Here is a 72,089-nt window from a genome sequence, read left to right as displayed (position 1 = left end):
CATCTCAGCGAGAGAGAAAAAAAAAGTTTGAGAGAGAGAGAAAAACCCCTCCATTTACACAGCAAAACAAAGATCTCCTTTCAGTTGTGGGTCCCCAGTGGTTTTTCTGCAGCATCCGTCTGCATTCTAATGGACCCGGAGATTAACAGCTACACCGAACAGAGAACAGTTATAGAACGTAGAACGAGACGCAGCTTGTTCTATAAAGGCTGAATCTGTGGGTCAAGACTCCAGATCGTCTTAAAAAGATGCAGCAGGACATTTCTCTCAACATGGAGGTCTATATTTACACCAATTATAGATGGTGAACCAAGAAAAACACACCCCTGACCAGCGTAGGTCGGAACATATGAGCGTGCAGACACAAAACCTCTGACGGAGTGATATCTGATCTCGTGGAGTTTTAGTCCTCGGATGGGACGGTAGAACTCACAATAAACTCAGGACCCCGTTCAGAGCCATAAAGACAACATGACACATAAGGCTAAAAATATAACCCAGCAGGCAAGGACGCGGCGTTCCACAATGAGCAGCCTTAGTCAGAGGAAAAGCCAGGGTTATTTATAATATGGATATTAACCATATAAAGTCCCTCTTACAGAATGCTTTGCATTTTGACAGGATTGACGGTTCAATCTCAGCACAGATTTTTTTCAAACGACTTTCAACCTGGCGTCCTGGCTTTGGGCGCGTCATTAGCCGATAAAAGGCATTGAAAATATGGACAAAATGAATTGCCAAATTCTGTCAAGAATAGCGATTTTCAAAAAAAAAAAAAAAGAATTGCACGACACCAATTGTACACTGAAGTATGAAATAAGTCTTAAGACTTAGTCTTAAGCTCACAGAGCAGCGCACACATGAAGCCATCAGACTGTTTGTTTTTGTTATGTAACCCTACAAGTGCCGTGTTTGACTTTGAGAACCGTTGCTGTCCAGACCACAGACTACAAGACTTACTTTTATTTTATTAACCCCTTTGAAAGAAAGAACAACAGAGGACTGAACCATTACTGTGAAGAGCAGTGTGGTTCAGTCGTGCTATGGTAACAAGTACCGTCTCCCTGAAAAGCCTCTTTCATGCCAGGAACAGAGAAGAGCTGCGAGGCGTCATAGTCTGGTCCCGTTAACCCTTCAACCTCCCTCCCTGTTGAGGGTAAAGCCTGAACCATACTTCACCCAATGATGGCGTCATGTGCCGAAAATAGACGATTCACATGCTCACGGCGCGTCGCTTTCACAAGACGCGTCGTGAGCTTGTGAATAGAGGGTATGCACTTACTTGGAAGTTATGCAGGAGTGGCAAAAAAACAGTAAGAATCATGAGGAGTCAGCAGGAGTCATGAGCAGTCAGTAGGAGTTAGGGGTGGATGACATGGTGATAAATATCGATGAGACGATACAATGTCTCCACGATATGCCTTTTCAGAGATATCATATATATTGTGATACAATGAGGGAGCCTTGTTGAATTGTTAATACAGAGATTCATTGCAGAATTCATTTAAACCTGCATTTTGATCTAAATCAGTAGTAGTAGTTCTCAAGGTCTCCCCTTAACTCTGACAGTATACAAATGAAACCAAATGGACCCGTAAGGGTCCATTTGGTTTCATTTGTATACTGTCAGAGTTACATAATTGTAAGGGTCAATTTAGACCTCCCAAAAGGAACCCAGAGAGTCCCTGGACCCCACTTTGAGGACCACTGGTCTAAATGGTCTGTTACTCCTTTTTCTTTTAGTTTTTGTTACTTTCTTGTGGGTGGTTGTGTTAAATAACTTGAAAAATAACCATAAAATCCAACATGAAAAAGAATTGTGACAAGATCGAGTATCGTGATAGAGCTTGGAAAAATATTGTGATATTGTATTTTTCCATATCATCCACCCCTAGTAGGAGTCATGAGGAGTCAGTAGGAGTGAGGAGAAGGAGGAGTTTCCCAACGAGCACTTCCAAACACCAATGCTTCAAGCTGCTTTATGTTTTGCCACTCAGTCTAGATGAGTGGCATATGATGCATACCCTCTATCGTCTATTTTCGACACGCGACACTGTCGTACCAAGGAAAGTAGGCATAAACTACAGCTTGTTCAGGTTAAGTATTACACAAAAAACGAGATGGTCATCATCTGACGACCGCAGTGGTTAAACTCTCGATGGGTTGCGCGTGCATTCTTCAGTGGAGAGCGTTCAATATTTAACCCCGTGCAATGGTTCGCATGGCTTTACGAGAGTCTTTTTGCGACGGGGGGGGGGGGGGGGGGGTGTAGCCATGGGGACGCTGCTGAAATGCACACAGAGCAATAATAGTGAAGCTATAAAGCACCCTGACTCTCTAGTCACTAACACTAGTCTGTATGGCAGCACAGGGCGGAAGGAGTGTGAGAGGCAATCCTTCTTTCATTAAAAGGTTTTTAATCACTTAAAAAAAAGTTACTTACACAGCACACCGCGGTAGGGAAGGGATCATATGAATTATCATGGCCAAAATAAATGTGATAAACGATATCTCAATTATCGAAATATGCTTAAAACTCACTTTTGTTAAGCCACTTGAACCCCAACATCCATATTGTGGGTGTACCATTAGCCAGGGAGCGTGTCGCTGTTACTACATGTCATCTTTTCGACATGTCATCTTTTCGACACCCGACTCTAACCCTCACCCTAACCTTAACCTCCGTGGAGTGAGTCGCTAACCTCCGGTCGAAATGATGGGCGTTCGCAAAAGCGAGATTTCCCCCATTAGCCAAAATGGGCTATTTTTGGTGAAGAGATTTGGTGTAGAGTGAAAAAAAAACAACAACTGGCAAGTACAGAGCCAACTCGGGGGACAGGTCAGGTCCAGTGTTGTTTGGTGGCATGAACACATACATACACATAGAACGTTACGTGGCAATGAACCTGAGGCATTAAAGGAGCACTTCTTTATATAATATTGGTTCTCACTAAATTAGTGAGAATGCTGATTATACAATGCCATTGGTTGTTCAGAAACTTGCCTGCCAATGACATCATCGGTAGTTGTTTGTTTTTTCGATGCAAAACACTCGCCTCCAACAAACATACGGCATAAGAGGTTACAAGTAAAAGAGAGATACTTTATCGCCACAACATTCCGAGCCACAAATGCTACCAACATTGTCTTTGAAGTATACCAATGTGAAATGGTGATGAAATGATTGGAATGGACCTCCTGTGGGCGTGGCAGCATCTCATTCAGTTTATATCAGTTATTTAGAGGGACAAGCTGAAACAATGGAAGTGGACATGCAGAGGAAACACCCATACATGTTTGGCCACAGCCACGCCTGACGTGGTTTCTATGTGTGGGCCGTGACCATACAGGGAAACAGGATTCTGGGAGAGCCAAGGAGTTCCGTAGGTTTCCAGCATGACAATGTCTCATTCAGATATGTGAAACATGAGTCACACAGGATCCTTGTCGTCGACTCCTTGAATGTGACTTGACCTTCTCTATCCCCTGGGATTCGTGGTTCCTTCTGAAGCCAAGCATTTCAACAACATGCAATTGAAAGTTTGAAAACATGGCAAAAAGAAGCTGATGCCTGTACTTTTTTGAAGGGGTTCCTCAGGGCTCTATACTTTGTTACTGTAAATAAAATGGTAAATGGTGCATTTATATAGCGCTTTTTATCCAAGGTGCTTTACACAGATTGTGCATTACATTCACCCATTCACACACACTTGCATTCATTCATTCATTCCTATACCGATGGTGGAGGAAACCATGCAAGGCACCAACCTGCTCATCAGGAGAAATTAGGGGTTCAGAGTCTTGCTCAAGGACACTTCGACACTAACTCTGGGGGAGCCTGGAAAACTCTATGTACTTCTATACTAGGCCCCTCTTTTCACTAACTACAAGCTCACATGTTGTAAGCGTGTAGACCTGTGATTTTTGATAAATATTTGCCCCAGGGTTCATATGGTTAAATGAATCGTTATGGGGGAAGTTGCATATTCCCTGCCATGTCACTGTCACAAGTACTGCTCTAGAAAGCCCATCAAGTTAGGAAAGCTGTCGCTGCCAAAACATGAAACCATGTTTACAGACCAAAACTAAGAACTCTAAGAATAGACTTCAGTGTTGTGAGGATCCCGATTACTGGGAGAGTACTATAAAGAGAGTATTTTTATTTAAAGCTGAGATTATGTCTCTTCCATGTTTCATGCCATTTTCAATCAGGCCAGACGGACCAGGGGGAAAGAACTAACCAGTACCACAGCTCATGTCTCATTGATAGCATGGAAAAGAAAACAGTCTGCCATTATCACTCAAAAAGGCAGAGTTTTGTGTCTACCGGCGGGGTATTTGCGGCAGTGCTATCACAGACGATGGCGTCATTTCAACAGTGACACTCATGACAACCCCGGGGCCGTTCTAAACAAACCAGCAACACAGTTTATGACGCTGTCTGGGACATGGGAGCGCGGTGTGCTAATGGTGGGCACAATGCGGTGCACTGTTCAACAGCAGGCCCGCGTCACTCACTCACTCTTGCTGTTCATTAAAGTGCTTTTAGGGTTTTGGCTAGCATGTTGCTAACATCTGAGACACACTGTTGCCACAAAATGTGTTTTCAGTTCACAGTGTGTGGACACACACACATCCACTTCAAACTGAATTCCATAATAGATGGTCTTTAAAATGTCATTACTGGATGCAATGTGCCTACTTAAAGTTTCCCTAACAGTGAAGAGAGGGAGGCAAGGGAGAGGCGGAGAGTCTGCGTTATTAATGCTCTTGCACTCTCTCTCATATTAGCCTGGGCTGGCTTCCAATTTCGGGCTTTTGATCCGGTCGGGAGCGGAAGAGCTCCTACGTTTTTCTGTAGTCCAAAACGGACTACACTTTGGCCGGAAACAACGACCGGAAACAGTTTTAACCCGTACTTGCGCATGCGCTAACTACTTGCGCATGCGCTAAACTGGGTTGAAACTGTTTCCGGTCGTTGTTTCCGGCCAAGTGTAGTCCGTTTTGGACTACAGAAAAACGTAAGAGCTCTTCCGCTCCCGACCGGATCAAACGGCCCGTTTAGTAAACGAAGACCAGGCTTTCTCTCAGGGGAAAGCCTGGTGAGGCGAGGTTACTCTCATATAGAAAGAATATTTGTCGTTGTCGGGCAGAAACCTTGTATCGCCATAGTTCAACTCAATGTTTATTTTTATTGTCATGAATGTTCAACCTCGTCATACTACAGTGTGACATAAAAGTAGAAAAAAAAACAATAATCAGTACAAGCTCACAAGGTGTCATGATGTGATGCATTGTGAGCTTGTAGATCTCCATTGTTGCTACTTTCACTTAAAATTTGTTAAAGGAGTAGTTCACCCCCAAAATGACTTTTTTTCTATTGATTAGTCACGCCATGGAGACTAGAGTTCAATATATTTTTTTGGTTTTTGTCACATTCCTAAGACAGAAATGTGATAACAATAAATTTACCCCCATTCATTCCGGATGGTGACCCATTTCAAAACGGGTCACCATCCGGAATCAATGGGGGTAAATTTACTCGAATCAAATTTTTGTCTTTGGAATGTGACAAAAACCAAAAAATATTATTGAACTCTACTCTCCATGGCATGACTAATCAATAGAAAAAAAGTCATTTTGGGGGTGAACTACTCCTTTAAGTGAAAGTGAGGTTAAGTCAATGTGTGGCGTTAAGTGTGTCTCAGTGTAAAAGTATTAACATTACTTGTGACTAAATAATATCTATGTTAGATCCACTGGTTATTTTTTCCCCATTTCCATAAAAGTAACAGTTACTTAGGACATAAGAAGTTTCCACCCCAAATAAATGATGATCAAATACAACTACCTGCAAATCAACAACAAGGCCTTCAGCAAATTGTTATTTCTTAACCACACATGATCCCTATCGACCCTATACTGGGGGCAGATATTTGGCAAAATAGTGGTCCTTGTATAGAGCCCTGGGGTATTTATGGGATAAGAGGTTAAGTGGGCCCAAAGAAATTCTAGTCTTTGCTTCCTCAACGAGAAGTATGTGTCTCCAGCTGAATGTGGCCACACCTTCCTGTTCCACCTGACGGATCAGTGTATTCACTGGCTCTGAAGAAAACAGTTCCTGCCCCTTTAATTATGACGTCACACCAATACACAGCCTGATAAAGAATTCAATAAAGAATATAGAAAGGTTGACTGTATATATTCTTCTTGAGCCAAAGGTACATTCTACATTTCTGCAAAAGCTAAAAGTTTAGAGACATGTATACATCTACAATACATCAATGTCAATTAAACTGTGTGCATGTCATGCTGACATCACATGTAAGATTACAGCTTAAGTTCTGTCATTTCTTATTACAAAAAAAGTTAATGTTCACAAGCACAGGTCACACCGCTATCTATGTATGTGGCATTCCAGTTATAGACTAATGGCACTCCACAAAAGAGTGTCCTCTGTTAAGTGATGGACACTAACAGTATATACAATATAATCAGAATGAGTAAAATACTGTACAATACTGCAGTTTTAGATCAGACAAGGAGTTCCTCTTTAGTTCAATGACCATGGCTTTGCAACATTTTCCCTATTTTACAGGAGGTAAGGTGGCAAATCACATCAAAGACCATGATGTCATCTGGTGGGCAGGTCTAAGGGAGAGGTTCCACACTGACTATTGGTATTACGTGGTTCAGTAATGTGACTAAATTAAGACACACTAAAACAATACCTGGCTCTTTCAGTATAATTGAACTGGGTTGTAAGAATTTCTTACAAGAAATGCATTTCCCAAATACAAGCCCTAAAACATCCTAGTTCATTTAAATCACATAAGAACAGACTACATTTGCTAACTCAAACAGCCCTCACTCAACTCAGAAAAGGCTAAAATCTAATGTGAATCAAGCCTACTATGACCCAACTTTCAGATGAAGTTTGCAAACTGACCCAACTGAAAGCACAGGAGCAGCATAGGGTGCCAGCCAGGCACTGGCAGTGTATCCTATTCCAAAATCACTACTTACCGCTTTAGGCATCTTGTGTCCTGGTGCTGGAAGCTCTCAGCAAACGAGGAGTTTTTGAATAAATGTGTCCACTGTCCACACAGAGAAGTTGTTCCCTGCTCCGTACAAGCAGGTCTGGTTCTCACAAGAGGCTTCCTTGAACAGAGAAAGGGAAAAGAAGAGAAACGAGTTTCACCCACTTCAGAAGACGATACTGTGTCTTTGAGTCAGACGGACTACTAAACACTCCCTTTCAGTTCATATAGAGGAGGCAGGAGGCAGTGAGCAGACATCATCATCATGATGATGAATCACTACATGTGTCATGATCACTACTGTATATCTTAATATGGAACTACAGCAGCCTACACCCAGCTGCTTGGCTGGCTGGGATCAAGTTAGTCTCCACCCTTCAGTATAGGAACACGCAAAGGGACACCGAAGAAGACGAAGTAAATTAATGAAAGATCTGTCGATCTATGTCTTCTATTAAAAGTAGTAAAACGCTCAACTAAACCAGGCTGGTTCACGGCCGTATAGGTTATAATAATGTCTAATGTTTACCTACTCTGTCACTCCTGCGATCTGGTAATGTCAGATCTCGCCCACTGGATTAATGTCCTTAGCCTAGCTGCGACTGTTTTATTACAGTCAGCTTAGAGATACAATGTTGCAAAATAAGTTACACAATGTGTCCAGTGGCAGGGCTTTGTCGTCAATTATACTTTATTTGTGAACATTCAACGTGTACAGTCAGACACAGATAGGCTAATAACAAAAGTGTGACTGTCAGCGTTTGGGTTTTTTGAACGTACGTGACTTTAAAAACGCAATTTCCCCAAATCCAAATTAAAAACAACTTCCAAGACGTTCTAATGCTTAACAGACCAGGAGGTCCATTAATATGTCGCACGGGGGCTTCTATACATTCGATAAACACAACGTAGAAGCACTTTTTTTTCGCAGCTAGCCGTCATGTAGTCTCATGTAAGCAGCCACATCCTCACTATAATCCCACACAGACACCTGTTGTGTCGGGAGAGATTTGCCTCCTTTGTGAGGAGGAGGAGGCGCGCATGCATGCAAAGTGCGTCTTAAAAGTGCGCAAAAGTAACCCGAACACGTACTAAATGTGGTGACGCAGTGTGCATATCTCCTCGTTCGCTGCACCAAAAAGTCTTACCAGATGATGATGATATTATTAGATGTTTTCAGTCCTGATTCTTCTGAAGCCGCAGATTTGAGCTTTCCTCCCTGACCCTCCTCCCCTCTGCCTGCCGTGTGGAAGTTGCAGCGTGCGACAATATGGCGGCGCACGCGCTGTGCGCGCATCCAATCCATGAGCCATCCCACTCATGATCCCACTGTCACCAGCAGTTCCCAGCACTGCTGTGTTGTGTTGGTGTGTCATCATCTTGTAGCAGTGATTCTATGTTTGTGGCGGGGGACCCCCAAAAGAAAAGATGTTAAATAGGCTATAGCTGTAGTCGATGTATTTAACACGAATGTTTAGGTATGAAAAAGTTGTTCACGATGTCATTCTGGCTGCTGGGGACCCCTGTGAACCCCCTCAAAGTCTCAATTAAGGACCCCATGGGAGCTTGTGTGGCTTCAACTTAACTTTACACTGTCACATTTGTCACATGACTCACATCACAAGTTTACATTCAGCAATAGGCTAGCTAGCCTACTGTTAAAGAGTGGGTGGAATTATTTAGCACAATGGCTCCCACGAATGAATTGCTGTCAGATAAATAAATCAAAATTTATCAATATAGCCTACTATGAGTCTATGACGTAAAGCCTATAATAAAGACATTCCATCGTCAGTCATAGGATATGACTCATAAGGGGAGTCCCTTCACAGCCCACAATCAATCAATCAATCAATCAATCAAGCCTGTTTGGAGGTAAGTTATCTCGAACTAGACTACACTGATTAATCCTCCCACTGTTAATAAGCCTCTACTTAGACTTAGATTGTGATAAGTGATCTAAAATCATTATGCCTATACCATCATTCAACATTTTACAGTTGGTTAAAAAACAATCACAGCCTCAAGAATAGTTTTTATTTTTCTTCTTTCATCAAGGCTAAAACGTTAGGCTTTCATCACAAAATCCCTTGTTTAATTCCAGTCTCCCTTCAGAATTAAATAGTCTGACTGCAGGACTTTAATTTATGTCTGACTGTCTGGTAAATTGGGTGTGATAATTGGGCACATTACATTGTAATATAGCCACAGACAGTTAACCACAGTGTTAATTTATCCATTGGGAGAGTGGTCTACCAATTGGACAAAGGAACACACGATTTTACTGTGTTGACACTTCTACATAGCATTACACAGCGATTACACGGTTACACACCATCATCTCTCAATTATTTCGTTTCTATTTCCATTTCTATTCGGGGAAGTTGCGCACGCACACTCGTGCACACACCCACAGCGCCCACGCCCACTAGTGTGCTCATAACACGCCCTGTGGAGTTCCAACGTGTAGCTGAGAAACCAGTGGGGAGGTGTCATAAGTGCCGCTGGCCAATAGTTTGACAGGACTAAAATAGAGTCATATATATCGGAGGTGGGACGTGCAGTTTACCTACAGTATGTGCTGTGCTTGTTGTACACACTACACAGTCCATGAGTCAGCCTGCCTAGCCTGCCTAGCCTGACACACCTAGCAACCATGCACTTCCTCACGCCAACACTACAAGCCTATAGCAGGCTTGTCAACTCTCCTGGATTTCCCAGGAGTCTCCTGGATGTTGACCCCATCTCCTGGCATGCTCCTGGATTGGCAAATCTCCTGGATTTCTCCTGGATTTTGTATCAAACTCCCAAAATTCACCATAACACAGGAAATTACATCTACTATGTTAATTTTTTTCAGGGGGAGGACCCCCAGACCCCCCGCTTTAGGGGTGGGGCAATGAATGCAAGAAAGATCAGACACATTATTCACTTAAAGCTATACTGTGTAAGTTGCTCAACTAGTGGTCAGTAGCGCTATTGCTTTTTTCGTCCGTTTTTCGGCCGGAGTCGACGCGGACCACCGCCGCGGACCACCGGAGCGGCGCCGCAAACCACCGCGACCGATAGTAATCCGTGGAGGGGTAGAACGCATGGTAGAACGTAATTTTCTGGCCAGGATTTGTGGATTAAGAGGTTAAAATCCTTCACCATGGTAAACACTGTAGCCAAGCGGAGGCGCTTCCTGGAGACCAGAGCAGATAAGCTGTGATTGGCCGGTAGTGTACCATGTGTGCATGATCGGCGATGTGATTGGGCAACGTATACACAACGTATACAGATGATGCAGATTACGTCATTTTGGCGCGAAATCCCGCCCCTGTCACTGCTAAGAAGAAAACATATAAAGAGAAGGCTTCAGAAGCTGAAAATAACGGAGTGGGTGTTCTAAAACTTTAGCGATTTAACAGTTAGGACAATTTTAAGATTTGTTTTATAAAAAAAGTTACATGGTACAACTTTAAGTAATAACTTAAAAATTTGAAGTCATCATTAAAGATGTCCTTTGGTTCAGTCATCAAATCATTTGGCATTTTACGGCTGAAATTGTACAGTGCTAGTAAAGCAAGCCTGATAAAAGTATCAAACATGCACAAAATTCAACAGAACACAGGAAAATATAAATCTGTTAAGAGGTTTTGGGGAGAGGACCCCCAGACCCCGGTAGGGGAGTTCCCAAAAAATAAATCTCCTGGATTCTGACCGTCCAATGTTGACAACCCTGCTATAGGCCTACTTCTAAGCCAGGGGTCTTGACTCTTCAACGTTTTCAGGCCAAGGACCCCTTAGTTGAGAGAGAGATGAAGCAGGAACCCCACCACAACCTTGTCATAGATTCCATAGTTTCATTGTTTGACAGCACAATCATCAGTGTATTTTGGATTCATGTCAACTTGTGTTTTCATATATTTAACCACTATTGAACCGTCATTACCTAATAAACTTGACCTTTCACTCTGTAGTTTAGTCTGCTCTTTTTACCCTCCACACCAAACCTCTTTGCCGAAAATAGCTGATCTACAAGCTCGATCGGTCGATCTGCTATTTTTGGCTACAGTTCTCAGAATATGGACACTAGAGTTCAAGTTGTTAATATAAAAAGGATTGAAAGATTTGGAGGACCCCCTGTAGTAACTCTGAGGACCCCCTAGGGGTCCCAGACCCCCTGTTGAAGACCCCTGTTCTAAGCATTAGCTCTTTATGACCACTAGCCAACATATAAATGGCATTAATTGTGCGTTAAACATGATTGCAGATGCTAACTATTTTTCTGGGCTCTCCCCTGGAACTGTGGTGATTTTAACATTACTTCTCCTGTGCCTGTTTCCTGGGTAGAACATATAATAATACTGTACATCATCGATGTATGAATGTATGTCTTTTAATTAACTGGTAATAAAGCTGTCAACATAATTCGCAGTGACTTCACCAAAAATGAAATACTCAAGTCAAGTAAAAGGGCCTAAATCTGTGCTACTAGGCCTATAGAGTCAACTGTCCTTCTATTTTTTATATATAAAATGTAACTGAGGACACCCTAGGCCTAGGGCTCCCGGACCCCCTGTCGAAGACTCTTAATCATTATTATAAGGGTCAAAATGTCATTCGAGATGACGCTGTCATTTTGAGCATATTTGTGATCATTGTGGAAAGTAGCTAGCTACTTAAAGGACATTACTCTATAGCCTATAAGCACAATTTAGGCCCTTTTACTTTACTTGAGTATTTCATTTTTTGGGTAAGTCACTGCAATTATTTGACAGCTTTAGTTACCAGTTAATAAAAGACATACATTCATACATCATGATGTACAGTATTATTATATTTCTACCCAGCAGCACATAAAGTAATTTAAAATCAGCCACAGTTCCAGGGAGACCCAGAAAAAGTAGTTAGCATCTCAATCATTTTAACCACATTATCCATTTATATGTTGGCTATTCAAAAAGAGCAGATCTGCGAGCTTGTGCATCTGCTATTTTTGAAATATTCTGGAAAATGTCTGGAAAATCTTTCATAATTTTGAATTTCTTTGAATCAGCCTCCACCTACACCAGCGGCACCATTTATTGCATTAATTACAACAATATTGTGAAATGGGCCATTCTGCAAAATGAGTAATGCCAATATACCTCAAGAACAGATTGAATGAATGCAGGACTTTTACTCGTAAGAGAGTATACTTGTATACTTGTACTTGTATTTCTACACTGTGGTAGGCCTATTGCTAAATTTAAAGCGGTATGTAACTTTTTGGAGCCGTGTGCAGAGCACATGAGCTCCCAGTAAGTGGCTTTCGGTTTTTGTCTCGTCTAGCTGTTTTTGTCTCGTCTAGTGGGAAAAAATTGTGTCGTTCAGTTCGAACAGGATCTGCGCATGCGCGACTTTACCGCGCACACACCGATTGCGCGCACACACACACACACACACACACACACACACACACACACACACACACACACACACACACACACACAGTGAGTGCAGCCTCTGTGTCGTGTGTCGGCAAGCGCATCACTCACTACTCAGCACAGCAGGGCTAGTAGTATGAGACCCCATAACTCTATGTATGAGACAGACAAAACGGCAGAGATTTTTGTAGCAGACAACCACAATCAAAACTACAATATTACCGCTGACGGCGTCGCGCGCAGCAAATACCGAAGCGTTGAAACGGCACATATGTAGACAGCGCGAGCCCCATGACACACACCCTCCCAAGAAAATCAGCGCTCCACGAGCACATAGTAGCCTACGTCCTACGAGCGCTCGATATGGCTTCAGCACCCCGCGGCATGGACAAAACCTGGCGCCTATGCTACAGTTAACGTCATAACATAACAGCTAGTTTATCTGCGTTCTGTTCAGTTCAGAACTCCATCCTATGGGTGGCACTCTAGCGTCACAGAACACCCCTGAGTTGCACTGTACTTGAGTTATTTTTCCATACGCCAACTCTCTTCACCAAAAATAGCCGATCTACAAGCTCTTGTAGCATCTTGTAGTGAGCTTGTAAATCTGCTACTTTTGGTGAATATCCCCTTAGAATAGGGGTTTAGTGATTGAATGCCAATTATAAACGTTTATTTTAAATCTGTCCTAATGAAATATAAGGGAGCCAAGATTTAAGGGAGCCTCCGCACACTCAAAAGTGTGCAAAATCATGTTCTTTATTTTCAGTTAAATAAAGTGCAAGCTTTTGGTCATATACCTTCTTCAGGCATGCAGCACCTCGATGAGTGGTGGTCCTTTCACTATTAATCTGTCCTAATGGAAGCAGATTATTTGTTAGGCCTAATATGGACAGTATTTGTTATTATTTCAAAAATAGTAAATATGCTGCATTTGCATAAAGCAAGTAGGCCTATTTGTCTACTCCCATATTGATATGAGTAGTAATATCTGTTTAAGGTAGATTTAGAACAGATACGAAATATGCGATTAATTTGCGATTAATTTGCGATTAATCGCGCGATTAACTACGAACAATCATGCGATTAATCTGATTAAATATTTTAATAGACTGAGCTCTAACTAGACCACATAATTTATAGATCTAGAAAACATAGAATTTATAGTTCTAGAACACATAGAATTCATAGATCTAGAACACATAGAATCAAAAACATAGATCTGGAACTGCTCAAATTCACGGCTCCACTTCGAACCAAGGTTTGATTTTTTTCTTAATGAATAAAATGCAATTTAGTCAAATCTGCATGGTAGAGTAATACAATATGACTTATACAATTGGGGTGGTTGTATTTTGTCTCCCTGCTCTTTTAATGAGACATTTAGATCTTGTCAAAGGTCATGTCTCACACTGACACAATCTTTGACCTGGTGGTCAAGTTTCAATTCATCCCCATAGCATGCGTCCGGGGTAGAAGAGGAAAAGTTAGTACACAATCTGAGTACATACACTGATAGCTACATACACTGATAGCTATTTTTCATCAATGTCTGTTGTTTATAACAAAATTACATTACGGTTATATGGTATAAGGTTGGTTGAAAACTAATTTGAAAGACACAGATTAAAATATACTTTATGTTTTGTGTTAAATGTCTGTTATAGAGCAGTAATCACACTGAATAACCTGTTGCTTTGAATTTGCCTACTAGGGCAACCAGATAAACAGCTTCCAAACATAGCAAAATGCAAATAAACAGCAAAAACAGTTGAGCAATTTGAATACTCCCAATACACATTGCAAATGCTGTTTAGTAATTGAGATACTCTGCTCCCATGTCTACTAATTTCTGAAATGTCATTATTTGTAAAATGCACATTTAGTAGTTGCAGCCACCCCAAGATCAAAGGAAAAATATGTATTCTACAAATGATTACATTTGAGAAATTAGTAGACATGGGAGCAGAGTATCTCAATTAATATACAGCATTTGCAATGTGTATAGTGGCTAATTAAATGTACAGATGGGCAGGTAAATGTTACAAGTCAAACGCTAACTATGTGTATTACATCGTTGACTGCATGGGATCCCTCAAGGGGTTTATAAAAAATGCAGATCTAATCGCGATGTGACTTATTGTGAGTTTAGACCAGCTATTTCTGCAGAATGTATTATGCACCTGTTACCAGGTAGACCAGTTACTAGGTCAGTATCAGTCAGGTCCTTGGTAATAATTAAGGGTGGAGTTTAATGGCACAGGGAATAAAATGGCTGAGCTGCTTGTATTCAGGGGATCCCCTTGCTGTAAGGTTAGCATACCTGAGGAGGACAAGCGCTATAAAGGCATGGCTTTTCTAAATGTATCTTGGCCACCTGGTGAATTAGAAACTGTTATGCCAGCCCAATGTATTTATTGGTATTGTATGTCGGTTATACTATCATGATTATTGGTTTTAAATGCTTAATTAATGTACCAAAGACAAAAGAATAAAGAGACAGTTTTAAGTCATTGATGTCTTATTTCCATGCTACCTCCTTGGTTAAAAAGAACCTGTGTATTGCATTGTTAAAGAGGACCTTCCCTCTGAAAAAGGTGGCGTAATCTAGTAGGAATTGTATATTGTATTACTATTCCCTTTAAAAGCCTCCTCCTTCTACACATTATGACATGCCCAGTATAGGGATGCTATAGGGTTCATCTGGTTAGTTCACCCACAAAATGACTTTTTTTCTTTATATTCTTTTGTTTTTGTTGCATTCCTAGGACAATAATTTGATTATAATAAATGTACCCCCATTGATTCCGGATGGAGACACAAATGCATTTGTTTCTCATTAATGTATATGTCATAGTATATTGGAGAAACAGCACATTCGAGACGCGGAGCACTCGTGTTGCGGCACGGGGCGGAGCAAGCGGTCGCCATAACAACGTACTCCAGGCGGTGCGCCGCTCTATTGTCCACGACACTGCGAGCGGCTACCGAAGCCCCCCTGTATCCACGAAGCCCAAACGAGTTACGAGGCCCCCCTGGGTCCACGAAGCCCCAAGCGGCGCGAAGGCCAGCGGACCTTGGTCCTGCTCTTCGCCCCCGAGCGCCGCAGGCGCGAGTGGCCGCGAAGAGCGGGCCAGGGCCGCGCGGCCGGCGGAGCGCCGCGCGAGTTACGAAGCCGTGGTGAATGCAATCGTTATATTTATGCCCAGGCCGTAAGGCCTGGGCAAGCGCACGTTAAACGCCCTGTCCAAGTGACTACAATGGAGCTAATGGCTAGGCTAGGCTAGGCTAGGCTAGGCTAGGCTAGGCTAGGCTAGGCTAGGCTAGGCTAGTAAATAAAGAGTAAACACTTCCGGTCTGCGGCGAGTTCAAAGCGTGACGTAACTCTCTTATCCAGTGGCCGACGTCGCCATCTGGTGGTGATTAGTGTGTGGTGAACGTCAAAACGAGTGCTCCTTGACAACTTTTACTGGTTTCTTGAACATACTGTAACATATATATCCTCCATCTGAAAAGATACTGTGCCAGGGACCCCCATACACGATTTGTGTTGTGAAAATGTTGTCACTTTTTCCCCCACGTTTCTTTCTTTTTTGAGCGGTTGTCACAATGCACACACACACACACACACACACACACACACACACACACACACACACACACACACACACACACACACACACACACACACACCACCGCTCAGTTCACACGAGTGTGATTTTTTAAATAGCCGATGTATAAGGTTATGGTGATTAAACTGATTTTGATGCTATATGAACAAATGTTTTCCCCTGACCCCCCACCTCCCTTACAGCACCTTTACTAAGGAATTAGACTCTAACAATTCAGTCTTCAGAGTCACCAAGTACATTTAAGATTTCCTCTTGTCGTTGCTGTCAAAGAGGTCTTCTGAGAAGTTACAATACACAACTAAACATCAATTGGGATTAATTGAATAGCAACTGTAAAGAAATACATTTGTCATTAGGTTTTTCATTATGTTGACAAGGCAAGTTACCTTAAATACAAAAGAAACACCCTCAATGTCCATAAAACATATCTCAACACAGATATTCTTTTTAATAGAATATACATGTGATATTTTACCAAATGAACAACACAAGAGAGTTTATGTGACCAAGAACCTTTCATTTATTGTTCATACTATTTCCGTGGCCTTGATGCTTCTCATTGTCAGCCAGAGAGCCAGTATCTCATGAATATCTATAATATTATATCGTTGCTGTCAGGCAGAAACCTATGAGTAACATATCCATATTTCAACATGATCCATATAACAACTTGTTATGTTTTTTCATAAATTAATGTCTCACAGAACCAAGGAAGGGTGTTTTCGTTGAATCTATCATGATAAAATTGCTGTTTGAAGTTACAATGGGTTTGTATAGGAAAGAATATCAAATATCTAAATACTAAATCAAGCAACTTAAAAACTGTCCCAAAATCAAATGACCCAATTATTTTTTTAAGCGAAATATGCCTTTAAGCGTATCTGTGGATTTTATAAATATCGAATGAATGAAAGGTATTAACAAGTGCTGTTGTGACTAAATAATAACTACAACAGACACTTTGGAACGCAGATTTCTTTTTGCCATATCCTGAAAAGTAATGGTTTTGGACTCACAAGGTTTCCTCCCGACAGTGACGGAATGATCTCTAATAATAATATTATTATTATAGCCCACAGTCAGCAGCCACACAGCCTCTCATTTGGGTGGGTTTGTCTCCAGCTGCCTGTAGGCCTCCAGCTGCCTCTGTGTGACATCAAGGATGAGCGCTGTAACAGATGAGAGCAGTGTCACTGGAGTTTGACCACAAGTGTATAGAGACAGAACATGATGCTTGATGTGAGGTTTGAAATGCATTGACTGCTGCATGGGTGGCCTACAGCACAACAGTGGATCAAAATGTTATGGGTCGTGAGTCAAGTTTTGTTTCCCACATTTCAAAAAAAGAATTATTATTTCAAAAGATTTAAGAAAACAGACACAACTTTTCACCAATTAAAAACAAAAGAATCAATAAAATCAAATAATTTCCGTAAATAAAGTAAAAATAGTAGATCCACAAACTCACACCGCATTTTGAGTTTGAAGATCTGCTATTTTCACTATTTTGGGTCCCGGGCAAATTTCTAATTGCTCTATTGGGTCTCTCTTGAGCCAATCTGGCCAGCCATCGTCAAAGAAAAGTTCCTTTTCCTTTGAGCATCAGAGTCTGTTCTTGTGAGATTACTCTTGAGCTAAAAAGTTTGGGAACCACTAGGCTACAACAACAATCACCTCGGTAATGCTCAAATATGACCACTAGATGGAGCTGTAATAACATCAACGAATCGTCATCCCTAGAGACACGCCACCAGTGATGTGCGCTTTAAGCCAGCTAAAGCTTAATTTATACAATGTCATATGTGAGCTTGTAGATCTGCTATTTTAATTTACCAACAGGGCCTGAGACTAAAATGTTTATGCATGTATAATGGTGCTTGTTCAAAGAGTTGTGTGCACAAAGTGGTGGAAAGAAAACTACTCAAGTCCATTCCATCTCAGTGGAATATCATTTAATTTAAAAAAAATTACTCCACTACAACAGATTCAGTTACTTTGCCAATTTAGATACGATATTTATGATTATGTATTATTTATAGGTTAATCTACCCAGCAGCACATAAAGTAATCAAAATCAGCCCGACCTTTACCAGCTGCAACGTTAATTAAAGTGATGAACACATTAATAATGCATTAATAATTACAATCCATTATGATTGTGAAATGGACTGTTCTGCATGATAATGAGTACTTTTACGTTTTGGTACTGTAAGTATATGTTGATGCCAATACTTTTACTCACCTGAAAATTTGAATTTCTACTTATATTTTTCGCAGTTTACCATGAGAAATGTCACAGCTTGTCTATCTCTCTCTCTCTCTCTCTCTGTGTGTGTGTGTGTGTGTGTGTGTGTGTGTGTGTGTGTGTGTGTGTGTGTGTGTGTGTGTGTGTGTGTGTGTGTGTGTGTGTGTGTGTGTGTGTGTGTGTGTGTGTGTGTGTGTGTGTGTGTGTGTGTGTGTGTGTGTGTGTGTGTGTGTTTGTGTGTGTGTACACATTTTTACAGTCTATGGGTTGGTTCCCTTGACACATAACTGTGACATCACAGGTGATATCACAGGTGACATCACCTATGTAAAAGTCCATGTGTGTGTGTGTGTGTGTGTGTGTGTGTGTGTGTGTGTGTGTGTGTGTGTGTGTGTGTGTGTGTGTGTGTGTGTGTTCTCTTACAGTCCAATTCTTGTCTAGCAATGTATCTCTTCTCTAGATTGTTGCCGACTTCAGTCATCAGCCACGGGAAGAAATCACTCTCGATATCTAGAAGACAAAACAACAGACACACAAGGTTATGTATTGATCACAGTATATACTGTAGATAATATACTGTAGATATACGTATATACATTCTTGACATTCTTGACATATTATGTCAAGAATTTATATACGTCATCCAATGGGAAAAACCCTTGAAAAAACATGTGGTGGAGAGGACCTCAGCCTGCAATCTCCTAATGTTTATACTTAATATACAATGTCACTGTTTTGTAAAAAAGAATCATTAAATATATAAATGTGCTACAGTAACACAATAAATAGAAGAATCTATGGATTTGACGCTGTGATCGGGAATATCGGTATTGGCAGATACTGATTCCAGTTATTCAGTGATCGGCTTATGGTAAAGAAGGGCAGACCTTTCTCCACGGGGTCATAGAAGTATCCCTGGTTCCTCAGGGTGTTGTAGACAGACGGTAGGAGTTCAGACAGGTAGTGCTGGGCGAACGCCCGCGCAGCGACCTTCTCTGCAGTCTCCATGTCCTTCTGCAGCATGGCCCTCTCCTCCGCAAGTCTGGCATCCTGGGGTCATAGACAGAGACACACACGCACGCACGCACGCACGCACGCACGCACGCACGCACGCACGCACGCACGCACGCACGCACGCACGCACGCACGCACGCACGCACACACACACACACACACACACACACACACACACACACACACACACACACACACACACACACACACACACACACACACACACACACACACACACACACACACACACACACACACACATTTAACTTAGGTTTCATTTAACTCTAGTAGTAGTTCTGAAACATGTCAAGGACCCCCAAATTGATATGTAATATTTGACCTGTGGACCCCCATCAGAAAGGATATTGTGCCAGGGACCGCCCATGATTCCACTTTATTCAAGATATATTTTTCTCACAATCAGCTGTTTTAGAATAAGTATAAAATAGTAAAAGGTAAAAGTTATACTAGTTTAGGTTAGGGTTAGGTGACACCTCTATTTAGAATAATGGAAGTCAATGTTTCTGAATAGAGAATAGAGAATAATGGAAGTCAATGTTTCTGAATAGAGGTGCAACCCCGACTAAGACTAATGGTTGTTGAGGTTGGTGCCGTTTCGATCGATTATTCGACTATTGAGAACCACAGCTCTATTGAGAACCACTGTGCTAAGTGCCTAAATTGTAAATTGTAAACACGTGAGATAATAGTTGTAGCTGGTCCGTTCCGTGCATACCTTCTCCTCACGCTTGCGTCTCTCCTGCTCCTCCAGGCGCTGCACCTCCACCAGCTCGGCGTTCCTCAGCTCCTCGAAGGCCCTCTGCTGGGCACGCAGCATCGCCAGCTCCTCCTCCTCCATCACCTCCAGCAGAGACTGCTCCACCGTCTTCCCCACCAGAACCTCCAGCATGGCCTGCACCTCCCTGTCAAAGTCAAACAGCTGCAGGGGGGCAAAAACAGAGGGCAGAACGTTTCTGAACGGAACACAGGAGTCAGGAGGACCATAGGCTGTAAAAAGAAATGGACAACGTGACGCCATTGGTTTCTACAGACCTATATATTCTGTCCAGAAATGCAACAGAAAATGAATCAAATTAATGCTATCGGCTGCGAGGGCGGGGCTTCACTCGATATACAACCAGTACATACCCAACTTCATCATTAATTTTCAAATTAATGGGACCATAATTGACTAAACGCATATCATGATGATTTAAAAAAGACTTAAAACTAGCGATTGAAAACATAACGTGTTTATGAAAAGGTTTACTAAGGTAATAAAATCAAGTGTAAAGTTTGCCAAAATCTCATTGAATTCCATTGAGATCAAAATGTCTTGACACCGGTAGGAGGTTAAATAGCGACATCTGCTGGGCCATTAATTGGAAAACAGCAACTTCAAGAGAACCCAAAGGTATAATTATTATTTGAAAAACATTTTTAAAATGGTGAAAACAGCCAACCTTCAAGCTCACAACACAAGCTCACAACACCTCAGCTCACCCCTATCTCCAAATTCTAAGTTTTTATGTTTTTTCATAAATTAACACCCTACTTGATCATACCACAGCGTCACACAAAAGCATCAGAGGTAGCAGATCTACAAGCTTGGAATGCGGCGTGAAGCAACGCGTTTTGGCCTTGTAGATCTGCTGCTTTTGCCATTTTTTAATTTGAATCCAGAAAAGTAACTGTTTTGGACATGTGAGGTTTCCACCCGACAGAGACGATGTTATACTGCTACCTATTTTGTTACTATCCTACTTCTACCCTTTCTGGTATCGTGTTTCATCCTTACTGTATTGGTGTTATGGCAACCAGGGCCGTCACAGGGGGGGTGGGGGGGAGTGGGACTGAGTTACTAGGGCCCAAAGTGGAGGGGCCGAAATTATTTTATACTTTAGCTATTGAATAGCAGATATTACAGCTCACAGCGTGGCACAGAGTGCCGCGCTGGGAGCTTGTAGATCTGCTATTTTTGAAGTTGTGAAAATGTGCGCAAATCTTTGAATATATGTAACTTTTGTAACTCAAGTTTTGCTTCTGGGAGGTCCCTGGAACAAAATATTTTGACATGGGTGTCCGTGGCCAAATACAAATCATTTTGGGGGTCCTTCACATGAAAAGGTTTGAGCACCACTGACATAGAAGCATAGGTTTTTCAAAAAACCTTAGAAGGAAAGACTTGCACAAATTTTCACAATTGTTCAAAAATAGCAGATCTACAAGCTCGCAGCGCGGCACTCGGTGCCGCGCTGTGAGCTTGTATATCTGCTATTTTTCAATAGTTAAAGCACAAAATAACGCTGTGCATCCTTGTACCCAGAATTTGGTGCGACACCCCTGATCGTGTTTCATCCTTACTGTGGTGCTGTTATGACAACTGAATTTCCCTCTGGATCGATACGTAAGCTCACAACCCAATTATCTTTTAATTGTACGTCCGTCGCTGTCGATCACTCCATGCCGTTGAGTAAGAAGCTTGGTGACCATGGCAACCGTTGTCAACACGCTGCTCTGGTCACAACGCTGTACCTCTCAAGGTTGTCTCAGTGCATATGTATATCTTTGAATATATATATATTTTTTTAAAGTGAACATGTTTAACTTGAATCTTTGCTTCTAGAGGTTCCTGGAACAAAATATTTTGAGATGGTTGGGGGTCCTTGACATTTGTTTTAAGGACCACTGAGATAGCAACATACATTATTCAGAAAAGACATTTGTAGAATCAGCCCCTAGGTCTTAATGGGTTAAAACCTTGAAAAATGTGTTCTCACATCGAATCGATTGATTGATAATTAGAACAAGCATGCTCTGAAAATGTTTCAAGTGGGCCCTGCGCAACAGTGGATCACCTACCTCGCCATGCTCTATCTGCGTGGCCACGTCTTTGCCAGATTTGGCCGGGATGAAGAGAGGCGTCGCTGGTTTGTCCAGGAAAGCATCCGTCTGGCACTGGACGTCAGTCACCTCGATGCGATCGCTCAGCTCCTCGAGATAGAGCTCTGAGAACGAAAGGCGTTGCAATAATGGGCAGCTTGAATTACAGATTCCAAAAAAACAATGCTTTAAGGAGATCTTTTATTTTTAGATCACTGACACTGTGGAATAACCTGCCTCACCCAAACCTTTGCTGTATTTACAGTAAATTCACTTTTAAAAATAATCTTAAAGTTTATTTAACACTGTAATTTTATTTTGTTTTCTAAAATGTAATTTAATCTACTGTATTTTATGTGTTAGCTTCATTATGTATTGTGTGTTGAGTACTGACTTTTCTTTTCAAATCTTTTTTATTAAAGGTACAATGTCACAATGAGGCAGGTAACACACATAGTGATGGCACCCCAAATCACATTCCAATCACAATAATCATTGGTACAAAATAACACAAGATCTGAGGCGATCACGGTACGTACACATTCAGTTGTAAGGAAGAGAAACCCTGCCCTTAAGAGATAATAAAAGAAAACATTTTTTCCCATATACCCAATTTAGTGTCAAGCCAATTCCCCCATCCCCATACTCTACGTTAGACCTATCCCCGCTAATCCCCACAGTAGTCATTGGGAGGGTAAAGACAACAACGGGTCTCCTCCGATACCCGATCCGTCATGCCACCATCTTCTTTTCACCTGACGAGTACTGACTTTTAATCATTGCATTTGTAACTGTACAAATCGTGTATGTATTTTTTATGCGTGGAGTGTGGACCCCAGGAAGACTAGCTGGCTGCTACGGCAACAGCTAATGGGGATCTTTAATAAAATCAAAATCAAATGTGACCGGTTTTGACAACAAATTGTGACACATTTTGAAATTTCAACGGCAAATGGGGTTCACAATACAATTTTAATTACAGCGTTGGGATTATATGTGGTTCACATACATTTTTAATGAAATTCTTATATTATCAAAGCAGTGGGGGAGCCTATTGGATTCACACTCTTAGCACTCTAGAGCCGTCTGGCCTTAATGAAGAACTGAGTCTTACAAGATCCCTAGGTTGTCCCTGAGGTTGCCACCACACTCTGATTGTATTTGTTTGTTTTTAAACCTTTATTGTAATTTGTTTATTAACCAGTTTTTGTACTGACCTTGGGCATACTTGGCCCTTATACCGGTAGGCTCCCTGTCTTCCTTTGTAATGCATATATTTTTGTATCTTTGTATGAAACACGTCTTTTACAGACTTTGTCATATTAATGTACCTTTCTGCAATTTGTTTTTATAGTGATCCAAGATGACACGTGAATCATTATTTAAAGGATTGTTATGTTACCATGGAGACTGCCACGTGCAGAACAGTGCAGATTATATTATTGACACACACGTTTGCTATTGGCTAATTGAGAGTACCAGTAAGACTCCCTAATTGGGAGATAAGCAACCGTCAGGTCGCATACTCAAACTTTAGAAGGCAATCGTTGATGACAGATCCATGTTGATGACATGACTTTAGAGATACTGTGTACCGATCATGGGTACCTGTTTGTACGTCGATGTGCTGTCTGCCCTGCAGGGCCTCAGGGGTCCTGGGTCTGTACTGCTCTCTGGTGCGCTTACGAGCCAGCGATCTCCTTCTGGCCTCCGTCTGTCTCTGGATCTCTGCTGCTGGCTCTGGCTGAGCTGTCTGTCAAACATACATACATACACACACGCGCACACACACACACACACGCGCGCACGCACACACACATCATCTTTGTTGGTTGTGGGTTTGAATCCACCGTGGCACATCCAGCTTTAATTGTCTATCTACATGAACAATTATTGGTCCCGTGTTCAGGAGGATGATTATTGTCCTGTGTGTATTTCTACGGGCTGGGACAGCACCTGTCAGGCCGGGATGAGTAGGACGAAGGCTCTATGTCCTCCAGGCGGGTGCTACGCACTGGCAGGTGAGTGAGTAGACAGCAGTGACAAACTGACAACACACAAATCTGTGTGGGGAGGAAATAATTGCCATAACGACTAGATTGGGGGAAAAAAGGTTAATAAAAACAAATAATAATAATAATAATAAAATAATAACAGCATCAGTATTTGTAAGAAAGGCTTAAATTGTGTGGCCAAAATATTATCAAGATGGTATTATGTCCAATCTGGTGCACTGTCTGCTTCAAATAACTTTTTTGGAATTGTCAACTTGACCAGTAGGTGTGCTGTGACGCCCACAGCTTCTAATATTTATGTCTAATTAGCTTGTACGGTAGGTCGTCTAGGCCTATTTTCCACAAAGAGAAATGGTGTATGTAGAGGAAAAAAAGTACAATTACAAAGGTCCATTTTACTAAGCAAAACATTTGCCAATTTCTGGCAAAGTTATGACATGCCAAGAATAGGGATGCTAGGGTTCATGTGGTTAAAATGAGTCCTGGATTGTCGCTTGTTGTCCCTATCGACAAGCGTCACCACCGTACTACGGCGTGCAGATGAGTCTTAACTCTTAACTCTTTCTCAGCCTGAACGCACTATTACGCAATTTTGCGCAAGAGCCTCCCAGCCGACACGCACTTTTACGCACTTTTTTTTTTTTTTTTTTTTTGAAACTTCAAAGCCTTCCCCAACTTCTGACATTGTTTGGAGTGAACCACATCAAAGGAAAGCCTCAAATCACCAGCCCAAACACAAACCAGCTGTCTCAGATCAGAGAAAATCACATCACATTACCACAACAATCACCAGACACAAGAGCTGTGGGAACCGTCTTGGCATTCTAGCCGAGTGAGAGCAATTGAGATGGCTGATTGATAAAAAGAGAGAGAGAGAGAGAGAGAGAGACACTGAGAGACACTGTGTGTGTGTGTGTGTGTGTGTGTGTGTGTGTGTGTGTGTGTGTGTGTGTGTGTGTGTGTGTGTGTTTGAGGAGAGGAAAAAAGAGAAAGAGCTAGTATTCTTTTTTTTCAACTTCAAAGCCTTCCCCAACAACAAACACAACAAACTGTCTCAGATCACAGAAAAACACATCATAATTATATTTACCTTTTGTATAGTCCATCCATAGTTTGTAGTAGTAACAGACAGTAGTAAAAGTAAGAACCATGACGATCCAGTAAAACTTTTTGTAACGGCTGTAGAAGTATAGTCCTCAGTAGTATACTAAAGCACTAAACTAAACCCCCCCCCCCAAACACATGGCTGATCCTTGCCGTGAATGCCGTACATCCAGCAATCCCAGGCCTGGGGAGGACCCAAATCACCATGGTAACACAAGGTAACACAAGCTGATTGGCCACACAATGGTAACCATGGTGATTTTAGTCATTCCAGGGCCCAGGACGAGAGAGAGAGTGTAGCAGACTCTCTATGTCTCTCAACCACTCGCTCTGCCACACCTCTCTCTCTCTCTTGCTCTAATTTCCCTCTCTCTCTTTCTTAGTAAGCGGTCTTTCACTCCCCGTGTCTCTATGTCTCTCGACCACTTGCTCTGCTACACCTCTCTCTCTCTCTCTTGCTCTAATTTCCCTCTCTCTCTCTCAGTAAGCAATCTTTCACTCCCCGTGTCTCTATGTCTCTCGACCACTCTCTCTCTCTCTCTCTCTCTCTCTTTTTTTTCCCCAACAGCTGACATTGTTTGAGGTGATCATCACAGTAAAGTCTCAAATCACCAGCCCAAACACAACAAACTGTCTCAGATCACAGAAAAACACATCATAATTATATTTACCTTTTGTATAGTCCATCCATAGTTTGTAGTAGTAACAGACAGTAGTAAAAGTAAGATCCAGTGTTGTTGTTGGTAGTGTGAGCCAGGTCTCACAAGCCAAGCTAAAAGAGAGGCGTCAATTGGGTATGGCAAGCTATGGCAGCTCACATACCTTGGCTACAGGGGGAATATAATAAAATGTACTGTAATCGTGCCTGTTGGAAAGGTATGGCAACATGACTGGTGTCTTGCACGCCGGGCCTCGCGCGCGTGAAAGACAGCTTTTTTTTTTTTTTTTTTGCCATACCTTTTTTTTGCCATACCTTTTTTTTTCGCTGAGCTAAACGCCCTGCTCGATCGGCCGTGGTCCGCGGACCACCGCCGATCGAGCAGGGCGTTTAGCTCAGCGGCGTCAGTTCAGAAAAAGCTAAGGTTGACGCTGGAATGTCTTTACAAGATTAGGAGCATATGTATCACTGACGCTTGGATTCAGCCGTCCTGGGCCCTGGAATGACTAAAATCACCATGGTTACCATTGTGTGGCCAATCAGCTTGTGTTACCTTGTGTTACCATGGTGATTTGGTACATGACCGTCCTCCCCAGGCCTGGGATTGCTGGATGGACGGCATTCACGTAGCAGCAGCCATGTGTATGGTGGGGGGGGTTTAGTTTAGTGCTTTACTATACTACTGAGGACTTGCTGGATGGACGGCAATCTCTCACCGTGTCTATATGTCTCTCTACCTCTCGCGGAAAAAAAAGGGAGAGAGAGTGTGTAGCAGACTCTCTATGTCTCTCGACCCACTCGCTCTGTTACACTGCTCTCTCTCTCTTGCTCTAATTTCTCTCTCTCTCTCTCTCTCTCTCTCTCACAGCCGTGATACAAGAGAGAAAGTTGGGGAGAGAGAGATTGATTGATTGATTGATTGATTGATTGATTGATTGATTGAAGACTTTATTAGAAGTTTGCATAGGAAAAGGTACAGTTTCATTCACTGGTACAAGGTCTACTAAAAGGAGATCCATGAAAATACTAGGCTTATTTCCATAGTAAACCATATATCTCATATAACATTGAATGACAGACAAATAGAACACAGTACTATGCAGTAGATATGTAAAGAAAAACAAAAAAGAAAACAGTAAGAGTGCACGTGTGCGTGCGCATGCCCATGTTCGCGTGCACATGCATGTTGCACGTTGCAGAGGGGGGGGGGGGGGGGGGGAGAGAGAGAGAGAGAGAGAGAGAGAGAGAGAGAGAGAGAGAGACAGTGACACAACGTAAACACATGCACGTTGCGTGTGTTTATTGATGTAAACTCAAGACATGCATCAGACTGCATTCTGAGATAGACAGCGCCGCCGTGTGGATGACAGGCGTGCCTGCATCCACTGCTATCAGTATGGACCAGAGCCCTTATAGGTCTATTGTCCACATAACTTGAGGGATTGAGCTGAAATGTGCCTTTATACTTGAAAAGTCTGTAAAACACGTATTTGTTTACCCATTTGTTTGAAAACATACTGCCTGATGCATCATTGAAGCCAAAAATAGAAGGCTGAAAAGAGTTATGTTTGATAGCATCCTTTCGAAAACATGTATTCAGAAAGCTGTTTTGGTGATTACATCGCCTACAAACAGCCCTATTTCTAAACAATAGAAAATGATAGCAACTTACTACTTGGCGGATTTGTAAAGAGGGCGAATTGATCTTTCCATACGTATATGGAAGTTGGTATATTCACAGTAGAATGAATAGATATTCTATTTATTATACTAAAAAGTCGTTTATCTCAAAATGTCTATGCAAAAAGGCTGTTTTGATAGCAAAACAATCTTTATAAAGTTGCCATTTACTAGACTATAGAACAAGATACAGATTTTCTAGTTTGATGTATCGGAAAGAGCGCGAGCAGGCCTTTCCAGTCATATGGGTGTGGTGTGCAATACACTCTACAGACGATGCGTAATCGTCCCCCAAAATGAGTGAAAAATCCGGCAGTAGAGACTTAGAGCCAGATTTAAGGGGGCTGAGAAAGAGTTAAGCAAGGCATTTTATACTCACAAGTGGTAGAATGTGCTGGGCATAAGTGTTCCCTCTGACAACACGGCGGTCGTACATAATGTTTCCATAATGACTGGCTGTGTCATTCCTATAATTTCAGGAAACAGGAAAAGTGTGCAATTATCAACATTGCTCACGAAACGACACAATGGGTGAGCCTATACAGTATGTGTCCAGATGGCAGTTTCAAAGTGCAATGCAGACAATGCCCGTCATGTTAATTATTCAATAACACGGGTTAAGAGTTAGGACATGATGGTTCTGTCAATACTGTATGCTCAAGTGAACGAACTCAATGTTTGCTGAACAAAAACTCATTTTCTTGAGCTCTTTACAGACCACATATAGCCAGGGCTATGGCTGTAGTGTGTACATAAAGGTATTGGATCTTTAATCTTTGTGCTGTCTTATTGCTTTTATGCTTTATGTATTTATTTTATGGATGGTGCTATTTTTCTTGCTGTTTCAACGATTAACACTTTTCTTCTTCTTCTTCTTCTTCTTATAACCAGGCTATAGGCTATGAAAAGATTCTTACATGTAGGCAATGGATAGAAAATATTAAGTGGTAAAATGGTTAAATACACCAAATGTGGGATCTACATGAAACAACGTAGTCCATTATATATATATCTATATGCCTGTCAACTGTACTAGGCTATATTATACCACTTTAACCACTTAGTACTTCCAATTAAGGCAATCATTCAAAACGACTAATAATAGGGCAGCAGCATGCATTTACATTATAACAGGAAGTTCTCAAGCTGGTGGGGGTACTTGGTGGATGGCTGGATGAAGTCATAGAGTTATAATATTATGAAGGTAAATGCAGCTATTTCAATCAGTCCAACCTCCATAATCATATGAGAATTCTCATAAAGCCACCACTCCATCTTCTCAGGAACAGAATGATTGGAAGTCTTAAGGCAGGCCACTTCAACCATGAATGACACTTGAGTTATGACTTGAACCGAACGCACCTTCCGCAAATAGCTGATCTGAGTGAGCTCTCAAAGCATTGTGAGCTTGGCTACTTTTGTAAAGTATAAAAAAGTATCGGCCAGTCTCACTCACTCACACACACACACACACACACACACACACACACACACACACACACACACACACACACACACACACACACACACACATACACACACATGCATGGACGATTGATGTTTATTTTTAGACCGTGGTCTCTGATGATGCTGCTGCGAGGTTATAGTGGTGCTACAGTACTTGAGTACACTTTTGAGGTATTTGTAGGCCTACTTTACTTGAGTATTTCCTTTTTTTGTTTTTTTTGCATCTATTCCTCAACATCTCAGAGGCAAATGTTGTATGTTCCACAACAATTATTTGAACACTTTAGTTACTAGTTACTTTGCATATATAAATAAATCAAAAATATTATAAAACATACATTAACCAGTTTAACCCTATTTTATACCTTGGCTATTTTCAAACATTTTGTACTTTTACTTTTGGTACTTTAAGTACATTTTAATGCCAATATTTTTGTACTTTTACACAAGTAGCCTATATTTTAATTCCGGACTTTTACTTGTAACAGAGTTCTATAATGCAGTATTGATACTTTAACTTAACCCTCGTAGGATCCTCGTGTTCTAGTCACACCCAGGGCCTTCGGGTCACTTTGACCCGGCTCATATTAAACCATTCTAAAGTAGTTAGAAATCCCAAAAAATCATATTAAACACAATTTGATTGTCATTACTAACTACTTTACTAACAATTCAATCAATATTTTTTATTATCCCCGCCAGGCCGGGATGGCCAAAGGTGAGGGATTATGTTTTCACCCCTCTGTCTGTGGACAGCTAATCTCGGGAAAGTTGGACCAATTAGTGTGAAACTACACACACACACTCCCAGGAGGCCTTTGAAGAACCTCCTCCCCAAATTCTTCACAGCGCCACCATCAGGCCGTTGTGTGAACAGCTAATCTCAGGCACCACTTCAGCATCAAACTTGGCACACATACGCCAAGGAGGCCTAGAAAGAAACTCCACTAGAAATCTTTCCCATCTGTCTTTCATAGCACCACCATGAGACTGATCTTTGCAAAATATTTTGTTGGTATTACCATATAGACTTTGTCCAAACCTCACACCAATTGGTACATATTATCCCTATTGTCATTTGATCAAGAACTATATCAAATATTTCTCCCATTCTGATTTGCACAAGGTGCTACAGGTGCCCGGGTGGCACAGTGTCCCTGCTACCACTAAAGAGGTTGTGGATTTGAATCAATCGTGGGGCATCTATGTAAACACAATTGTTGTTCGAGGGATGGGAAGCTGGGCGGAGAGGGTGATAATTGTCACTACATGAATTCCTACAGCCAGGCTGGGTGGCAGCTGGTTTTGGGAGGGAGGAGTAGGACGAAGGGCGAAGGCCCTATAGTCCTCTCGGTGGGGGCTCCTCACTGTCAGGTGATTTGGTAGGCTACAACAGCAGTGACAACATAGGGGAGGAATCAATTGGCATAAGGACTGGATTGGGGAGAAAAAGTGGGTAAACCATAATTGGCTACTCAAAATAAAATAAAATAAAATAAATGCTACAAATCACGTCGGAAAGCTGTGGAACTTGGAATTTGTAAAGTGGCATAGGGATGAAGTTCCCATTTGGTAGCAAAATGTGCCACTCCCGCAAAAATCGTAAGCACCTTTGGAATCGTGGCCACTCTAAATAGAAAATGTGACACATACTGTAGGTCATGACATTGATCAAAATGACCAGAGAAAATTTGGAAATATCCCCCAAAACTTGTTTTGCTCAATTCTGCCTCATGGTGGCGCTATAACAGGATGATTTGGGGTTGAATATCTTCCTAGGCCTCCTGGGGGAGTACATGTAAAGTTTCACGCTGACTGGTCCAGCGGTGACTGAGATTAGCTGTTCACAGACAGAAGCAACGAAAACATAATCACTCACCTTTGGCCATCCCGGCCTGGCGGAGATAATATTGATTGAATTGTTATCAATGTAGTTTCTAATGGTGAGCAAATTATGTACTAGAGAATTCATTTGTCCAATGTTTTTTTCAGAAAGAAATGGTCTAAATATTAGCCATTTAGCATACACTTTCAATGGCCGGGTCAAAGTGACCCGAAGACCCTGGGTGTTATATGTTGATACAGGGGGGTGTTGCAAATGCATGACATGTACCATTTTCATATCACATGTTTAGTACAATAAATAAGCCAAGCAGAAGAAGTTTCGTGGAAAAAAATATATTTTAACATACTTTTTCTTGATGTTGAAAATTGAAAACCGGGTCAAAGTGACCCGAAGACCCTACGAGGGTTAAGAAGAACATGTGAGTAGGCCTTTAGCCATAAATCATAACTCTTGTAGAGTGCTTTTATTTGAGAGAAAACGTCCCAAAATAAAAGCACTCTACAAGAGTTATGATTTATGGCTAATTTAGGCCTACTTTTTCCACACCATTGGGGTTATGGTTAATGAACTAGAGAGATTACATTTACAAACTCACTGTTGTGCTTCAGAGACAGCTGCTGGTTCTCTGTATTTGGAGCGGTTCTGAGCGGGCCTGGGTCGGCTGGAGAACGTGTAGGTGCTGTTGGTGTTGGACTCCCTCTGGGGCTGAGGCTTCAGAACCGACGTCATTTTCTTCTCGTAAAACAATAGCGCCTGGAGGCTTTTACTGCCGCTGGATCAAGATTAGCCTTTTAATTCCGATTTAAGCTGCTGGATGTATGATTATATGAGAGAGAGGAGAGTTGAGGCGGCGTTGTTGTTTACCTAGACAACGGTATCCAGGAAACGCGTCTTCATCACATGACTTCCTCTTTCAAAATTTTAAACCAAAAATGGTTTAAAATTAAACCCTTACCTTCGCAGATGATAAAGATACAGGTCTGTCTATGGTTTAAGCCCCACTGCTTGATGTTTTGAAGATTTTCAATAAAGTTTCAGTTCAAGCATTTTTGTAACCTTGTTTTAGGTGCTCATCTCATATGCCTAGAGTTTATTTTTGTCGTAATTTTGTTGAAAAATAACAAGCAGCTAATCTAGCCTATTATTTTTATTCTAGCCTATGCCATCTATCAAAAACTGTTACCTCACTGCTGGGTTTGTGGTCAATTAATTACACACACACACACACACACACACACACACACACACACACACACACACACACACACACACACACACACACACACACACACACACACACACACACACACACACACACACACACACACACATAGACACCATGCAAGCTCACACCATGCAACACATTGTGAGCTTTTGGCCATAGATATACTATTACTTTAATTTCGTAAGCTACCTGTCGTTGTCAGTATACAAATGAAATGATTTGTAATATCAGTCCTGTTGTACAATTTGTGTTTGTCTCCAAACAGAAATGCAATGTTTATTTAAAATGTATGTTGCTGCGGACCCCCCATCATCTGTGCCATGGACACCCAGAGGAGAAGATTTGTGGAACAAAAAAGGAAGAAGAAAAGTGACAGGGCGTGTTCTCTCCTCTGCGTCATCATCAGTGCCCATACTAGGTAGGTAGGCCTGAGGGAGTGTAGCACCCATTACATTAGACCAGTGGTTCTCAAACTTTTATATATAATATCTGTCTCTCCAAGTACCACCATAATAACCGATGTTAAAATACAGGTGCGCAGACCTACCCCATCCTATTCAGCTATGCACAGTTACTATAACACAGGAGGCCAATTCATTCCTTGTTTATGCTGCATTCCGAAGCCAATAATTTGATGACCGGGTCATCGGCCAGATTTAGCAATGACATTTGTGAACTTCTCATGCAAACCGATTGTGATTAATTTGTGTTACAAATCTGCTATTAACGTCTAGGTGTGCCCTCATGCTCATTTCAGCATGGCTGGCTGGAGAGCCTATTTCAACCAATTGCTTGGTCAGAAGAACTAACTACCTGTAGTATAATATAAATATTTCACAGCACTTATTTTTGGGAAACTCCTGAGTACCACCAGAGGGGGGACCATGTACCACCAATGGTACACGTACCACAGGTTGAGAACCACTGCATTAGACAATTGACTGTGGGTGAAAAAAATTGGTTCCAAAAATTGTGGGATAAAAAAAAAAGCACCGCTGGATGGCTGCAGCTGTTGTTGCCGTGCTCATAGATGTTGTGCTCATACACACTCGGTCACCTGTTGGAGCGACTGGCAACGCTGCCTCAAAAACACACTTCCCAGGCTAAACAACAAGCTGTGCTCTTCAAATGGCATGTTTTTGTTTTGCCTTGAGGCCTGCGCTGCCGGCCCAGAATATGTGGGCAGCAGTAACAAGATAAGAAACTGCACAGCTAAGAGGATGGTAACCACAATAAAGACCTTTATGAGAGTTTTAAAATGACTGAAACTTGGTGTCAAGCAGTGGCGTCAGTTCAGAAAAAGCTAAGGTATGGCAACATGACTGGTGTCTTGACACCACACACCAGTCATGTTGCCAATACCTTAGCAACAGGCATGATACATTTATTTTAAGAAGTACATTCTATTTTTCCCCCCCAAAATGTCTATGGTTTCTTGGGCTGGATATGGCAGAACGGTTGTTTAAGTGCAGCTAAACTTGACATAATAGTAAACGTGCCACAATTAACAATAATGAATTGCTCCTGTGCAGCTGACCTGCGGAACCTGGGAATATACCATTCTGTCAAGATGGAGAGAATAAAAGTGTGGAGAATATAATTATAATACCTTGTTAAATTGACCATTTTGTTAAATGTTGCATTTGTAGTTATTTTAATGTAATTTAACAACATAATAACCAGCGCAGATAGACACAGAGACATTCATGGATTTATATTTAAAAGTAACTTTTATTTTCCACCCTGGACCCAGGGTATGGCAGCTGCATACCCCTGCCATACCCAATTGACGCCCCTGCTGTCAAGGGAAAATAGGGCACAGGAAGCTGTATACACACGCCAACTCTGTTCCTCTGTGCTGTGACACTTTGAGGCAAAGGTGAAACCTCTCTCTGTGTCCGTGGAAAACAGTCGAAACCTTTTTTATATTCTTCTGCTCCGTACACACTAAAATCTGCAATGTACATTAGACCGTGACAGTGTACAACTGGAACCTTAATGGACCTTACGGAGGATTTTAGCGGGGTGTCAGTCATCATGGCACAACTACTGCTCTGCAATCTTTGCATAATCCTCAAAACCACAACCATTGGTTCCTGTTCATACTGCTCGTGTTAGATAACATTATCACATTCAACAGTTAGCAACCTAACCTGAGAGAGGTCCTTGTGTCCTTTCATTGTCCAAATTAAGATAAAATAAGTACCGGTAATAATATTATTCAGGCTGGCTGCAACAGCAGTAAGTTTCAAGCATAGAGTAGATACAAGGGCCGTAAGAAGTAGTATATCAGCCAAGTATGCAGATGTCTACTCGTTTCAATGCACTAGACCCCTGGGAGATGGATTGCTAAGGTGGAGCCCCACACCTACCATCAGCTTCCAGTACTTCACTACCGACTGAGGTACCCGTCCACACCAAGCGCACACACACACACACACATACGCACGCACGCACGCACACACGCACACACACACACACACACACACACACACACACATACACACACAGATACAAATAAGTATAAAAGTATAATCTATATGCATGATGGATGCACATGATGAATATATACTGATACAAGGGAACAGTGAATATGATACATTTACATTTAATGTAGTGTACGTGTTATTATATGGACATTGGGTAATTAACACTTGCTCACTGGACATTGTAGGCTGCTGTGGGAAAGGTCACAGGTCTATAAGTGGCCACTTTAAACCCACCTGTCCAGATTAATTGTCACTATACTGTAACTTCCAGAAATAGGTTTGTTTTGAAGTCTGTCCAGGTCAGGTCAATTGTGCTATTAAGGGTTGACATAATGCTGCTCTCACACTAAGGACTGGGAGAGGGTCGTCCATTAATGAATGAATTAATTCATCCATCCATCCATCCATTCATTCATTCATTCATTCATTCATTCATTCATTCAGCATTCATTCATTCATTCAGCATTCATTCATTCATTCATTCATTCATTCATGCATTCATTCATTCAGTGCAACAGGCTTCCTTCACAGTCAAGTTCTCAGTGTTACTTTAAATCTCCGAGTTTACAATGGATGGATGGATGTATATTGTATACAGTAGATAGAAATAATCAGAGGTCTGGAAACATTACCTGTGGCTATTAGAGATCACAGTGAGTTGTGAACATAGATACCTAGCTAGACAGACAGACAGACAGACAGACAGACAGACAGACAGACAGACAGACCAACCTTTATTAAGGGAAATACTCTCTCTCTCATATTTAGGTAGGATATGACGTGAGTATGCATGTAGCACAAACCACATTGTGCCGTCGTTGATAATGATCCTGATAATGATCACCATGAGAACTGTGAGCAGTGGTGGAATGAAACTATGTGTATTTACAACAATGTTGAAGTATTACTTTGCTTGAGTTTTCATGCTGCTTTATACTTTTTTACCAGTTATTACTTTGCGGATTTAGATGACAGAAATCAACCGATAAATATTACAATATATATTTTGTATACAAGTCTGTAGGTTAAGCTACACAGCTTAACCTAGCCTGGCTATTTTCCAAGTAGTCTATAAACCTGTGAAGAGGACCCTGCCCAACAAAGTAGTAGCTATAGGTGGTCAAGTCAAAGACTTCTTCCACCACTTGAAGTGAAGTCTCATCTGTTTCCTGTTGGAGTCGCTGTCCCCATGCTATGTACATGAGCAGAAGTAGGTTGTAGGTTGGATCTAGGTCAAGAGAGGTGTGTTGCATCTGTGTTATTCTAATTGGCTGTGTGTCTGACTGAAGCACATTGTGCAACAACACTGTTTCATCTCCAAATGTATTCAATGTCAAACTAAATGTACCATTTAAAGCTGCTGATGTTCTGGACATGTGCACTGTAATTGTTTTGTAATTGTTCACATTTATATTTTTGAACAGGGACCCCCATCTGAGAATATATTTTGTACCAGAGACACCCATACAAGATTTATGTTGTTGTGTAAATACACATATATATATAATCTTTCCCTTTGAGTTTGTGGATCGGCTATTCGATATACATCACTGGCCAGATGGCCAGTGAATTGGCGCCCTGAAACATGTCGACCTGAGGCGTCTTACTAGTACAGTAGAGTAACTGCTGATCATATAACAGGTCCATTTGAACCAGTGCTCCATTAATGCATTTTGGGTTACAATTGAGGAAGGAAAGTGTCAAACCAAACGCGCAGAGAGGAAGAGGAAGAAGTCCTGCCATCAGATCATCAAAGCAGCAAAAGATGGCAGGCAAAGAGAGATTCAGAGAAAAACCAAATCCGTTCATGTGACATGGTTTTCCCTCGTTGTTCGACACGTGTGCTTGAAGAACATGCTGTTCTTGCATTGAGGTCTGTTAGGTTACGCAACACCACGCTAAATGAGAAGTGAGGCCAAACTCTGTATAAGGCTAATTTGTCCGTGTTCTTATTAAGTCACCCACTAATGGTTGGAATCCAGTGGCAAAGGGATGGTTTATGGTTCCTTAACAGAACTATATCAATATTGAAATTCTTGTTGCATTAGTGGCCTCACATTGTTTCCATCTACCAGGGTTCAAAGCTTTTGATCAAAGTTCCACAAACTACAAGTTTGCGGATCGGCTGTATTCAGCTCAGAGACATAAGGTGTAGAAGGAGAAAAAGGAGCAAGTTGAAGTATAGAGCGTTGGGGGACCATGGTCAACTAAGTATATAGGGGTCAAGTGGTTTTCATATGAACTTATTTATGGTTAAAATGAGAACAAAGTATGACTTATCATCATCACAAAGGTGCTTTAATGTAGTGAAAGTAACCATAACCAGGTTAGTATTTACAAAAGATTATAAAATGTGCGCTCAGATATAACTAGTTCATACAGTATGACAAAAAAAACAACAACTTGAAGACAAATAGAAAATGTTTAAGTTTAGCATATTCTTCTCCTTGGAGATTTTGTATTTATTTACATAGCTTTGTCGAGATCGACTAGATATTTATTCTGTACAAAGATACTTATTCTGAACATATGTCTATCTAAATATCCTCTAAAAGATTATGTACTCTAAAGCAATGGTTCTCTAAGTGGATTCCAGGGACTCTGTGGGTTCCTTTGGGTGGGTTTAAATTGACCCATACAAGTCTGTAACTCTGACAGTGTACAAATGGAACCATTTCCAAATGGAAAATGGAACTAAATGAACCCTAACAGGTTCATTTAGTTCCATTTGTACACTGTCAAAGTTAAGGGGAGACCTTGAAATATGAAAGTTTGAGAAACACTGCTCTAAACGGTACTACTAAAAAAGCCCAATTTATACTTTGTCGTGCGCTGGAGTCACGTGCCAAAAGCCAGCGATTTCCGGCACGCAACACCAACATATGACGGAGCATAAACTACGCATTATGGTTGCACACAGTCAACATACAATCAAAGTGAAGGAGGGAAACATAAAAGTCCATTCAAACGTAAGACTCCTTGGAGTAAGAACAGTCTTCAAACGGCAGCTGCTGGCTGCAGCGCCGCGACACAGCGTCATGGTGTACTCTGGACACAGACTCGGACATGGCCCTCGGCCGGTACGCTGGTATGTTCCCGACGGCGGTGTCGGTCGGCTCTTGCGCGAGGCAGTCCGTGGCGTACCGGTTCGGGGGCCAGCTCGACATGAAGTCGCCGTTCACGGAGTTGGGGCGGGACCTCCGGCCCAGCTCTCGGGCGACGTGCACGGTCATGGTGCTGTACTGCGGCGGGGCGGGAAGGGCGGCGTTCAGCACGGCGTGCTCGTAGGACGGAGGCCTGCAGGGCAGCCTGGCGTCCACCTGCTGGAACACCTCGATGGCCGACAGGGGCCGGCGCTGTTTGATCAGACTGTCCGCCTGCTTCTCGGGCACCTCGCTCTGGGAGTCCTCCTGGAGGGTCCCGCAGGTGGTGAAGGGCCTCTCCTTCTTCTCTTTCTTCAGACTGCCCCTGGAGAAGGAGAACTTGGACCTGAGAGTGACTATGCCATCGACCCTCATGGAATGGGAGCGTCTCTTCACCTCCACGTCCTTTCTGGCGTCATCCTTCACACCGGAGGACGTGGCCTGGCGAGTGGAGTTCGCCCTACGGACGCAGGCGGGAGACCCCGGAGGGGAGCTGGCAAAAACGGAGCCCTCCGATTGGTTGCTCTCCAGCGAGCAGGATGAGGAGTGCGAGCAGTCCTTGGACAGGTTGGCGTGGTTACCGGCAGTGTACAGCGCCGGTTCAGTGTTCCACGGCAGAGCCCCCGCCCTGGCGCCTCCCCGTCCCCGGAGCAAGAAAGAGTCGTCCGAGACGGGCTTCTTCAGAGGCTGCTCTCTCTCCTGGGTGCAGTCCTCCTGGCTCCTGGCCAAGCTACGCAGGCTCCTCACCTCGGATATTGGCGAGATGATGGGTTCGGAGCAGCGTCGGTTGAAGGGGGCGCGCTTAGCTGACGCGGGGGAGGCAGCGTTGTACTGACGGGACGGGAGCGAGCTGGACGAGCCGCCCGCCTCTCCGTCTGCGTCCGGGCCGGGGCTGTCGTACGCAGAGTCGTGCTGCTGGGAGGACAGGGAGTCCTCGTACATGTCTCCGAGGAGCGTGGAGACGTTTTCCCCCAGGATGTCACAGCAGTTCTCTATGAGGAACCTGGTCAGCTCCGTCACCTGCAGGAAACCAGGACATGAGCTGCATGAGCCAACATGATTCACCACTCAAATTTGCACTCAACATCGCTCAAAATACATTCCGTACAAAGGAAATTCATTATTTAACAGACAAAACGGCAAATCAATTAGCTAGTATTAACTACAGCATTTATCTGCCTGGAAAGCGATGGCTCTGAACCATTGTTCTTGCGTCAATAAAACATATAAAACGTTTGAAATCTTGTTTGAAATAACTACTAATAATTGGTATAGGCAGGTTTATGAACTGACCACAGCCCTCCTCTGAGATTATTTATTATTAATTATTCAACATGAGGTTGAAAATAATACCATATGAGATTGAAAAAGGTTAAGTTCTCCTTTAATGTTTCATAATTCAGCTTTTTATTCTAAATATATTTGCATATATCTACAGATCAAAAGATCTCTCCTTTTCCTTTTTTAAATGTATCCTCACACGCATGAATGGAGATATTTTATATATTGCAATTACATTTTAAATATCTGTTAATGCGAGTTGGCTAGTCTGTAAGGTTTACGCCATTTGATAGTTTGTTTGACTAAACAAAAGTTCATTTGAAGACATTAAAATTATTCTTTTGCATTGCACAGTGGACTCCTTCGTCAATTGTTTTTTTTCTCCCAACAACAACAAAAGGCAAATCGTTGTTGACATCGCTACAAGACTGCGCTTCGTCTGAATAATCAACAGTTCCCTCAGTACTCTGCTTGCTTCAGAACAACACTGTTGCTGCTGCAACCTATACACCGCTTGCGAAACCCGGTCTGAGGTTTCTCACCGCAGAGCTTCAAAGGGCCCTGCAGGAAGGGGAGCAGGAGGTGACAGAAGAATCTAAAGAACTTTCACCTTGTTGTTCAGCTTGACCATCTGCTCCGCCACCGGCGTGGCGTCCAGCTGCAGCAGCGTGGGCGCGATGCACACCGCCAGGTTGGCGGCGTCCATCTTGTTGGTGTCGGCGCTCTCTAGGACGTGGCAGAGCACGCTGAGGAGGAAGCGGAGGAGCAGTCTGTTGGGCGCCGGAAGCTTGTCTACCACCCTGCAGGGGGGAGGGGGGAAAGAGGAAGAGGTTGCATGTCAGTTGAGAAGAGCGCCCTTATAAAACAAAAAAAAGTACTTCTCTTTTTTAGAACGGACATGTAGGCCATGTAAGCGAGAAAAAGAGGAAGTGTTTTATGTAAGGTGTGAAAAAAAAAGAAGACGTAAATGGGAGCGACGACCTCAGCTCACACTCTGAGTGTCTGCATTCAGAAAAATATTGCGTGTCTGTTTTGTGTCTCTCATTACTTTACTTTTATGGCCAGGACTTGCTTTAATGAATAGGCCTAAAACCAATTTGTATGGAAGAGCAGTGGTTCTCAAACTTTTTGGGCTTCAGTACCCCCTTTTCCTGATTGCTGAATCCAAGTCCCCCTTTAATAGACAACAACATTTTGACTAGAAAATACTGACATAAAAAGTCCAGTTTTTATGTCAATATGTTGAAAATAAAATTAAGTACCCCGTTTTATATTCAGTAACAGTAAAACATTCATACTTAATTTGGTTTAAAGCTATACAGAGCAGCCCGCTCACATACATTTGTCAATGTTTTATCATTAATACATTTGTCAATGTTTTATCATTAAACATAACAGTAAAATAAATGTTTCCATTTAATATCCATTTTTTCTCAAGTACCCCCTGCAGTACCTCTGTGTGGTAGAGTATACGTTAATACAATATAGTACTGTACATCTGTATGGTAGAGTATGTTAACACAATAAAACAAGCACATGTAAAGTGGGTGGAGGTGGTCTCCCTACTCTTCCACTGAGGCATCTATTCTAGACCATGGTGTCGTCCCTGGGTTATGACAAAAGTACTGGTTGACAATATCAGTAAAGTTATTTGAAGCACTGTATGCGCGAGTGAGTCACAGAATTTTGCGGATTGTGGCTTTAAAATAGACCAAAGAGTGTGTGGCTCTAAACTACATGGGAAACATCAGCGTGGATCGTGAACTCACCTCTTAATCTCTGCGGCTCTCTGCTGGGTGTCCTCTGTGTCCAGAGCCTCCATCCAGGTGTCATACAGGTTAGAGACCAGCAGGCTACCTGGCAGATCCTTCAGGAAGCTCTGTAGTCAACAGGAAACACACCGCATCACATAACCATCCCTCGTGTAATAAACCCTATATCGTTGCTACTTGATCACACTACAGCGTCACTCGAAAGCATCAAAAGTAGCAGATCTACAAGCTCGAGCTTGCCGATCTGCTAATATTGATGCTTTTGACTGAAAAGTAACAGTTTTGGATATATGAGGTTTCCACCCGATAGAGACGAGAGACTTCATCGCTACCTGGTCATGTAAAAACATTTTAAGAGCCTTAGGACGAGGCATGTATACTTCTGTAAAATGTTATTCAGCCACATCCTGCTCTGTAGTCCGTACAGCACTTTTATCAATGAGAGTTGTTTTTAAATGTGATTTAAAAATATATTTGACTTGACTAGTTGCCTGTGGCTATGTTGAATGCGTGTTTTATTGAATCACCTTCGCCTTCTTTTTTTATCTCACTGTTATCTCACTGCTTTAAATCAGATTTTCAGAAAAGCCCTTCTAGGAACGGATGTTGCAAATTAGCATCCGCTATAATACTATGATCCTTGCATTAGAGAGTGGCCCCTCAGTCTGTGTACTCTGTATCTGTCACTATTAGGGCTGAGCAATATATCAATACTATTTTATTTAATCAATATCGTCCAGCCCTAGTGAACCATCAAATAAACCACAAAGAAGGAAGAATGTGATCAACAGATCACACTGAAGTGAACACAAATAGTACGGGATGATGATGATCGACGTACTTTGAGGAGGCCCACGAGGTTGGCCACGTTCATGTCGTCCATGTCCACCTCCTCGCCGCTGTTGAGCTGCTCTCTGACCAGCTTCATGGCCTTGTTGTTGCAGGGCTTCCTGAAGACCCCTTCTGTGGACGGACCTTTCTTCCACAGCAACACCAGCATCTCCTGATGGGAGGGAGGGAGGGAACACAGAGGGGACAGATGAGATTACGGTCGGTAACGCAACAGGAGGTCATGCATGTGCATGAATAAGTCACAGGTCCAGTCGTTAGGCCCGTGGGGATCGTTATTCGAAAGCGTGCGTGTTTAAGTGGAGGCTGAGAGTGTTTACGTCGCCACAGCCTGCACCGCAGGGTATAGTAGGGATGAACAGCTGACCTACATTAGTCTTGCTCTGCCTTTTGACATCCAGGGACCACAAGGAACCTGAAATGTCCTCATTTCACTTGTAGAGTGTACAAATCCATGCATTTAGTTCCTAGTATCAATTAGTTAATACCGCCTCAAAGACCCCTGGGGGGTCCCAGGACCCAACGTTGATTATATTTGTACGATTATATACACGTTTAATGTTTCTATTTGTTACTATGCTGCTATGCATGCTAGTTACAGTAGCATTTTATCTTTCATCGTACAGATGTTCATCAAATAAGCCATAAGAAAGGTAAAGTAAAGTCGGAATCCGTTAGACATTCACTCCTGCCACCTGCATAGCTGCAGCTGTTTTGCATGCAAGAGGCGACCACACAGGTCCTGTTCACAGGTTCATGGTGTCACCTCAGAATGACGCTGCCAGCCTGCCACGCAACACTATGAAACATGCAAGCTTCACATGCAAGCACCTCACAGGCTCACACCTTTGCAACCGTATCTTTGGGCCTCTGCACTAATGCTCATTATAAGCTGACACCCTTTCTTTCTGACACATACTTTCTGCCTCAGAGGAGACTGAGAGCTGTTGAAACTTCAGAAATCTGCCTATACCAACAACACGTGTCCCGTGGCAAAAAATAGACAATATATGAACTCACAACACATTGCATTTGTGAGCTTGTAGATCTGTTATTTTCCAACTAGGTTTTGACAATTGTTGTATGTTCGCCTGTAATAGCATGTCCAAAAGAGGTACACACACAGTATTACAACAAAAGAAAACCCACAAAAAGTTAGAATATGGAGATACTGTAAGAGGTTTCTGCCTCTTACTCAGGAACGGAATTCCTTCTAAACCCTAAGAGTTTTCCTGAATAGCTCATGTTGCTACATATATTGTATATAGATTTCAAATGACACGGATGCTTTTTAGGTTGTAACGGTTTTAAGACTAAGAGGAACGTACTGCGATGGGTTTGGGCAGCTGGCCATCGTCCTGGCAGATCCGGGCCAGAGGCTGTCCAAACAGCTGGGTTCTGGACTCAGACTGGCCCTTCCTCCCCAGAACGCTCTTCAAGATGTTCCACTTGCTGCCGTTCTCTGATGGAGGAATGAAAACAAAGTGTTGGGATCAGTCACCATGATGATGATGGGAGAGAGACTTTTCAATGCATCATTGAATATGAAGTCTGCAGGTAGCTATCGTTTATAAGCAACATATGGCATCAAAAGTGTTGTGAACATAAAAAAACTAAAAGAAGAAGCAGCTGATGTTCACGTTTTGATACTTTTCCATCCATGCACCCACAGTCAAGTCTTATTTCAGGCATGTTTTTTTAAAATCCCATTGCATGCTTTCCATGGAAACTCTGAACTATACATATCAAATGGTGGAAATGGTACTTTTAAATAGATACAAACTAAAAACAGATCATACATCCACTAACCCAGTAGTTCCCAACCCTTTGTCCGCACGTGTTGCAAGCTTGTACATGTGCATTTTTTACTATTTTTGAAACTTTTTAGAAAAAGATTCTAACAATGTTAGTGTGCTCCACAATGATATATACATTATATGGGAGTTAGCTATGGTTTTGTGCAACACGTTTAAAACGTTGGACCACCACACCAGACAGACAGGTGAAAGTTGTATAATAAGGGTGCATGCCAGCACAGCTTGGCGTGCTTGGTGGTTTCCCAGCGCGCTGCATGCAGGGGCCCCTTGCAACTGTGAGAGGCTGACGTTTGGGTTGAGGTTTTCAAACTTACCAATAGGTTGCGGAGCCAGCCTGTCGTCTTGGTTATGTAAGGCCTTGGGCAGGGCGGAGATCTTAGCGTCGCCCTGACAACGAAACAAATAAAGAGTAGAGAAATGAGGATGAGGATGGATATGTGTCATTGGCAGAGTGTGTGTGTGTGTGTGTGTGTGTGTGTGTGTGTGTGTGTGTGTGTGACGACTAAGGGCGGGGGCCTGTCTCTAACAGCCCTAAAACCACACAGCCTCACATACACTCTTATAACCACACAGAGTCACGAGCACATACAATTTATCTCTCTCTCACACACACACACACACACACACACACACACACACACACACACACACACACACACACACACACACACACACACACACACACACACACACACACACACACACAATATCAAACACACTCTCCCTCTTCATGTCTACTTCCGTCTGAATGACATGGAGTGAAACGAGGCCCTCAACACCACCACCCACTCCAAAATTGCCCGTGTTTTCAACAACACATGTAATGTCATATGAACCGCTAAGTCCACCACCAGCGTGGGTGGGGGGCACAGGTCTCAATCACACTGTCATTCACCCCTCAAGTCGTTTGATGTCAAAGCAGAATGGGAATTGACTCACCTCAAGTGGAAACCCAATGAACGGTTCCATTCCACCAGTTTTAGTCTAGAAAACCAAAGAGACAGAGAGTGAGGCCCACAGAGAATGTGTGATATATAAGCTATATGCATATACATGTGTACATCCACTGTATGGCAGTTCATTTTGGGCCCCCAACATCATGCAACGTGCAACATTGTTTTCTCACTTAAACGGTAAACAAGCCAACATGCAGTATAAGTGTATACAGGCTATCTGCACATTTCTAAAGTTACCATTTCAGGACTTTTAAGACATTTTGAATACCTCTAAAATAAAATAAAAAGATCATTACAGTATCAAAAGTAATCAACAAACTATATAAAAAGATTGGGGGGTCATGGCCTGAAGAACCACTGATCTATACTATACTATGTGTGTACATCCACAACCGTGTTGTATCAGGGTAGAGGACTTACAGCGATGCTGCCACTCAACACCTTCATGAGTAGGCTTGGAGGAGAAGTACAACCGCTCCTCTCTTTTGCTTCCGTAATCTTCCTGTGATGAGGAAACAAATATATGAAGAAAAATAAATCAATCTGACTGACAATCCACATTTGGTACAGCGCTGGTTATCACCACACAGCCTGGCGGTTAGCTCCTCAGTATTTAGTATTTATTTAGTATATTATTATTAGTATTTAATTGTTGGTGATACAAAATAATTATTTTTTTAAGTTAATGTAACTTTAAACGTAATGAAGCATTTTCCATATGAAACAAAATGTTCAACCTCAACCTGACACATGCATAAAATAAAGTCATCGGTGTAAATTTAACTCCAACACAGTTGCATCTTGAGCCAAAATGGCCCGGCTTCTATTTGTAAACTCTTGGGAGTTACAACACCTACTGATTGGCAAATCACTCATATAATGAAATCATTCTCATCTAATCTTGAGTGTTCATTTAACTTAACGTAAATAATAACAGTTTAATGTGAGAGGAGAGTCATGACGTGCGTACCTGTGCAGAGTATCCAACCAGCGTTCTTTGACCTCAGGCGAGCTTGAGGCAGATTAACAGCATGGCACGAGTTACCAATCCACACAGAGAGAGAGAGAGAGACACACACAGACAGACACACACACAGACAGAGTGAGAGTCAGTGGGTGGACTGAAAACAACGGTGGCTCTGCCTGCCTCTTTTAATATCTCTGGTGGAAACCTTTGTTTTTTTTCTTCTGGAAATTCTAACTCAGTCATGGGGACAGGAAGTAGCGTCATGGTGGCCTACTAGACACCGCCTTCTTCCACTTCCTGACGTGCTGCTGCTGCTGCTGCTGCTGTGTCTTGACGGCCACCAATGGAAACACACTGCAGTAGAGTGACGGAGAGACTGTCACTGTCATTGTTCTCACACACCTGACCTGAACACCTCAACAACCACAGGGGGGAATCGCCCACCACCACCGTCTCAGGACCTTACGGAGTTATGTCTATGCTTGTGTTTGGATGTTATCTTTTGTTTTGAATGCAAACTGTAGAACAGTCCTTCTCAAACCATTTCATCTCAAGGACCACCAAATTGACATGAATGTGGTCGCGGACTCCCATCTGAAAGGGTTTTCGTGTCAGGCACCTCCAGAAGCAAAGATTTGAGTTAAAATGTTATATATCGTCACTGTCGGGCAGAAACCTTGTATCTCCAAGTTTCAAATGTGTAATTTTCTTCGCAAAGTAAAGCCCTGCTTCACCATACAAGGCCGTTGCACAAAAGTAGTGAAAACAGCAGATCTACAAGCACACAACACCTCGCACCGCGAGGCGTTGTGTGCTGAGAACCAATGGTCTGTAAACACCAGTATTACATTTATTACAGTTTTGGTACATTTCTCCAAATGACCCTTTAAGCACTTTGATCCTGTATAGTAAAACAGACCTGAGTTAATTGGACTTGGTTCTCTCTTTTTTTACTCTGCACCCAATATCTATGGCAGACGTTTCCCTCTGAATGGGGATGCTGGGGTTCAGGTGGTTAACGTTTGCAAAACAGCACTGTGCATTGCTCAAAAAAAAAAAAAAAAAAACGAATTCTGCAAACACCACCACACCATGGGAAACTACAGCATTAACAACACAGAAATGTTTGTGGGGAGGAATTAATTGGCATAATTACTAAATTGGGGAGGAAAAAGGGGGTAAAAAAATGATTGGCTACAATAAAAACATTTAAATAAAATATATGATATGGTGCATATAGCTTTATGGTGCATATAGCTTTTCCAAGGCGCTTTACATTCACCCATTCACACACCTATGGCGGAGGAAACCATGCAAGGCACCAACCTGCTCACCAGGAGCAACAATGGGTTCAGACTCTTCGACACTAACTCAGTGGAGCCTGGGTTCGAACTGGGAACGCTTCGGGAACCCTTCATGCTCTAATGACGGTTTCTCTACCCCTGAGCTATGCCGCCCATCTCTATTAACAAATGTATCTGGAGACCCCCTCAAGGGTAATGACATTATGCAACTAATTCATGCCATGATGTTTTGGGGTAATTTTGGCTATTCAACTATTCAACCAATACATTTTGACACAACAAAAATGCACAGTAAGCAAGCTAATGTAGGAAACAGCAGACAATTAATTCTACATAATCATCAAAGCATTTGCAGTTTGTTCAGAAGAATGAGATTATTTATTTGTTGTTAACATAATATCTAACCTTTTATTTTTCTTCCCACTTTGAATTTATGTTCTTTCACACCAGGACATTGAAATGATCATTAGACTCAGAGCAATTATAACCCTCCTAATCTCCCATGCAGACTCCCTCCGCTGTCAGAGTTCAGAGTTTCAATTAATGTAGAATTATGTGCAGGATGTAATTTGCATACAGATGTGAGGGGACCTCATTTAATTGACTACATATTTTGAAACATTGTAAACATCTTCTCTCTGACACTAAGGTTGTCTACCCCTGGTAGAGACGCTTCAGATGCCGCTCGTGGATTAAAACAGTGTTTCTCAAACTTTCAAAGTTCAAGGTCTCCCCTTAACTCTGACAGTGTACAAATGGAACCAAAAACGTTCAAATTTCAAGGTCTCCCCTTAACTCTGACAGTGTACAAATGGAACCAAACGAACCAGTTAGGTTCGTTTGGTTCCATTTGTACACTGTCACTGTCAGAGTTACAGACGTGTATGGGTCAATTTAGACCCCCTAAAGGAACCCACAGAGACTTTGAGATGCACTGGATTAGAACCCCTATAGACAGGTACTTTACCACTGCACTATCCGAGCACTGAGAAATAGTTTTTTTTTTTATGATGTGCACAAGTGACTGATGTGTGATTGGAAGTGGAACAAGTAATTTAGAGAATTTCAATTCTGAACTGAGAAATGTATGAATACCAAGTGCCTGAGAAAAACTGCAACAACATTGGCACACATGCATGGCATCACACGCGCCGCCTTGTCATTGTCAACATTCTCTACCCACGGAAATAGAGAAAACCACGACTATTTTCGGATAACAGTAATAGACTGTTGTTTCAAGAGGAGCTGTGAATACCAGCTTCTTGGAAAGACAATAATTCAACCGTTTTATAAAACCGTCCATAAATGCTTTAAAGCTGCACTATGTATAACTTTACTCTTCTACCCAGGATTTGAACCCGGTTTCCTGCATAAGCAAAAACATTTTTTTTTACCATTGAGCCAATAGAGCCTGCCTGCTTGCTCAGGGGATACATTTTTATCTTGACCTTCAGGTCAAAATTTGTGTCGAACCAGAAACAGGATTGTGTGGTATGTTCACCTAGACACAGGATCTAAATGTCTCAATAGAACAGCAGGGAGACAAAATACAACCACCCTAAATGTATTGTATAATAGTGTATTAACATACTCGACCACTCACATTGGACAAAATTACATTCTATTGTCCCGGACCACTGGCATATAGGGGTCCGGGCACCTAGGCTCCAATCCCGACAGCCTCTGCTGCATCTCTCTCCCCATTTCATGTCAAACTATCAATAAAGGCATAAAAAGCCATAAATAAATCTTTTTTTTTTAACATTACATTTCATTCATTAAAAAAAGTGACAGTGCCACTTTAAATGATCCATTTCATAACTACAGTACAGTACAGTCACTGAGCTGTTTACAGAAACATCTCCGTGCCCACTGTCTATTAGTCAATATCTGACGCTCTTATGTTTTTATTGTAAAAGCCTGCGTTTCCAAACGACGAGGACCTCTGGTGCAAAAGTCCCCAGAGTCATGTGAGCGATCTGTCAGATGACTCCAAGCTTCCTATTAAACAAACCAACACAGAACTCTCTCTACTTCCCTTTTTAATCTATTAATTGACACTAGCTCTGTTCATGGAGTTTGTGGGGCATTCCATGACACCAGCACGTGTCACTTGACCAAAACACACTTTAGAGAAACAGAAAGAGAGAGACAAAAAAACAACAACAAAAAAACAAGATAAAGTGTGCAGGCGTTTGTATGTCTGGGCGTGTGAGTGTGCGTGAGTGTGTGTGTGTGTGTGTGTGTGTGTGTGTGCGTGTGCGTGTGCGTGTGCGTGTGTGTATGCGTGCGTGTGTGCTTGCGTGCGTGCGTGTGTAAATGGTATAGCTGTTATGGCGCATTAATATAGTGCCTTCTTACGTTGCATTAATCCATATACACACACACACAAGGACACTTTGACACATAGCTAGGAGGAGTGGCGGGGATCAAACTGGGATGTGCTGGGAACCTTCCAATACGCGCAAGCGTGTATGTGTTTGCGCGTGGGATGTGGGTGCGTGCAATGCCATGTGTGTGTTTTTACATGAAGATCTTTGCCATCTTCATCTGTGAAAGCAAGATTACAGGTTCAAACCATCCAAGCGTAATCTTTCCATCAGAAGGTCATGCTCCTCACTGTAAACGCCATGGCTCTAATCAGATATTTGAAACCATATGTCTCACATCTCAGACCGTTACTTGCCATACATTCATACACACAGGGGGTTTTACATACAGTACTAGGCATGAAAGGATATGTGAAGATATGACATCCACTTTCATGTCTTCCACTATATAATCCAAGGCTTTATCTACTGTGAAGCCGAGCACGTTTGGCCTGTGTAGTGACGACAGAGAGGTGTTCTGTGACATTGATGTTGTCGTTATCTATAGTTCAACCGTTCTGTAGGTGATGGGTTCTCAAACCTTTTCATGTAAATGGCAAAGTGATGGCAAAAAGATTGCCAAGTGACATACTGTATAATATGGTCGCGGACCCACATATGAAAATGTTTTGTGCCAGGGACCCCTGGAAGAGAAGATGTGTGTTAAAACATGCAACATTATTCAAAATTCTTTCAAGATTTGTCTAAAATGTTCTAAAATAGCAGACAAGCAAGCGTGTATAGCTGCTATCTTAGAACACAGAGTGTGGATAAAGGTGTTAAAATGTGTTAACATTAATTCAGCTAGGGACCCCCTGGAACACATGTGTGTGTGTGTGTGTGTGTGTCTGTGTGCGTGTGTGTGTGTGTGTGTGTGTGTGTGTGTGTGTGTGTGTGTGTGTGTGTGTGTGTGTGTGTGTGTGTGTGTGCGTGTTATCTCTCACCGGAACGACACCAGGCAGAAATTGAGAGCCCAGGCCAACATGAGTGTTATCCTGAGATCAATATCCCCACTTTCATCTTCCTCATCCTCTTCTTCATCATCAAAGCTGTACAGCCACACGTCCTGCAGGCTCACCCTGTGCTTCAGACGGTAGCTGGCACTGGACCTGACACACACACACACACACACACACACACACACACACACACACACACACACACACACACACACACACACACACACACACACACACACACACACACACACACACAGACTTTAAGCTCTGTTCACGTACAGTACATCAGGTCTTATAGTGATCAGGTCATGCTCCCAACCATCCATTGGGACGGTGTTAAGCTATAGTTAAAGGAGTAGTTCACCCCCAAAATAACTTTTTTTCTATTGATTACTCAGGCCATGGAGAGTAGAGTTCAATAATATTTTTTGGTTTTTGTCACATTCCTAAGACAAAAATGTGATAACAATAAATTTACTCCCATTGATTCCGGATGGTGACCCGTTTCGAAACGGGTCACCATCCGGAATCAATGGGGGTAAATTTACTCAAATCAAAATTTTGTCTTACGAATGTGACAAAAAACAAAAAATATTATTGAACTCTACTCTCCATGGCCTGAGTAATCAATAGAAAAAAAGTCATTTTGGGGGTGAACTAATCCTTTAAGCTAAAAAGCTTCACTTGAACAGTCCAGTGGTCCCTTTGGTCAGCGGGGCTCCTCTGGAAAACTGAGACCACCTGAGACTGGCCTCAACGATTTATATTGTTGATGTCGGGCAGAAACCTCTTACGTGTGTCTCCAGTTTCTAACATTTTGTGTATTTTTTGTGAACTAATTCCCTATTTATCGTGCTTTTAAAATGTGTTCTATTACTGGATTTATGCCATCCTAAGCCTGTGATGTTTTTCAGGGTCCGTTTGGTTTTTGTTTTGTCCGTATGTACGTACAATAACTCTAAAATGATAATTTTTCAGGAAATGAAGAAACATAATACAGAGAAATATATTTATTTATATTTATATATACATACAGTATATATAAAGCAACTGATAACAGCTGGCTCACAATGCATCACAACACGTGAATTACTGCCCTGATTCATCATGACACAGCTTAAATAGGCCTACAATAACAAGCAGGGCTTTACATATTACAATAACTTCTGCAAAGAGGGCTTCACGTAGTTGCAGTTTCTGCAGAACTAGAGAGGGAATAGCCCTGAAACAGGACTGTCAGGCGACCGTCGTATGATCCATGGCTAGCGAGAGGAATGGGAAAAAGAAATAAAATGCTAGCACACTGAGGGCTGGGCTCACATGCGAAAAAAAAGCTTTTATTGCACCAAATACAGGTTGTGATGTTTCGAGCACACTGCTCTACTTCAGACTAGCGAGAAGAATGAACTCATAGAAATAGAACTGCAGGAGAGATAGGTGGTTTAGCCGACAGTTTGAGGATCCAATGGAGATAGGAGGTTTCTGACCAAGAGCTACAATAGCGTATAAAACGTCTGTGATTTATGTTGGGACCCCCTCGAAAACGTGATGGTACATCTCAAATGGTTTATCCTAATAAAGAAACTTAACATACCTCTATAGAACAACACACAGCGTCATACAAAAGTATCAAAAGTAGCAGATCTACAAGATCTCTGCTCGAGATCTTGTTGTTGAATTGAATCCTGAAAAGCAACAGTTTTGGACATTCCCACCCGACAGAGACAATATTGAGTTTTGCTGTCCATTGTGGTTGCCCAAGATCCCTGGACCTTCTGTACACTGTAGAACAGTGATTATCAATCTTTATTAATATCAAGGACCCACAGCATTAGGTACGTCACAGAACCCTTAAGGGGATTGCACACGGTACGCGGTCACCGCCTCCTAGCAATTCATTTTCAATGAGAGGCGGGCGGCTATTTCGTCCGCGCAGCGAAGTTTAGAGGCGGCGAGGCGAGCGGGCGCAGTCCCGTGAAAATCCCCGCGAGCGTGCTCGTTTGTGCATGCGTACGCGGGCGGTGAGAGATGGATTGTGTTCATCTTTGTGAAATACCGCGCAGCGTTTACTCAAAGAGCGAGTGTGTTTGTGTATCACCGCGGCGCGGTCCTCGCAGATCCAAGCGGGAGCCCCGGCGGCAACCGCTGTCCGTCTGTAGAGCGCCTTATACTGTAACTCTGAGAGCATACACACATGGTCCATCTGGTTCCATTTGTATACGCTCTCTGAGATACAGTTACAGTATCAATACCGCAATGCAGAAATACTGTGTCCGGAATTAAACATTTACTTGAGTAAAAGTACAAAGGTATATAGTATCAAAAGTATAAAGTAAAGCACAGTATTCACACGTTTTCAAATGCATAAAAATCTTTTGAAATGAGCTGATCTACAAGCTCACAATATGAGTTTGTAGATTGGCTATTTTCAAATGGCCAAAATGTATATAGGGCTGAAGTGGGTAATATATGTTTAGTTGTTTTAGTTTTTTTGTGTGTGTGTGATAATAGTAACTAGTAACTAAATATTTTCAAATTGTAGTGGAGTAAAAATACAACATTTGCCTCTGAGATGTGTAGTGGAGTAGAAGTAAAAGTACAGAAAATTGGAAATACTCCAGTAAAGTAAAGAATACCTCAAAATTGTACTTAAGTACAGTACTTGAGTACACATACTTAGTTACGTTATGCCACTGGCTGATACTAACCTAAAATAATGTATCTCTTTAATGTTATTGTGTAAGCATTCTAACCCTTTTAAAAGGTGTTAATGAAGGTGGTGAGTTTCATCCCTGCTGATAAATTAAAAACTTTGAAAATAGGCTTTACTGTTTATTGGTCACATATAAATACAGCATTTACCTTTGCCAAATAATACGTTGAAATGGATCATGCAAAAATACATTTTGTGGTTCCAAAGTGCTTCCTGTGAGTGCATGCCTGCATCATTCTGGCGGGAGTTTCGGGGCCTTCCCCAGCGGGCATTAAAAATAGTATTTAAAGAAGTGGTCACACAGCACATTTACGTCTTATACCGCATGTGAAATGGGTATTTTAAAGCCTATTATAAAGATCTACAAGCTCACAGCGCATCACTTCGTGCCACGCTGCAAGCTTGTACAGCTTTTCTATTTTTTTTCTTTTTTTTTTTTTACATAAATCTTCTTTTCTGGGGGTCCCTGCCACAAAACATTTTCAAATGGGGGTCTGCAGCTAAATACATATCATTTTGGGGGTCCTTGACAAAGCTAAGCCCAGAATAGGAACACTATAGGGTTCATGTGGTTAAACCTCCTAATGTCAATGCAGTTGTGCAGACCCTTGTTGTCCATGCTGCAGATTAATCGACAACACTTCATCGTTCCATGTTTCTGGGAAGCTCTTCCAATGAATTGGCACTGCCGATCATATATTTACCGTATAATGCCCGATTTATATTCCATAGTACGACGTCATAGTTGTAAAGGTCAACGTCCCACATTTTCCATGCAGATAAGACGTTTTGTTTTGGTTTGCAACCAAAGACAATGCTGGTGGAAGCTAATGTCTGTCTCTCAGTGAAGGTTTGATGATTGCTAAGCTGGGCTCCTTTGAGCATTGATAGGACAGATCAGAGAGATGGGAGTAGAAAAGAGAAAGGTTGAAAGGAGCAGTGATGGACTGTTTACTCTGCTACTGTCTGGAAAACAGTAGCGGAGTGTAGCAATAGTGGTTCAGAGAGCCTCTGCCTGATCACCAAAAACGTAACATCTTGCGGGAGACCTGGGTTTGATTCCCGGGCGTTACAATAGTGCTGTGACCCAGATGAAGATTCCCGGTGGAGGAGGTCAAAAGGGGGGTGAGTGTAGCACTAGACCAAACACCTAATATCTCCAACAACCAAGGGGGAATTCCCCTTTAGGCTAGTGGATAAGATTGGATGGATTGGATGGATTTCAAGGTGGGAGACCCGGGTTCGAATCCCGGGCATTTACAGGAGCATCAGGTGTCCATCCAGCAGGTACAGGGGACAGCATAAGTGTGTTACAGTTTACACATATACACTAGTAAAGCCCGGATCATAGTCGGGTCCGTGGTGGAAGGCTATCCACCGCGGTGTAGTCTTTTCGAGTCTTTTTGAGTCATGAAACTACAACGTTACATCATTCCTCGCGGTGGAGAGCTTTCCACTGCGAGTCCCAACACATCTCTCTGTTTTTACTATCAGGGCTCTACACCCCGTTCACTGATTGGTCAATCTAGACTAGTCAGTCATGGTGAATAGGACTCCACCGTGGCGTACTATGATGGCCTGCACTTATTTTCTGACTTGAGGTGGAAAGTGTTCCACCTCAAATTTGCGGTGGATAGCTCTCCACCGTAGACTCTGATCCGGGCTTAAGACGCCTCAGGGTGACAAGTGAGGTCGCGCCATGTCTTGGCCATCTGGCCAGTGATGTATATCGGACCAGATACCCGTATATGGAGATCCATGTACTGTATATGGAGGTATGCTGTGAGACCCCAAACACGCGTACTCAGTTATTCGTTATGTGAAAATCCTATGTCTATGACGTCTATCACATCTGACATCATACATACAATCCCTTTTATGCCCATACATGGAGATCCCTGTCTGAACCAGCCACACTGATATGGGCTGACTTCCTCCATATATGGGCATTCCCATATGAAGTCCTGTTAGATGGGCTTAATATTGATGACATCAGGGATCTCCATATATGGGCATAGAGTGGTTCCCATGACACCACAACATACATTCCCTTTTATAGCCCATACATGGAGATCGCTGTCTGAACCAGCCACACCACTGTGATGTCACCTGCTTATGCCCATATATGGAGATCCCTGCTCTGAGTATCTGACATCCCTGTGATGTCACAGTGATGTGTCAGGGGAACCACAGTGTCAGGTATAACGCCTGACACTGTGGTTCCGTCCGAACGGGTTACGGACGGATACGAACAAGCTGTGCCGGTTCTGACAGTAAACTGTGACTAAGAACATCAAGTCACATTTTGTTTTGCTGCTATTTTTCCAGTATTACTTAGGGGAGGCCATGAGGTGGCTGTCGTCTTCTCCCCCTTGCTGACGTCGGCTTAGGTAGGGTTTGAACCACTCACCTTCCACATGAAGGCTTATTGTACTTTATTCTCATTTCACTGTTACAGGCTGTAGGATTGTTGAGATTAGTTTTATCATTTTTCATTTCTTTCCAGCTTATTTTTTATCCTCACTGTTGATTAAGAGTGAGTACCTATAATACCACCAGCCAGCTGGATGTCTGTACAGAATGTGACAAATCCACACCTCGAACCATGGCAAATATGGATGCAGAGATACTTGGAAAAGTCAAAAGAAGAAACTATTTGACTAGAGACTGCTGCTTTACGGTATTGAAGCAGCCCCATGCAGCCTCCCAGCACATTGAAATTAGTCATGTGAGCTGCTGATTCACAAACTGAACATGACTGGAACCGGAGAGACAACAATGCAACCAATACTAATAATACACTCCACATATGATGCACTTGGATTTACAGCATAGCTAGAGCAAAACATGAATGTATCATTCAGTCTTCTATTACAGCCTGCAGCTACTGGAAAAGTGGGCAGCCGTACAGTGACGGCAGTGAAAGGAAAGCCGTTTGTGGTGAAGAAGTACTGTACATGAGTGGGACAGACGACCCACTCTTCAGCTAAAAGCTAAACTAAAAAGTTCCCCTCAACTTGAAAACTATAGCCTCTGCTTTGTAACACTAAACTTTGTTGGGTGATGGTGTCGCTTCGCAGATAATAGCCGCTTAACAAGCTGTGTATTCTCTTTTGGCAAGTGACACCGTCATACAGCGGAAATGAAGAATTATAGTAATTTACTAAAGCGGCCCCAGTTCCATACTGTACCAAGGGGTTCCAAACTTTTCAGGCTGTGACCCTCAAAAATAATCCAAATTTTAAGCAATACATTTAGTTTTGACTTGGTTCCACAGATACATATTGTGAAAATAGCCAAACTAAAAGCTTACAACGCCTCCCACTGTGATGCGTTGTGTTCCTCAACTGTTAGGCTACTGTCAACCTTTCTGTTCTCTCCTGCTACAGCTTAATCTGTCATACTGTAGCTGGGTTCTATTTGTTAAAAAACACTGAAAGGGGGATATTTTCTTACTGACTTACACTTTAGGGATTTAGCAGAAGCTCTTAATCCAGAGAAATGTACAATAAATTGTGATATAATCAAACATTAATATCAAACCTATCAGTCTACATTTCCCAAAAGGAAATGCATGTATATTTAGTCTGAATAGAAGGCAGGAATAAAACATATCCCCACTGACCATAAAAATGACCAAAGGAGGGATATCCAAACAAAGAAGAGGCATGAACTCTCCAACCATGCATATCCAACCCTGTGTCACGGTAACACAAATAAATACAAATGAGTCCAGACAACTACTCACTTCCTTTAAAAAAACAACAACATTACAATCTGAGTCATCGCAATGGCTATTTTAAACATATGGAACTATGATGAATGGAAGATCAGCACAACATGTCCAAAATATGTTAGTCTGGTTGCCACCGCATATACAGTAGGAATTGCTATTTATATCGTACTGTAAATCGGCAAAAGTTTAATTCGCTATTCCTCCGCAGTTTTCGTGGCAGCAGCACATAGTAAGCCTTGCCGAGCCATGAGGCCCATAGCCTAGGGCAGGAGCCTCTCTCCTGTTTCTGTAGCGTGAGGCAGCTTGATGTACAAGTACACCCCCTGGACACGACGCTTGTCACACTATAGTAATGTATGTCCCAGGGACTTACCCTTGATGCTGAGTGCCAAGCAGGAGGCACTGGGTCTTATTTTTCAGAGACTTTGGTATTACCCAGCTGGGGATTTCAGTGCCATGTCTCAGGGCGGACACTCAAACCACAAGGCCACTGAGTTGGCAGCACATACAACAAGTGTATTGTCTCAAACTGACAGACTTAATCGTGCATTTTTCTAAGCAATAGGGTATATCATTTTAATGATATAAATAGTGCATGTCATTTTGCAATGTGTTTGTATGGGTGAATGTGACAGTTTCGATCAAAGTCAGTTTTCAATGAAAAAGTTATTTCACAGCCATAAATGTCACAATAACCATTTCACATAAATGTGGACCACTTCTCTAAATGGGTTTTGACGTAACGACTGTCTACTGGTGAATGCCCTGACACGCCCTCTCTCTCCCACTCACAGCAGGAAGTGCTTTGGGATCAGAAATGATTTTTTTCTTTCATTTCATCATTTATCACCCCCAGTGTGTTACCAGTGGTGTAAAGTAACTAAGTACTGTACAGTTTTGAGGTACTTTTACTTTACTGGAGTATTTCCAATTATCAGTACTTCTACTCCACTACATTCTAGATCCAAATATTGTGCTTTTATTCCACTACGTTTATTTGAAAACTTTACTTACTAGTTACTTTACAGATATAAATTATAATATTATAAAACATACATTATCCACTTTAGACCTATTTTATACCTAGGCTGTTTGAAAATAGCCGATCTACAAGCTCACAACGCGTCGTGTCAATCTTATAATCATTATGAAGACATTTCTGAAAATAATTTAAGCAGAGAAACCTTCATCTGATGGAGTCTAAATTAAACATAAGCGGGAATCCCCACATACTTTCTACTCTGTATTTGGAGAAACTTTACACTACGTTGCCACAACTTGCCAGTTGAGAATCCCAGACAGTCATGCGTTCAATAACACTTCCCCCGTTGCACTACTGGTAGATATTATGCACACAGATAGATATCATACACACAGATACATATATATACAAGATATTATACACTCAGATATTTGTCAGAGGTTGAATGGAGCACTCTTTCCTAAACAATGGGTCAGGACCCATCTTTGGGTCGCAGAGTGATTTTTATTGGTCGCCTTTTTTCAGTTTCCTATATGTTAAAAACATATACATAGGGGGCACCAGCTGGACTAATACCGCTCTAATGCCTGACAATGTGTCGCAGATTCGAATCCCAATCCCAACAACCTTTGCTACATGTCACTCCCCATCTCTCTGCCTGTTTCCTGTCTACCTACTGTACTATCAATAAAGGCACAAAAGCCACCAAAAAATATATCTTTAACACTCGCATGACTAATAGGTCATTTTGACCTGTTTTTGAGATTTAGAAATGGAATTAGAATGCTCAGGAAACACTCAAAACATTTTATTTCATATTTACATGTCTCAAATGGTAGAAAAAAACAAGACTTTGCTTGTATGATAAGGAAAAATCATGAAAGGGAACATTTCTCAGAGTTTCCTGAGCAAACCCAAAACACCTCAAAATCTCAAAATCAGGTTCAATCATGCGAGTGTTAAAAAACATCAACATCAACAAAAGAAATCACAACTTTTTATCAATGAAAAACAATTCCATCATTTTCCATCACAAGTATTTATAAATCTTGTGTTGTGAGTAGATCTTTTATTTTCACTATATGGGTACTGGGCAAACGTCTAATTTCTCTTTTGGGTAGTGAGCTAAAAGGTCTCTAAACCAACTACAGCGCATAAATGCCACAATACCATTGATTAGCGTCATTGCCATGATGTGTGTATCAAAGTTCCTCCCTGATTGATGAAATTGCTTTCTTTATTTCTTTTTTGTCATGTCACACAATCTAAAGAAAAGGGGAACTGGCTACGGTGTGCGGTTTACACCGAGAAAGAGAGGGAGGTCCGTTGAGAAATTCCCTACATTTGCGTGATGACTTTTGAAATCTTCATTGTGTCAACAGGGTGTGTAGCAACTTGGACATGATTTAGTTTCGCTTTCTCTGTCAACTTCAACTTCAAAGTTCATTGTAAACATGTCTAATTTACAGGTATTAGAGACGGTCACTTGACCCTTAACTGCTCCCTCCGTGCTCCTCTGTGGGAAGCTGGGTGAAGCTGAAAACTGAAGTTCCCCCATGGGATATGATAGCCAGGTATCATACCCTTTTTGAGCGATGCTAGCCTCTCCAATACGTGGTTTTGTGTGTATGTACATGAAAAAAGGACAGGCCATCAAATACTTCTTAAGTTCTTACGTATCCGTATTTGTTTTGGAGCTTTTATGCCTTTATTGATAGGACAGTAGACTGACAGGAAATGGGGAGAGAGATGACATGCAGCAAAGGTTGTTGGGATCGGGACTCGAACCCACAACACGGTGCTGGACTGATCAGCACAAAACTGCACAGTCCATTTAACTTCAATTTTATAATGGATCTCAATGGGCCTCTGATCTGAGTCTGTACTGAATCCTTGCTGAAATGGAGCCACATGTCAAAGATGTGTCATAGAATAGATGACTGACCTCATAGATCATTGGTTCTCAAAGTGGGGAGGTAGCGAAACTACTTCATTTAACATCACAATCATTTTAACCACTTTATCCATGTATATGTTGGATATTCAAAAAATAGCAGATTCTGCAAGCACCTTGTACATCTGCTATTTTTGAAGATTTTTTGCATAAATCTGGGGGTCCATGACATGAAAAGGTTTTCAAACACTTGAGAACAGCCTTTTTTTGGCAGAAATCTGCAAACCGCAACAAACCTCGCTCCGTTCCCATTGAAAAGCACTGGCAGAATCAGCCCTCATAGGTAGAATTAAACTTCTGTGTGACAATGCCGTGCCTTTATATCTTATTCGAGTGCATGAGAGTAAAGGTATTTGGTTTTGGTTCCCAAACAGAGTAAAATAGGTAAAAATAAAATATTTTCAGTTTCACAAATAGTCATAAGAATAGAGAATAGAGAAAGGAGAAAGGAAACGACGTCATTTGTCACGTCTCGTTTCATCTGCAGCAGCTATAAAACTGCGTTATGGTTTCGAGCCCATCGTCTTACTTGAGCTTGGCGAAGATGATGACGTCGCTGAAGAGGAAGAGGTGTCTGTCCCTGGTCTTAGTGCCCTCGGTCACCTGGACACACTCGTCCAATAGGAGCTCTCCGTTCTCGCTGCTCAGGCCGAGGACAAAGGGACACTGGTCCAAGGTGACCCAGCATGAAGGCTCCTCCCTAGAACCGGTGACAACAACACATTACCACAGGGGTCTTCAACGTTTTCAGGCCAGGGACCCCTTAGTCGAGAGAGAGATGAAGCAGGAGCAGGGACCCCCCACAACCCATAGATACCATATAGTTTCATCGTTTGACAGCACAATCATTGGTGTATTTTGGGTTCATGTCAATTTCTGTTTTCAGATATTTAACCACTTGAAACGTCAATACTTAATAAACTTGACCTTTCACTCTGTAATTAGTGTGCTCTTTTTCTCATCTACACCAAATCTCTCATCTACACCGATCTGCTATTTTTGGCTAAAGTTCAAGTGATTAATATAAAAAAGGAGAAAAAAAGTTTCTATCACACAAACATTTGGAGGACCCCTTGTAGTAACTCTGAGGACCCCCTTGGGGTCCCGGACCCCCTATTGAAGACCCCTGCATTATCGAGACTAAAACTATGACGAAAAATGTTTGTCGACTACCCTTTTTCACTGACGAAAACTAAACAAAAACAAAATAAAACCTAAGCTATGATGACTAAAACTAAGAATAAATATATTCACAATTTCGTCAACAAATAAAAACTAGACTAAAATTTGGACAAGTGGAGAAGAGATCCAGTAGAACTAAAAGAAAAGTCATTTACGTTTGGTTGCGCTCAGGTGTGGTGCTCTGCTCTGAAAATAGCAGATCTACAGTATCTGTTGTTGGCCGGGTCTTGGCTGGGATTTTGTATACACAAGCATACAACAAGTATACAGTCATTGCAGTGTTTGTGTTCATATCAGTCTTTGACTCTTTACCTTATCACCTTAAACCCTATTTTAAGTGGTCCCCCAGAGGTCTATACTTGCCCCCTTCCTTTTTCTACACCAAATATCTGCGCTGAAAATAACAGATCTATAAGCTCACAATGCGTCACATTGCAACAGCTTGTATAAGATGTGCAATTCTCACAGAATGTTCACCACAGTGTACTGTAGTATACTGTGTACTACAGCAGAACATAATGTTCACCAAATGTTCGCTCGCCCATTATGACATGTTCAGAATAGGAATGCTAGGGTTCATGTGGTAATCCTCAATCAATATCATGTAGGCCTTGAAATCCTCAATCAAAGGTCATTCAATGACACACTGATTATTCTTCCCCCCAATGACAGTCACTGTTTTAGAAAACAATATATCAGAGCCACTGGCGGCCTGGCAATCAGATCAATAGAAGACCTTATCCTGTAGTACACTGTGATATTAGCAACACAGCTGCAGATAATCAAATTAATAATGGGTGTGTTAGATTTAGGTGTGCAACATGCGTGACAATACTGTTGACTAATAGCCTATACCTACAGTACACACCTACTATTAATTTGATTAGCTGCAGCTACAGTACGTTGTTTACTAGCCTGCCATGTTTTTAATCTGTAGTTTTTAACCTGAACTGAAAAACAAACATACATTTAACACAGAGATGTGAATTGTGCAACTGAAATTCAGTGGCCTAACCACCAAGCTAGACAAAAGTTAAAGGGATATTCCACTTTCAACAGGGAAACACCTTCTGGGCTTCTCTCCACATACACACCCATTGTAACTTCAAACTCCATTTTAACCATGATAGATTCATTAAAAACACCCATTATTTTTTCTGGTGACTCGAACTACCCTCCTAAGACGTGAGCAGGCCGTGTTTTATCCATAACTTTTTTCATGTATTTTTAATCATTATTTGGGAAAAATACATCAAATATCTAAATATTGAATCAAGCAAATTAAAAACTGATTAGACAATAAAATGACCAAAGGTTTTTTGAAAGTGGAATATCCCTTTAAATGCAAGCTGGCAATAAGCTAAAGAAGTTGTCTCCAGACACAAGTTAGTTATCTAGAGATAGGCAGGTTTATTGCAGTAGACTATACAAAAAAATGGAGCCTCTTAGAATGTTGTCAGTCTAAACTTAGGATAACGAAGAGACAACGCTGTACAGGAAAGCAGCTCTTCCTGGCTGAGGGGTTTTCAGTTGGTATCCTATTTAATATTCAAATGACATCAACACAGGTACTTTCCCTGATGCCCTCCCTCGTCTAAACCACAGACACGAGACACCCTGGCTATGAAACAGATAAACCAAAAGGTTAACTCTGAAGTCCAATAGGTGTGAGAACAGCAATCAAATCCTCACCTCAGTTGGATAATTGAAGCTCAGCAGCACCTGGCATGTGGCAGCAGGTGATAAGCATTATCACAAAAGCATTTAAATATGAACAGAAAATTAACAATTTCACGATTTCTGTACAATGGTGACTCTGTCCTCCGCTAGATTCAGACACTAACGAGATATAATGTCTCATGTGCAAGGTATTTGTATGTGCATGGCACAACAAAAGCCCATCATGATATAGATAGCTTTGTTCATAGCTTTGATTCTACTTCTTTTCTTCACGGTTGGTGTTTTATTAATCCAGTATATGTGCCACTGAGGGCTTGCACTACATTTCGTTGCAGTGTGCAATGACAAAAGGCATTCTATTCTATTAAATGGGTTCAACATTCTGTTGCTAGATGACATTGTGAAATCCTTTGTCAACATCCTGTCATCGTCGTCGTCATCATCATCATCAACAACATCATCACCAGTCACCACTACCACAACATTACAAAAGGATTTTCATAAAGGATGTGATGTTTGGGATGGATGTAGTCTTAGGTTATTCATAATATTAGGTGAGTGAATTATTACTTACTGCAAATGTACCAAATACCCAAAGCCCCCAACAATGATTATCTGACTATCTGAAGAAACCAAATTATCAAATATATTAATGTGCATTTTTGACTGGGTTGTTATAACTGTCCTTTGATCCACAGTACTTAGTACCACTAAACCCAATAATATTGTCTCTGTCAGGTGGAAACTGTTACTCTTCAGGATTCAAATTAAAAATAGCAGATCTACAAGCACAAAAAACTTCACTTTGCACCGCTTTTCGACCTTACGGATCTGCTACAGTACTTTTGAGACACTGCTTTTGTGTGACGCTGTAGTACAGGGGTCTTCAACGTTTTCAAGCCAAGGACCCCTTTTTGATTCATGTCAATTTGTGTTTTCAGATATTTTACCACTTGAACCGTCAATTTCACTCTGTACTTAGTCTGCTCTTTTTCCCCTCTACACCAAACCTCTTTGCTGATCTACAAGCTCACAAAGCCTCGTGCTGCGAGGCGTTGTGAGCTTGTAGATCTGCTATTTTTGGCTAAAGTTCTCAGAATTTGGATGCCAGAGTTCACATGGTTAAAAAAAAAGAGAAAGGTTTCTATCACTGAAAGATTTGGAGGACCCCCTGAGGTAACTCTGAAGACCCCTTAGGGGTCCCGGACCCCCTGTTGAAGACCCATGCTGTAGTATGATTAAGTAGGGCATTCATTTATGAAAACCAAAAAGTTAGAATATGAAGATAAGAGGTTTCTGCCTGACAGCAACGCTATACTGTACTTAGTTGAATGGAGTGCCCTATGGCTCTATACGAGGTCCACTCCATAATAAGGACCTTGTGACCTTGTAGACCCCATAATAAGGACAAAAGGGTAGGGTTTATGTGGTTAGAGAAAAGGTCGTGATCTACGATATAGATATAGACGTGACACGGTTGCCCATGGTCTTCTAGAGACGTTAGCTTCTCATTGACACCCACACTGCAGCTCAGACGGAATATCAAGTGGGATTTATGCAGCATTGAAGGGGTGTAAGTGTGAATATGATAATGTCACATTAACTGACTGAGTAGCATATTTGGACTCCCCCTCGTCTGTGGCTCTGGGGGTCTACGGGGAAGGTGTTATAAAGGTTAATGAGTCAATGTGGGATAGTAGTGACTCATATACAGTATAGTGGGGCAGTGGGTTTCAACGTGGGCCACATTGGCCACCAGGGGGGCCATTAGGAAAGAAAGGAATTTAATTTGTAAGATTGTTGGTATCTATCTATCTATCTATCTATCTATCTATCTATCTATCCATCTATCCATCCATCCATCCATCCATCCATCCATCCATCATTCTGATTTTGAATGGACTGCTGTCACATATGTCCAATGTTTAAAAAACAGATTAGAAAGAAAGAAACATTAAACATTAATGGATTATATATACATTTTGAATTTAAATTACATTCATAAGATTGTTGACAGACACACACACACACACACACACACACACACACACACAGCGCACACACACACACACACACACAGCACACACAGCACACACACACACACACACACACACACACACACACACACACACACACACACACACACACACACACACACACACACACACAGGTTAATTCAGGTTGACTATTTTGTCCAAGTGACAACATTTTGGGACTGAACAAAATGTCCAATGTTTACAAAGCAGACATCAATATTAAAACAGCAGCTGTATCCTCCTTCATGTGGGTTTGAGTATGGAGGTGGTCGCACTCTGTTCACGCAACGGTTTATTTACCTAGAACCGAATTGGAAACCCCATGGCAAACCCCCCTACACACACACACACACACACACACACACACACACACACACAAACACACACACACACACAGAGACAGCTGTGCGCTGAACAGAGAGGGGGACTAAAGCCCACACGGTGACATAGAGAAACCAACAAACCACCATTAAACAGGTGCTGTAAGGTCCTGTAAGGTTATGGAGTATGAATAAAGAACCCGAATGGTAATTTAACTCTTGTGTGTTACATGTGTGCACCCACAGAGTTGCGGACCCATAAGGGTCCATTTTGTTCTAACTGTACGCTCTACCTACCCCCAACCCCAAATTAATACTATTAAGTATTTTACTGTGTACTGTAGACCCATCTGTTCAGTGAAACAGTTATTCTGCCATGCTTTCTCTGCTTCCCCCTGCAGGCTGTGAAGTGTAGTGAGGAGTAAGAATGAAGTTAAGATTAATTAACAAAGGTAAAGTATAGTCAAGTTATGTTGGTCCTTGAAAAAAAAATGAGAACCACTTGTACTACTACTAATGGACTCATAGTGACGTATAGTAAATCAGTGTCATACATATTCTGAAGAAAACCTGGAGACCTGAAATTAAGAAATTGGGTATTATGATCAAAATATCTCAAATTTGCCACGGACACGGACATGTCCGTGTATGGACATATTGACGGCCCCTGGTTCCATTGTAAGTAGAGATTACCAACTGGGAAAATATAAACAAGAATAGAGAAGTGTTGCTTGCTGTACTGGGCTTTTCCCAGCTGTGAGAGTGTAGACCTGTGAAGATTATTAATATGCTTGCTCAGCAATCGTTCTGTTGAAGTGTTAAGAGAAGAAAAAAGTTTCACACACCTGATGGGAGACCATGGCATCCCCAACGCCTTCCCGAAAGCCAGCGCTGGAGCTGAGCGTCGCCTTTGAGCCAAGCTGCGGAGCTGGTGCTGGGAGACAACAGAAGGTTTGAAGATGGTAAATTATGTTTCTCTCTTTTTTTTTATATATAAACGTGTGAGCTTGTAGTTCTGCTGTTTTTGCTATTTCAAACTTAGAAAAGGATCTTTGATGAAGTTTGACAAATTTTTAAGATTTTACCAAAGAACAGTATAGAGGCGCCAGGGTTAATGTGGATACCATAATTTCTTTTTTTAATGAATTTGTTAAATTGTGACGTTATGGGTAACATACTGTATCAGATTGTCTACATTTCCCAAAAGGAAAAGCATGTGTTTTTACTCAGGCTGAACAGAAGCAGGGATAAAACATAATATCGCCTCCGGTCATAAAAATTAATGACTTCTTCACATGATCTTGACCAGAGTCAAGAATCAGAGTAGAGTATGGTTTATTATTTATGTTGTTTTGTTTATTATTTAGGTCTGTGGAGCTAAGGAATACGCAGTGGCTTTAGATGTTGAATAATGATTAGGCCTATGCCTATTCTGGAGTATCTATGGAGTGTTCGAGGAATTCTTAAGCCCCTGCGCAGGGGCTTAATAATTCCTCGAACACTCCTCAAACCCCATTTAGAATGCATATACATTCTAAATGGGGTTTGCAAAAATGATGATGGTAGAAATTATAGGTTAGCAGCAATCTGGACTCTGGATTCCGAGGGCTCAGTCTAGGGCCGTTTCGGACACTGAATGAACTGACACAGAGATGGTTTCAAGTGGACTTGGATGAGATGATCCGACAGCTGAGCTATATGGAGGCTGAGGAGTCGATCTGATTGACACTTCAGCAAATACATGCACATAGAGGCAGGTAAAGGGGACTGTAGTTGATCTTTTCCCTAGTATACAAGAGAAAAAGTGTAGTCGTGTCAGGGGTCTTTTCGTTTAACCCGTCTGTCTATGTCCCTTTTGTGCCCATATGGAGTTCCCTGTATCAGTCTGTCTACATGCGTCCCTTTTATCCCCATATATTGAGATCCCTGATGTTATTAGTATATGGCCATACCCTGTATATTGGTATGGCCATATTAATGTATTTATTTGTCAGATACATGTACTGTAATTGAAATTTGTTCTCCGCCTTTGGCCCATCTCTTGGAGCCCCCCAAATCCAACCAATTGATGCTGAGTGCCAAGCAGGGAGGCCCATTTTTACAGTCTTTGGTATGACCCGACCAGGGAATCGAACCCCCGACCTCCCAACTCAGGGTGGACACTCTAACCACAAGTTGGTTGAGCTGGTTATATATAATATATATAACCAGCTCAACCAACTTGTGGTTAGAGTGTCCACCCTATATATATATATTATATATATATATATATATATATATATATATATATATATATATATATATATATATATATATATATATATATATATATATATATATGGGCATATTGGTTGGATAGGCGCTTTGGCGGTGCATATACTGTATGCCTATATTGTGTTTACACCCCTGGTCATTCCAACACGACAGAGGAATGTACTGTTCCTTAATAACTAATAATATGATTTGAACTTACATTATGCTTTCATTATATTCAAAAGGGGTTAAAGAAGCCACGCTGGCTTCATCAACCCTTTTGAATTAAATAATTATTGTTGTCTGCACTCTGCAGCAGAGCCTTCTGATGGTCGTAAGTGCACTCATCTGTACATTACCATTATTATTATAGTGCAATTATAGTCTGACATTAAAATGACCAGCAGAAAGGATTCCGAGACCAGGGGAAATGACTCTTGCCTAATAATAGAGAAGAAATGTATGTTCTTGTATGCGAGGCTTTTGTCCTCTCGCTTTTTCTATTTCACTTCTAAAACAGATATATTCAGACAAGGCCAGGTCAATACGGATAAGTACAGTACATGCTTCTTTGCACTTTTTAACCGTTTGTTTGTGTGTGTGTGTGTGGGTGTGTGGGTGTGTGTGTGTGTGTGTGTGTGTGTGTGTGTGTGTGTGTGTGTGTGAGACTGCGAGAGCCTGCAGTAAATCGATCACACAGTGCACAACACTGAACCGGTACACAGTATGTCTACACTCATCTCATCAATATGGATCTGTCCCATATAGCGCCACCAACAGGCCAATTTCTTCAAACACATTTTTGGACACTACTCCTACACATTTTGCCCTAAAATCACGCTGCGACCTGACGGTTGCTTATCTCCCTATTAGGGAGTCTTACTGGTTATCCTTGTGTTTGGGTGTCTGGGACACGTTCACAAATTTGTGCTCTGCGGCCTGCAATTGTGAGTGTGTGGTTTATTCCACTATTTTCCACTACTTTCAACTATATTCCACTACTTTTTTTTATATTTTAAATAGCCTATATACAGTATATTGTTTAATGAAATACATTGTGAGAATGTTGGAATGGTTTGATGAAATGTTTAATTTAATTTAATTTATTTTAATTCTTTTTAAAAATACTGTACAAATATCTTTTTGTAATGTACAGTAGGAAAAGAAAGATAGGGGATATTTACTCGCTACCCTTAAAAATGTGTGGGAAACTGTGTCCTATCAAGCTCAAAGGCCAGTACATGCACACACACACACGCACGCACACACGCACGCACGCACGCACGCACACACTGTAATGTATGAGTTACATAACGGCAGACAAACAATGATGACAGACACAACACAACACACTGCAACATCACACATTTCTGAGGAAGCAGGTATTACATAATAACGTAACTTTGAAGATATTTAAAGATTCCACATTTAATTTAATAATTGTTGTCTGCACTCTGCAGCAGAGCCTTCTGATTGTCATAAGTGCACTCATCTGTACATTATTATCATTATTATTATAGTGCAATTATAGTCTGAGAACGTTAAAATGACCAGGGCAGCGCAGAAAGGATTCCGAGACAAGGGGAAATTACTATAGCCTACTAATAGAGAAATTATGTTCTTAGCAGAAAGGATTCCGAGACCAGGGGAAATTACTAGAGCCTAATAATAGAGAAGAAATTGATGTTCTTGAATGCGAGGCTTTTGTCCGTTTTTTCTATTTCACTTCTAAAACAGATATATTCAGACAAGGGTCAATAAGTACAGTACATGCTTTTTCTTTGGTTTATTCCACAATAGGAATTATGTTGCAGAGAAAACAGGGCAATAATAGGGGTGTAACTACTTACTCGATTAAGCCATAGCTGCAAGCAGCCCTAGACAAAAAATAAACATTCCACTGTCCAGCACTTTCAATGATGAGTTACTGACTGGAAGTAAATTTCTTATTCACAAAACAACAAGGACATTAAGACAAAGCAACTCTTTCTGGTCTGCTCTCCTCTCCTGTCACCCAAACGGTGCCCCTTCTAAACGGCTGACACAGATGGTACAGAACAGACAGACTGGCACACAGGAAGGTACAGGACAGCAGTGGTGGAAAAAAGTACTCAAATGTTTTACTTAAAGGGGTCCTGTCATCTTAAAAAAGTGAAGAAAATTGTTGTTTTTTATTAGTTAATATTTTGATGATTGGTCATTGTGGGAATGCGCAATAAACCAATCAAATTAATTAATTGACTGTACTTACTGTACAGTATGTCTGTACAGTGTAAATCATCTTCCCACCGCCTGCAGGGCTGCACTCGCAGCCCAGTGAACCCACAGAAAGCAACTTCCTCAGCTCGCACAGGGCTACTGGGCTAAAGCTAAAGACACGGAAATGTATTTTATATATAAATCTGTGCATATAAAAATTATATTTCCACACAAATCTGGTTGTTACCTCAATATTGTTCATGAGAATATATTTTTTATGTTTATTTGTTGAAATGGCGAAAACGCTAAAATGAGTCCCCCTGGTTAATCAGCGAGATGGCAGGCTTGACCGTCCCCGACTAGCAGCCCTCTATAGTGCGGAACACGGAAACTCTGAAAATAATCAGAGGATAAATCGGATGTGACGCCTCCTCCTCCTCACTTCCGTTTCGTCTTTACAGTAGCGCAAAATTTGTCTTGATATAAATCAAAATAATCAAAGCATATACAGTATAGCTTGCTAGGCTCTGAAAAGGCAGCCTACTTAATTATATACGGTAGATAAGAGATTTGCTGTAAAAAACTGTGACACGATGCAAAACATCCAATCTAGTGTATGTAACACCAATTCCCTAATTGATGCAAGTTTGTTGTTTGCCTTCACAAAAGCACTTCAGAGAGTGTGAGTGAGTGAGTGAGTGAGTGAGTGAGTGAGTGAGTGAGTGAGTGAGTGAGTGAGTGAGTGTGTGTGTGTGTGTGTGTGTGTGTGTGTGTGTGTGTGTGTGTGTGTGTGTGTGTGTGTGTGTGTGTGTGTGTGTGTGTGTGTGTGTGTGTGTGTGTGTGTGTGTGTGTGACTGCGAGAGCCTGCATTCTAGGAATAAATCGATCACACAGTGCACAACACTGAACGTCCATTAGCTTAGATTCTAAGCCTTAGAACAAGACAACGTAACATTTCCCTCTCAGACGCACTAGACCAGTGGCTCTCAAAGTGTGGTCCGGGGTCCTTGAGGGATTTCCAGGCGGTCAGTTAAATTAGTTCAACCCTATTTTTATACTTTGGCTATTTGAAAATAGACATTCTACGAGGTCATTGCGTGTCAGGATGTGACACAAACATTCTGTTATTCAAATGGGGGCCACAGCCAAAGACATAGATTTGGTGGTTCTTGACATGAAAATGCTCTAGAAGAGTCACTGTACTGGTTCCCTTTGTACACTGTCAGAGTTAGGGGGAGACCTTGAAATTTGAGAGTTTGAGAAACACTGCTCTAGAAGGTCATCACCTCAACAGTATTGTCTTCAACATCTTTGCAGTGGGTGGTGGATGGATGTAAGGATGGATGGATGTAAGGATGGATGGATGGATGGTTTGAAGGAAGGAAGGAAGGAGGGACACTCACCGTGCACATCGAGGCCGCAGCCTCATCGTAGCTTCCTCTCCTCATCATCGCTGTCGCTCCGTCACTTCGCCTGCACCCACGTCCGGTCGTATCCATGCCTGTGTAGAGTCTCTACGACGTCTCTCTCTGAGTGTCAGCCTCAGCACCCCGCAGTGTATTCTGGTTTTTCTCTGGTGTGTTTTTCGTCCGCCTGTGTGCGGATTGTTTTCCGCAAGCGGAAGAGCTCGCTTGATTTCTGCACGTAGGCTGAGAGGGGTCAGCCTCAGAGTGGGCTGCTGGGTGCTGGCAAGAAGCCTAGTTCAGCCTGGTCCTAATGAGGTGTTAGGACAATGAAAGGGCCGGCGGACAATAGGGGAGATGGGGTTCTGCTTGACCCTAGCTGTGGCCTCCCCGGCCCCCACAGAACCCCAGCTCTCCATCCCAGCCTGTTCCCTGTTAATGAGATCAACAAGCATGGCTACAGAGGCCCCGCCGCCCCACTCCCCGTTAACCAGGCTAACGAGGTTGAACTTGAGATGCCATGACAGTCCGGGAAAACAAAACCCCTCTGCGTCCGCCCTCCAACACACACACACACACACACACACACACGTTTGTGTTACTATACGAGGATTTACGAGCAATCTACAAGCTTACAAATACAACGCATCGCTCTGTGACACGTCGTAAGCTTCTAGATTGCCTATTTCCGGTGCATGACACCAGCATGCGTGTACTGCAGACCCAAAAACCTAAACCCATAAACCTATCTCTAAATGCCTTTATCCTTATCCTAACCCCAACTTGATTTGGTTCCTAATTGTAGCTAAGCCTAACTTGAAATTAGTTATTATATAACCATAAGAGTAAGACCTACCAATCTCTCTTGTTTTGCTTACAGTACTTTACTTATCCCCATTACTGCCAGTCTCTTGTGAGGCCAGGAGAATTGCCCACACAATAGTGTCTGTTTCTCAACAAATACTACTATACTTGTGGTGACACAGTAATACTGTATAGTACACACACACACACACACACACACACACACACACACACACACACACACACACACACACACACACACACACACACACACACACACACACACACCTATATTGACAACAAGATTGCATCAATAGGGGATGAGCATGAGTGTAGCTATATTGACAACAAGATTGCATCAATAGGGGATGAGGGTTACACTAGATACTACTGTAGGATGTTTTGCATTTAAATGACTGGTGCCAATACTCCACATGTCATTGTCTATTCATAGCTTTGACCATACATCATACATAAACATGGCCCATTTCCGCCTTAAAAAGAAAAATGATTGCTTTGAAATAGATGACTCACCCCAGTGAGTATAGGCCCTAATTGCATTCCTAAGCCAATAATTTGAGGAGACTCTTTGTTTCTCCATAGGGAACAAAGCAGGCTCTTTGTGTCTCCATAGGGAACAAAGCAGGCTCTTTGTGTCTCCATATAGGCAATGCGACAAAAACAAAGAAATATGAATACAA

The 72,089-nt window shown here is 41.9% G+C and overlaps 3 protein-coding genes across 3 annotated transcripts in view; all 3 read right to left on the bottom strand.

The window, feature by feature from the left end:
- The window catches only part of ezrb (ezrin b), a 48,415-nt gene extending 40,135 nt beyond the window's left edge, over window positions 1–8,280 (bottom strand). Inside the window, exons 1-2 of the mRNA XM_080743982.1 lie at window positions 8,189–8,280; window positions 7,027–7,161 (exon numbers count right to left, since the gene is read on the bottom strand). Coding sequence (XP_080600108.1) covers window positions 7,027–7,038 — 12 coding nt within the window. The 5' untranslated portion in view covers window positions 7,039–7,161; window positions 8,189–8,280. The remainder of the gene's footprint in view (window positions 1–7,026; window positions 7,162–8,188) is intronic.
- Window positions 8,281–17,155: 8,875 nt separating this feature from the next.
- Window positions 17,156–31,724, bottom strand: rsph3 (radial spoke head 3; the record flags this gene model as incomplete). Its single annotated transcript, XM_080744912.1, has 8 exons — window positions 17,156–17,252; window positions 18,752–18,838; window positions 19,216–19,378; window positions 20,079–20,282; window positions 22,205–22,350; window positions 23,834–23,978; window positions 28,062–28,149; window positions 31,591–31,724. The coding sequence occupies 8 exons, from the start codon at window positions 31,722–31,724 to the stop codon at window positions 17,182–17,184; spliced, it is 1,038 nt and encodes a 345-aa protein (XP_080601038.1). The 3' UTR covers window positions 17,156–17,181.
- Window positions 31,725–37,466: 5,742 nt separating this feature from the next.
- On the bottom strand, window positions 37,467–70,666 carry tagapb (T cell activation RhoGTPase activating protein b). Its single transcript, XM_080743980.1, has 13 exons — window positions 70,585–70,666; window positions 65,575–65,663; window positions 60,041–60,211; window positions 50,112–50,276; window positions 45,498–45,539; window positions 44,948–45,029; window positions 44,511–44,555; window positions 43,886–43,958; window positions 43,083–43,216; window positions 41,747–41,908; window positions 40,903–41,012; window positions 39,744–39,933; window positions 37,467–38,872 (listed from the first exon to the last, which is right to left on the bottom strand). The coding sequence occupies exons 1-13, from the start codon at window positions 70,630–70,632 to the stop codon at window positions 37,673–37,675; spliced, it is 2,511 nt and encodes an 836-aa protein (XP_080600106.1). The 5' UTR covers window positions 70,633–70,666; the 3' UTR covers window positions 37,467–37,672.
- Window positions 70,667–72,089: the final 1,423 nt, after the last annotated feature.

Source organism: Nannobrachium achirus (genome assembly GCF_963921795.1).
Source record: "Nannobrachium achirus genome assembly, chromosome: 16".
Lineage (NCBI taxonomy): Eukaryota > Metazoa > Chordata > Actinopteri > Myctophiformes > Myctophidae > Nannobrachium > Nannobrachium achirus.
This window is presented reverse-complemented; position numbering and strand designations above follow the sequence as displayed.

Coding starts and splice junctions, on each gene's coding strand:
- tagapb (XM_080743980.1), bottom strand. CDS start 70,632: ATGATGAGGAGAGGAAGCTACGATGAGGCTGCGGCCTCGATGTGCACG. Junction 65,664..70,584: donor CTGCGGCCTCGATGTGCACG/GTGAGTGTCCCT, acceptor GTTGTCTCCCAG/CACCAGCTCCGCAGCTTGGC. Junction 43,959..44,510: donor TCATTGGGTTTCCACTTGAG/GTGAGTCAATTC, acceptor TTTCGTTGTCAG/GGCGACGCTAAGATCTCCGC.